The sequence below is a fragment of the Watersipora subatra genome, chromosome 7 (genome assembly GCF_963576615.1).
Source record: "Watersipora subatra chromosome 7, tzWatSuba1.1, whole genome shotgun sequence".
Classification (NCBI taxonomy): Eukaryota; Metazoa; Bryozoa; class Gymnolaemata; order Cheilostomatida; family Watersiporidae; genus Watersipora; species Watersipora subatra.
In genome coordinates this window covers 18,569,502-18,638,596 of record NC_088714.1, presented here as the reverse complement: position 1 = coordinate 18,638,596, position 69,095 = coordinate 18,569,502, and the positions used below count along the sequence as shown (strand labels likewise).

Here is a 69,095-nt window from a genome sequence, read left to right as displayed (position 1 = left end):
ATCACATAAAATACTCATGAATTGAAAATGTAATAAAAATAGATTCTCAAATCAATAAAGGTCATTGCAAGTATAGCACTACTGGGAGCACTGAATAATTCGCTACTTTGTACAAAACATAAACAAGATCAGTTATTGATTTGAGAAGCACAGTAAGTCATAGGGAGAACAATTACAGCATATGTTCGTCTGGGCTAAAAAAAAATTGCTTCTGCTTATGTATCTAATAAGTTTACTGATCACTATCTTAGCACTTACAATACTAATTTATAATAATAGTAATAATAATAATAAAATACTAATGGATTAAAAACGTAGTAAAAATATGTTCTCGAAATCAATAAAGGTCATCGCTAGTAAAGCGCTGCTTTAAGCTTTGATTCATACATGAAAAAGATTAATTATTGATTGGAGAAGCACGGTAAGTCAAAGAGAAAAGCAATTACAGGATATGTTAGTGTGCACGTCATTATGGTCATTTATGTAAGCTTGGTAGAGATCTATTACACTGATTAAAAAAGCTTTTAACATAAATTTACCAGCAGCTTAGAACACCAGCAGGATTTTAAGAAGATGATTTTGCCAATCTTCGTAGCAGTCTAAAAACAGCAAGCTCCAAATAAAGATTCGGGCATGAATATACACTAACTCGTGGTTGCGCTATTGTTGCCATAAAACATGCAGTTGTAAAGGACATAGTTTAAACTACTTTTATGGAAACAGATCAGCCAGAAACATAAAAACTGCATTCTTAGCATATTGCTCTAAGCATTTATTTTAATTTGCTCTTACACCTTGGTGGGAAGATAAAGTTGTTCTGTGTTGTCTACCTTGTTGCAGTTGTTTACATTTTGTTTGACTATCATCTACGAATTAAAGCTACGACACATTTCTATGCTCTTCTTGTACATTACATAGCGATAGTTTGATTCCACTCATCTGGATAAACGTTGAACTCAGACAAAACTCAGCTCTGTCGGACAGAAATGCCCTCAAACTAAATGAGTGCAATAGCTATATACTGAACTCAGAAAAGAGAAATAAACTTTATTATGTAACACATGAGACAAAACCATTCAAACGAATTCATTTCATTTCAAACTCAAAGTCATTGACTGTCACACTTGAAAATCTTTTACACAAAAATAACAAACTTATTAAAGACGTAAATACACATTTTGGTAAATTCATTAGCATATATTGAGCTGATTGTTCTGAGGCTATACTGTCATTATCTCATAACTAACGAAGCACATGCTAAAATAGTCAAGTCATTAATAATAGTCATGAGAGTTGGGTCAGCTTAGTGAGTCATTCATATAATGTCTGCTTATCAATACCACTCCATGTACTGTATATAACCATTTGGTTGAATAATTTGAGTAGGCACTGCGAGATAGAAGGGGTTTGTCTCTGATTGTAATAAAGTTTATGGCATCTAGGATTGTATCTACTTGTACCTACAACAGAAAAAGGTTGGATGAGTGTGTGTATAATTTATCTGTGTTATGGGTTTGATGGATTTTATACTAGTCATTCCGATAACAGGTAATGCTCTAGTTTACATCATTTAGCATATAGCTGTTAAACATTTAGTTTCAGTAACCACAAGTGACTCAAGTTCTTACCATTTCTTTTCAAAACTTTTACAAGTATCACTCATCATTTAAGTCAATATTTTCTTACAAGATAAAAGATGATGAGCTGTCTTCCAGGGTTTATGTTATAGCTCCTGAATCTCTTGCAATCATTTTTAAGGAGAACTTTAAAAAAAGATAAATTAGGCTAATTGATTTAGTTATTCATAAAGATGATTACAGCTGTCAAAATTACCAGCTTGAACTTTTAATAAGCTGAAAATCCCATTTTCTTGCCATGCCGATGAGCAGTGAAAAATGATTTCTCGTCATGGCTGCTCAAACTCTGCTATAACTAACATGCAAATTGGCATAAGGCTACAAATAAATATGCATTGGAAGCTGAGAAATCTACAGAATGAGATTGTTTCCTCTAGCTAGCTTAAGAAGACTTTACAGCTTGAGTTTTAAAAATTTGTCGTTATGAGTTTTTGCTTTCAATTCTATGTACGGCAAAAGACAGGAAGTATATATATACATATATATAGATATATATATATATGCATATATATATATGCATATATATATATGCATATATATATATATATATATATATAACAAGAGGGCTACTATAATAGATATAGCAGTACCCAATGACTACAATATAGCCAGCAAAGAAAAAGAAAAGGTAGAGAAATATCTCCCTCTTGGAGAAGAAATTGAAAAATGCTGGAATGTAAGAACAACTGTAATCCCAGTAGTCATTGGAGCACTGAGCGCAATAACACCGGCGCATAAAATGTGGCTTGCCCAAATACCAACAACAATCAACTCAGGTGAGTTGCAGAAAAGTGCGCTATTGGGAACAGCTAAGATCTTGAGGCGAGTGCTCAAACTCCCAGGTCTCTGGTAGGAGACCCGAGTTAGAGCAGAATTTACCACCCATACGGGGTATCCGGGGTGAGGAAACAATTTATTTTGTATATATATATATATATGTGTGTATATATATACATATATATATGTGTATATATACAAATGTGTATATATATACATATATATATTTTTATATATGGTATATATACATATAATCATATATACATATATAATTAATATAATATCTGAATAGTATCTGTATATATATATATATATATATCTATATATATATATATATAGATGGCAATATATGTATATTGCCATCTGGCAATATATGTATATATATATATATATATATATATATATATATATATATATATATATATATATATATATATATATATATATATATATATATATATATATATATATATATATATATATATATATATATATATATATTGCCAGGATATATATATCCTGGCAATATATACATATATATTGCCAGGAACCAAGTCATGGCAATAAATACCTACGCACTGCCAGTAATAAGATATCCAGCAGGCATAATAAAGTGGACTGAGGAAGCCATGAAGGAAAAAGATATACCAACTCGTAAACTGCTGACCATGCATAGAGAACTCCACCCAAAATCTGATACTACTCGATTGTATCTTGATAGGAAAGATGGCGGTAGGGGACTCAAAAGTGTACAGCAGACAGTGAAAGAAGAAGAGCAAAGCATTAAAGCCTATGCAGCCTCCATGGTCACTTCAGATAAGTTGCTAGCTGAATTTCAATCGGCTGCTCTTACAATGGACCTTCACCCTGATGATGAGGAAATTGACTGGCACACGAAACCTCTTCATGGTGCTTACCACCGACAAATATCTAAAGTTGGCGATCTTCACCAGACATATATGTGGCTGAACAAAGGAAACCTAACGGCCAATACGGAGTCACTAATCATGGCAGCCTAGGAGCAAGTGCTCCCAACAAGGCAACTCCAAACAAAAATCTATCACACTAAAGACGATCCTAGATGCAGACTGTGCAAAGATGCACCTGAGACCATCCAACACATCATCAGTGAATGCAAGCAGCTAGCAGGAAATGCATATACTGAGCAGCATAATCATGTCGCAGGTGTTGTGTTTAGAAGTCTATGTGACGAGTATGGCCTTAATAAACCACAACACTGGTGGGAAACTCCTGGTAAGGTCAATGAAAATGATCGGCCTAAGATCCTCTGGGACTTCTACATCCGGACTGACAAGCATGTCCTTGCAAACCAACCAGATATAGTGGTGGTGGACGAGGAGAACAAGAGAGCTACTATAATAGATATAGCAGTACCCAATGACTACAATATAGCCAGCAAAGAAAAAGAAAAGGTAGAGAAATATCTCCATCTTGGAGAAGAGATTGAAAAATGCTGGAATGTAAGAACAACTGTAATCCCAGTAGTCATTGGGGCACTGGGCGCAATAACACCGGCACACAAAATGTGGCTTGCTCAAATACCAACAGCAATCAACTCAGGTGAGTTGCAAAAAAGTGCGCTGTTGAGAACAGCTAAGATCTTGAGGCGAGTGCTCAAACTCCCAGGTCTCTGGTAGGAGACCCGAGTTAGAGCAGAAACTACTACCCATACAGGTTAACCGGGGTGAGGAAACAATTTATATATATATATATATATATATATATATATATATATATATATATATATATATATATATATATATATATATATACATGTATATATATACATGTATATATGTATAGATACATATATACATGTATATATGTATGTATATACATATATGGTATATGCAATTATATATACATTTGCATATATCATGGCATATATCATGGTATATATGCCATGATACCCAACTGGTTATTTTCTGTAATGCTGCCTAGCACATTTATATATTAATAGATGAAAGCTTGCTGGGTTGAAAAATACGGCTCAGCTTTAGGCAGTATATTCTATCTTACAGATCTAGAGTTGGAATAAAGTTATTGACTCTCAGTAATTCTGTATCTAGCTATGTGCACAAGTTGACTGTTAGTATGCACATGAGATGTGCAAGAGAAAGCTGAAGAAACTGGCAGAGGAATCCGCAACATCATAGTCATTAAATTAATAAATAGTTTGCTTATCATTGTTTATTTATAGATACTTTCTATAATTTGCCAAAGTTAGCAGTTGAACTAACAAAAATAGCACTCATGTTTGCAGAACTATGGGTCCAAATAAAACAGGTCTTCCTCAAGATATGAAAATGTGTAATGGGAAAATTGTTAAAAATTGAGACAAGATTTACTAATGGAGAAAGTATGGTTAGCTGGTGGAGAACTAAAAAAACATTGAGGTTCCTCTATGTGGGTTTTATTTTGAGCCATAAAATGCTAAATAAATTTATCTGCAAATCTGTGTTATACTGTAGTTTTTGCAAATAACTTATTAGTTTGTATTGCTAGCCTTTGTACATCCGTTTGCTGAACTGCTATGACCTAATATATGGTTTTTGTTGCACAGTTTATTCCCACAGCCCTTTATAAGGCAACCACCTAATCAAACAGCCAAGTTATCTTGTTTTTCTACAATGAATTGCTGTTTCTGATCAAAATACCTGCTGCTTCCTGTCTTTTGTTGCTTTCCCAACTGTGTGAATACATTATCACAACTCAATCTTTCTTGTTCCTGACTATTCAATGTTTTCCATATACTGCAGCAAACATGAATTGATGCTATGAGTTTAAATGCAACATTTTTTCATAAATCTGTTGCTTAAAAAAAAAACGTACAAAGAAGTGAAAGCAAAAACTCATAACGACAAATACTTAAAACTCAGGCTGTAAAGTTTTCATAAGCTAGCTAGAGGAAGTCTCAGTCTGTAGATTGCTCAGCTTTCCAGTGCATATTTATTTGTAGCTTTATGCCAATTTGCATGTTAGTTATAGCAGAGTTTGAGCAGCCATGACGAGCAATCATTTTTCACTGCTCATCGGCATCGCAAGAAAATTGGATTTTCAGCTTATCAAAAATTCAAGCTGTTAATTTTGACAGCACCAATCATCTTTATGAATAGCTAAATCAATTAGCCTAATTTATCTTTTTTAAAGTTTTCCTTAAAATTGATTGAAAGAGATTCAGGAGCTATAACATAAAACCTGGAAGACAGCTCATCATCTTTTATCTTGTATGAAAATACTGACTTAAATTATAGGCGATTTTTGTAAAATGTTTTGAAGAGAAATGGTAAGAACTTAAGCCACTTGTGGTTACTGAAACTAAATGTTTAACAGCTATATTGTAAATGGTGGAAACTGGAGCATTACCTGTTATTGGAGTGTTTAGTATCAAATCCATCAAATCCATAACACAGATAAATTATACATACACTCATCCAACTTTTTTATGTTGTAGGTACAAGTAGATACAATCCTAGATGCCATAAACTCTATTACAGTCAGAAAAAACAACCTTCTATCTTGTAGTGTCACTCAAATTATTCAACTAATGGTGTAATACATGGAGTGGTATTCATAAGCAGATGTTATATGCAGGACTCACTAAGCTGACCCAGCTTGCATGACTATTATTAATGACTTGACTATCTTAGCATGAGCTTTGTTAGTTAGGAGATAATGACTGTATAGCCTCAGTACAATCAGATCAATATATGCCGATGAATTTACCAAAATGTGTATTTACTTCTTTAATAAGCTTGTTACTTTTGCGTAAAAAGGTTTTCAAGTGTGGCAGTCAAATGACTTTGAGTTTGAAATGAAATGAGTTCGTTTGAATGGTTTCGTCTCATGTGTTACATAATAGAATTTATTTTTCTTTTCTGAGTTCAGTATATAACTATTGCACCCATTTAGTTTGAGGGCATTTCTGTACGACAGAGCTGAATTTTGTTTGAGTTCAATGTTTATCCAGTTGAGTGGAATCAAACTATCGGTATATAACGTACAAGAAGAGCATTGAAATGTGTCATAGCTTAAATTTGTAGATAATAGTCAAACAAAACGTAAACAACTGCAACAAGATAGACAATACAGAGCAACTTTATCCTTCTACCCAGGTATACAAGCAAATTAAAGTAAATGTTTAGAGCAATATGCTAGGAATGCAGTTTTTATGTTTCTGGCTGATCTGTTTCCATAAAAGTAGTTTAAACTATATATGTCCTTTACAACTGCACGTTTTAATGTCAATAACAGCACAACTACGAATTAGTGCATATTCATGCCCAAATATTTTATTCGGGGCTTGCCGTTTTTAGACTGCTATAAAGATTTGCATCTTCAAAGAAATCTACAAAGAAATCATCTTCTTAATATTCTTAATATGTTGTTTTAACCTGCGGGTAGATTTATGTTAAAAGGTTTTTTTCATCAGTGTAATAAATCTCTACCAAGATTACATAAATGACCATGATGACGAAAACACTAACATATGCTGTAATTCCTTTTCCCTTTGACTTACCGTGCTTCTCAAATCAATAACTAATCTTCTTTATGTATTCATCAAAGCTTAAAGCCGCGCTTTACTAGCGATGACCTTTATTGATTTCGAGAATATATTTTACTACATTTTAATCCATTAGTATTGTAAGGGATAAAATAGTCATCAGTAAAATTGTGGTGACTACAGAAGCTAAAGCAAATTGTTTTGAGCTCAGACATTAAGAGATTGTTTCCATGTCTCATCGAAGTGAACACGTTTGTTTGGCTAAATGAACATCAATTGATACATTTCATTGTAGTATTTCGACTTTCACAGGAACTGATATACTGATTAGTCATTCCTTGTAGTTTTGGCGTATTACTGGTAAGAAGGTTGCTTATCATCATATGGACTAGACTGCACAATCGGTATTAGGCTTTCTGAGTTGCTTTTTTTAGGTTTGGCTTATTTAAATGTAGTTCACTGAGACAACTTTATTACATCTTAGAACTTTTACAGTTCAACATTTCAAAAAAATTCGCAATCACTACAAAGGACTCCTTATTTATTTTCTGTGCCAGGCTAAAGCTCTGTTGATGTTCCAAACTTTCCGGGCGTTTTAAGAAAGCTTCTCGTGAAACAGTTTTTATTTTCTTAGAACTAAGAAAACTGTTTTAGAAGGAAAAAGAGCAAGTTTGGAATAATATTTTGCAGATTTAAATCTTATACAAGATGCTGGAGATTTTCGTTGCTACCAAAACTGTTTATGATTCTGAAGAATATATGGATCACCTGTTCAAAGATTCAATAAAAGTAACAGCTCGGGTTATAGACAGATGTTCTAAAAACACATAAACTGTATTATCAATATAGACATATTTATTTCAATACATGTAGTTGTGTTCACAAGTTGAAAGATACTAAACTAGAACATATTGTTGAAGTGGGACACAAATAAACTAATAACTACTGTGAGTACCTAATTTCCTCAATGCTGAGTTCTACACAGAAATTTAATAAAGCTGTCACACTTTCACATAAGAAAATTGAAATGAACAACATAAGCATTGTAATAAGTGTGCCTAACTATCAAAGCTACAAAGATATACAACAACTGATTACAACTCAATCGGCATTGTAACTAATAACCGATTCTCATTCAATGGGATGAACTTGACTAGTGCAAAGTGACTGAAGCCTACTCCACAACTTCTCTGCATATCCTTGATTTACATATGCATACAGGAGAGATGTTTGCAATGCCGTATGCCGTTTGAAGAATGTCCCTGACATACCCCAATATATCAAAATATACGTCAAGCAGCTTTTCATCCTTGAATGCCGAAAAACCAAGTATTCCAGCAAGTGCAGTAGAAAATGTTGTGTAAAACAGTATACTTGTTCCTCTAATATACTGAGAAGCTCTAATTAACACTTGATCATCTTCTTTTAGGTTACTTCTTGCTTTCATTCTTTTTAACTCTCGTGTGATTCTGATCAGCAGCACCGTGGTAGAAACTATTATCATTACGCTTATCAATGTATAGATGACTCTCAACAAACTTTTAGCTAAATCAATGTTATTACTATCGTCATTGAAGTCCGTAGGGTAAAGCAGATTTAGAGGTACCATCGAACTGAGGATGATGATCAGAGCAAAACAAGACAGCTTTCCAATGTTCTCCATAATTTTAGAAGTTGAGTACTGAAACGGCTTACACAGTGCATAGAACCTGTCTATGCAAGCAATCAAAATCTGCAAATATCGAAAGAGAATCGCACCTTGTGTTAGGCTGTCGACCACAAATTTAACTTGCATAATTTTGTGAGAGAACTGGGATGTTGTGAGAAGCAAGAGAAAACCAATGATATAGAACCCGCTGTACAGAATATCAGCAAGACCCAAGTATACAAGGACCCAAAAGAAGCTCAACTTCCGCACCTCCGGCAGTCTGCTCACCATGTATATATGTAAAGCATTCAGTCCTATTGAAAACATGTTGAGAAAAACTAAGCAGATGATGAAAACTTCATGTTTATCCCACTTTTCAGCTACTCCATCGATATTTCCTTCAGCATTCAGAGACTTGTTCATTGTGCCACGCGACTGTTACGAAGACAATCTTTTTCTGTTGCTGCTTCTGCTTCAACTGACGATGAGACCACATCCCACTTGCTTTAAATCACATTGATTATTTTATTTATTGCACATGATGCAAATGTCGAACTTGTTTGTAGTAAAAGGCAACAAGTCTCATATAATAAGTAGTCTGGATAAGATAGATTAGTGAAGCTTTTATAAACTAAAGCAAGTTCTTAAACTTTACGTTTAACAGCTTGCTTTAATCTTACATGAATAAGGATCAAGGCAGTATCACCTATGCCAAGTTCAAATATTCACTTGTAATTGCGATAGATTCATTACAACTACAAAATATCCAATCTGCAAATGGATCATCAAATGATTTATCACAACTTCAAACAATATTCTGTAGTTGTGATAAATTCATCACAGGTTAATAAATACCATTTGGTAGGTTTCATCCCTATCTCTGTAACTACACCAAAAAGAAACATGTAAAACAGCCATACAGCACTTCATGAACCTAATTTCATTACATTCTTAGGATAAATTATTAACCAACCATGACGGAAGCCTGCAAGACTCGTGTGCTATGCCATATACAAAGTCTTGATCAGCAAGAAGTTGTATTCAGATAGATATGTATATCTGGGTATAATAATACATGACAAGTCATACATAAAAGCAATGCATAAGTACTCTCTGTATTGGCCTCTTTATATATGGATGTCGTTATTTGGCTTTGCCTAAAACCTAATCAGGCTCAAAATTGGAAGTCTGTGCCAAAACTCCAGCTGTTCGGATCCGATCAAACTGAGCTGAGAGTCAACGGGAACCTACTGCTGGCTGGCTCACAGCCATAGAGTTATCTCCCCCTAGAGTGATAACTGTGCATTCAACAACACGAGCGTTTCCGGTGCCAACAAGGAGCGTTTAGGCCACGCCCCTTTTTTGTGCTAGTCAATCGTAGTGATCGACAGAACAATAACGTCAGCCATGAGAATGATCATGAATTTCCAGTTAAGATAGTAATTATTGCTCATATTAAAGAAATGATGATTATAGTTTATTATTCTAATATATGCTTATTATTTAAAGCAATTCAATACCTACATGCATTGAAAAGGCACTGAATAGATGGTGTTAAGTAAGTGAGTTAATGCAATCAGTTACTCCAATGATATACAGCCCCCACACATGAGGGGCTGTATATCATTGGTTATTCATAGATAAGATAGATAGTCATACTGGGGTTGTATTACATTGGTGTGTTGGGAAGCTAATCGACTGCCATCAACTGAAAGTATTGACATTGTATGGTGATAGAGTGATTCATTGTCACCTCAGTTCACAAACAGCCCTTGCATATAATCTTAGATTTCAATACATATCAATCAAATACATAGACTAGCTTGAAGCAAAGATGTCCACTAGTTAGTGGACATCTTTGCTTGATGTAAGCAAGCAAAAAGTTTGAAAGTTAGAGTGGCAAATGTTGTTATATGTTAGATAAAAATAAATTATACTTAATTATACTAAATTGTAATTATTTAAAAATAAAATAGACTTTTTATTACTTTATTTATTAAATAAAGTAATAAAATTAGCTATGATTACAATAGTTTTTTATTGTAATCATAGCTAAACAGATTATAATTAGCACTACTTGCTAATTAATTTACATTTAAACACATTTGCAGTTTCATTTTTCTTCCTAATTCATTTCAACAAAAAACTTCTTTCATGATATGAAATTTAAAAGTGGTAGTTGTTTGAATAAGCTTGAAAACATTTACAGTTGTTTTTATTTTCTCTCTTCTCTTCATTTATTTCAATTACACAAAACACTTTTCATAATATGTTGTTTGAAAGTTAAAGTGGCCAATGTTGTTATATATTAAATAAAAATAAATTATACTTAATTCTACTAACTATAATTATATAAAAATAAAATATACTTTTTTATTACCTTATTGATTAAATAATTTTTCATTGTAATCATAGCTAAACTGATTATATTTAGCCATTACTTGCTAATTATTTTACATTTAAACACATTTACAGTGTTATTTTTTTTCCTCATTTATTTTAACAAAACACTTGTTTCATGATATGAAATTTAAAAGTTGTAGTTGTTTGAATAAGCTTGAAAACATTTACAGTTGTTTTTATTTTCTCTCTTCTCTTCATTTATTTCAAATGCACAAAACACTTTTCATAATATGTTGTTTGAAAGTTAAAGTGGCAAATGTTGTTATATATTAAATAAAATTAAATCATACTTAATTCTACTAACTATAATTATATAAAAATAAAATATACTTTTTTATTACCTTATTGATTAAATAATTTTTCATTGTAATCATAGCTAAACAGATTATATTTAGCCATTACTTGCTAATTATTTTACATTTAAACACATTTACAGTTTTATTTTTTTTCCTAATCTATTTCAACAAAACACTTCTTTCATGATATGAAATTTAAAAGTTGTAGTTGTTTGAAAAAGCTTGCAAACCTTTAGAGTTGTTTTCTTTTTCCTCTTAATTCATTTAAACTGCTTAAAAATATTTTCTTATGATATGAAGTTTAAAAGTTAGAATAGTAAATGTTATATAAAAATAAATTTTCTGTCCAAATACTTTTTTATTACTCGGGCAACACCGGGTAGTACAGCTCATAGTTGATGGCAGTTGATTAGCTTCTCATCACACCAATGTAATACAACCCCAGTATGACTATGTATGTTATCTATGAGTAACTGCTTGCATTGCCTTCACTTTCACTCACTATCTATTCAGTGCCTTGGCAAGTCATGTAGGTATCAGGGATTACGTGTATGTCACAATTTCCATTTTCATAATTCATTTCCATATTATTTCCATTTCCATAATTCATTTCCATATTATTTCCATATTATTTCCATTTCCATAATTCATTTCCATATTAATTCCATTTCCATAATTCATATCCATATTATTTCCATTTCCATATTATTTCCATTTCCATAATTCATTTCCATATTAATTCCATTTCCATAATTCATATCCATATTATTTCCATTTCAATATTAATTCCATTTTCCTACTTCATCTCCATAGTATTTCCATTTCCATATTATTTCCATTTCCATAATTCATTTCCATTTCCATAAAAGTTCCATTATTCATTTCCATATTAATTCCATTTCCATAATTCATTTCCATATTATTTCCATTTCCATAGCATTTCCATAATTCATTTTCATATTATTTCCATTTTCATACCATTTCCATACTTGTAAAATAAAATTTCCATATCCATTTCCCTAAAATTATGGAAATATTCCCACGACCACACGAGCGGAGCGGAAGTGTGGGAGTTTTATGATAAATGCATGCGCACACAACTTACGAAAATTATTAATCAAAAATGAGACGAACCCTCGTCAAGAAATTTCATCAAAAAATTTAAGCATCGGAATTTAAAGTCGTTAAAGTATAATAACGATACAAAACACATTTAAAACTATTTAAATATGTTACCAAGTCTTTGTAAACCTATGATAATATCTTAAAACTTACCCATCCGATCGGATTATACACAAATAGACAGATTAATTTCAACGAAAATCGCCACAAAACGCTTGAAAAGCTTGGTTTAATAAAAGTTAAGACCGGAAATTAAAACGCCGAGGGACAGATAATAGAACGATGAAGTATGGAGATGTCTTGCGCATTTCACGAAAAAATAACATGCACTTTTCACCAGTCTATAGCATTGTCGAATTGCCGAAGGTTTTGGCCATTAACATAGGAGTACAGAAATCGTTTCATTTTTGCTGATTTCAATTTTTTCATTTTCAATATAAGTATAAGTAAAGGCAAGCAAATGACGATGATATTTTTTAACGTTTTTTATTACAATAATTAACTATAAGTTTGGACGACTACAGAACAATGACTACGTAGTACAGACTTTCTAAAAATCTAACGCAGTGTAAGTAAAGGCATGACGATGATATTTTTTCTAACGGTTCTAATGAGATTATTGCAATAATTAATTATAAGTTTGGATGACTACAGGACAATGACTACGTAGTACAGATTTTCTAAAAATCTATATAAATATCACAACTTCGTGATATTGTTATCTATGCCGTTTTGAAATGTAAACAAAATTGTGCATTGGTTTTTTATTATTACTATATAAATAATATTGGTTATTCTAATAATATCAATGCATTTTACTTCTAATATTGGCCAATATTGCATTTCTTTTTTTGCAGGAGGAGAGATATAAACATATAATCTTTTCCTTTCATTATTACTATTTGTTGTATATAATAACACCCAGTACATTACAGCTACCATTGCAGTTATCCTATTTGACTGCTAATATTGCATTTCTCAACCATCAGTACCCTTTCTTTTTTCCAATATCACTTTGGTCGTGGGCTGTATGACAGTGGAATTTCTAGAATTTCTAGAAATAAAGATCGCTTATCAAAACCATTCTACATTCAACGCAACCAACTTTCAAACTGTGTATAGTACACAGTAGCTTGCCATTTTACTTCTAATTTTGCATTTCAGAGTTATAATAAACATATTTCTTTATTGTTGTTGAATTACATACATTACAGTAAATTAGGCCTACAGCTTTATAACACTTTAATAACAGCTTTTATTTTGCTGCAGTTTGCAGAAATCTTCGAGACGCATGAACGCTCATAGGTTTTCTATTATTGCTGTATTACTATATTAACAATATTGGTTATTTTAATATCAGTGCATTTTACTTATAATATTGGCCAACATTGCATTTCTCCTATTGCAAGGGAGAGATATAAACGTGTAATATTTTCCTTTCATTGTTGTTGTTTGTCATGACCAAACACTTTTTAAATAAATTTTCTAAAAACCTATATAAATACCACTTCTCGATATTGCTACCTATTACGTTTTGAAATGTAATCAAAATTGTGTATTGTTTTTCTATTATTACTATATTAATAAAATTGATTATTCTAAGAATATCAGTGCATTTTACTTCTAATATTGGCCAATATTGCATTTCTCCTATTGCAGGAGGAAAATATAAACATCTTTTCCATTCATTATTGCTTATTGTTGTATATAATAACACCCACACCCAGTACATTACAGCTACCATTGCAGTTATCCTATTGCACTGCAGAGCCATTTGATTGCTAATATTGCATTTCTCAACCATCAGTACCCTTTATTTTTTTGCCAGTATCTCTGGCCATCTCTTTGGTCGTGGGCTGTATGACAGTGGAATTTCTAGTTATGTTTATGGAAATGAAAAAGTAAACATTTCCATAATATGTTTAGCAATCCCTGGTAGGTATTGAATTGCTTTAAATAATAAGCATATATTAGAGTAATAAACTATAATCATCATTTCTTTAATATGAGCATTAATTACTATCTCAACTGGAATTCATGATCCTTGTTTAACCCTTCTCATGGCTGATGTTATTGATCTAGTCAATCACTACGACTGACTAGCACAAAAAAGAGGCGTGGCCTAAACGCTCCTTGTTGGCACCGGAAACGCTCGTGTAGTTATCACTCTAGGGGGAGATAACTCTATGCTCACAGCACTCATTTTTTTATTTGAAGAAAACCACTATCAGTTAACAATTAAATTTTATCCTTTCTGTACCAAAACCAACACTTTCGGGATTAGAGACTTGTCTCAGCCTACCAATCCCGTAAAAAGCAGACAGAATTCCATCTTTAATTGACTTTTTTTAAATGATTTTCTTTATTTAGAAATATGAATTAGCAATTTAATTATTTACTTGAGCAATTACGATAGGCTTAGTACTACTATTTCGGGGCTAAAAATTGTGCCTCTTTCGCGTGTGCGAAGAGTACATGTGGCAACGATTTGATCTTTCTTTATTGTAAGCTGTTCAGCATGAACGCATGCAATTGTTTGATCTCTGCAAAAAAGATTCATTTAGAGAAAGACATTGACTGGTTTGACTTTGACATTGACTGGTATATATATATATATATACATATATATATATATATATATATATATATATATATATATATATATATATATATATATATATAGTCAAATTAGATTGAATAGGAGGCCACTTTGGAAAATATATCCACGATATAGGGCTTTCTGATAATAGGAGGCTTCTGATAGGAGGCTTCGCTAGAAACATGCTTAAACAACTCTACTCGTCATGCTGATCGCATACGTATCTATTTTGTATTTTGCATAAATTTTGCCGGAGAGTTCAACATTTTGGAAAATTTTGCAGGTTAGGAGGCTCTGTAGTTTGAAATGGAGGACCTCCCATTAGCGTAAAATTTGAAAATCTTTATACAAAATTCTGAGTTGTCTTCTCTTTTGCAAGAGAAGTTATCTTCTCATTAATTTCAGGGCCTCCTATTATGTTTTTATATCTTGAATTAGATAGTCCTAGTTCCAGGCTCTAATTCTTTTCTTTTTATATAAATTTAGCTAATTATGATATTTAGTTTGGTTCTTTTTAGTTGTAATGAACCTTTATTGCATCATTTAATTTTCTATCAATTGGTTAAAAAGCAAACAAATTTGGGTTTCAGGGATTTTGCTAACAGATCTTAAGAAAACCGATTTGCAAGCACATCTGTGTGTGCTTTGATCTAAAGTTTATCATACATATTATTCATAAAATTGAAAACTTATGCTTTCCCTTAATAGCTTGTTAGTGGGCATGCATGGCAAAAACAAGCATTTTGTCCATTTTAAAAAAGTTGTAATAAGTTGCAATAAAAACTATGATGGTATTGACATCAAGTAATTAGTATTGAAACCATCCTGGTTGTCAAATAGAAAACTTTTAAAACGTATATTAATTAAAACAGTGCATATATTCATGCTGCCAAATATGCCTGGTAGAGTCAGAGACACTCAATTTTTAAAACATAAATGTCAATCATGGGATATTTGCATACCTGTGGCCACATTTATTACTTATACAATTTGATTAAGTCAATTCATTGCTACTGAGGCAAAACTGGGAAATATAGCATATGTGGGGCCCTTTGGATTATAACAGGTTTCAGATAAGAGCTTTCGATGAAACCATGCAGTAACATTGAACACACTGTGCAGATTGCATGCATGTATATCTAACTCACATTTATCAACATTGGTCAGCATATTTCTTTAAAAAAAGCCCAAACTTACTCAAAAGGAAAAAAATTGACTCTTTAAGCAACCCCGTCAAGGAGTTGAGTTTACAGAAAAGGAAAGCTCAATATAAGTACGTCAAACAAATTGTTTAAGTGAGTGCAACGGTGACAAATAAAATATTCTTAAAACACAATGAGTTTGTATAAATCTAAAAGTCTTTAGTGCAAATGGAGCAACCTATCAAAAGCAGGCCAAACAGCTGTTACATTACCAAAAGATTAAAAATCAAAGCATTCACAAGAATACCATAAAACATCAACAAAAGTGGACTATTTTATTTCTGTCAAATAAAGCTGTAGAGCTTCAAAACACTGAGCTCCATAATTGTCTTGCAAATTGTGTGACCATTTCCTGGCACCTCGAGTATAATGTGTGCAGTGGTGGTAGCTGTAACTAATGGCTCTGCACAACGTTTAAAATATGATTTTAGCTAGAGATCTTTGAAGCAATTCGCAAGAGAACTTTGCTGACTGTAGACACGTCCAGCTACCGAAAGAACTTTAAGGTTGGATGTCATTTCAGTCACTGGATGCCTTTTTGGAAATTGAACATCAACTTGTTGTTTGAAGGTTAGGCAATCTTGACCACTTTGCCTCCACTGGTAAATATGCTGCTCTACCTGCAAAGAAACCAGTTATTAACCTGTTAGTATAGTTAAAAATTAGGAGAATGTTGAACACTAGTCATTTTACAGACTTTCCCAAGATACCAAACCAGCTTTAAAACAATACTGACTAAAAAGTGTGCTCCATCATGTTGTTTTAGAACGCTTAGGAGATTGGCCAGAAACTTGAAGAGTAGGCTTTTGCAGCAAGCTATATCGGTGGCTGTACTAAATTTAGGTCGCACAGAAGATGCTTTCCTACTAAAACTCTGCATAATTATGTTTCCCCTAAAGAGATTGCAGTTCTCACTATGTTGATGTTTTGCCTAAAAAAAAATTAACCTAGTAAGCCTTAAAAATTCTTGTTTCGATGTTGTTAACACAAGTTAACTCAATAAAAGTAAAAAACAACAAACATTATCATTAATGCTTTCTTTTAAGCTAAAGCTTTTTTGTCAAACTATTAGGTAAGAATGGTATCTTTTAAATATAAAATGTAATGAATAGTTGGGTTAAGAAAAGCTTTGCTTTACAAACTAATAATTACAGCGTTACCATTCCTCTTATTTCTAAGCAAAATGCACCAAAATCTACAAAATTTTACACATTCAGCCTGTACTGTGATGAGAACCGTGTCTGTCCATATAAAGCCACCATTGGATAATGGAAAAATATTGCATCCCACAGGATTTGAACTTGCAACATTTACCTTGCTAGACTGACACTACAACTATGCTAATTGACCTTGTAATAATTTGCAATATTTGAATGCATAATTATTGCAACTGATAATCTTTTACAGCACTCTACACTGCCATGGTATTTTTTAGTTCAAGCCAAGTTGATTCAAAATCTTGAGCTGAGTAAAATTCCTAACTGTCTACACGGTCAATTTTTTCCATGCACAAATTGACTATAAATTGTATAAAAGTCCCTTTTCATTCAGTTGGCCTTTAACACTGTAAGGTTGGTGTGTATGAATATGCCTTTCACTGCAATGCATACATGTACAAATTAAGCATAGGGTTACTGCCAGGTTACTCTGCAAAGCAGAGTTGTCCTCTCGCGCACTCCAAACAAATCCTAAATATTTAGGATTATACATTAATCATTAATTATATAGACACTATTGAAATTCTTTAAATAGTTGAAAAGTTTCTATTAAAACATATTTTTAGCTTTTGTTTACACTATTTAGTCTCTGCTTATATAATAAAGCTACTTTTTGCCATTAGCATGTCTGTGCAAATGCGCTCGTTTATAACAGTTCATCTTCGTAGACTATTTGAGATGACCAAAATAAATTCTAGCTCAGCTAAAAATTTAATTCTGATGCTGATATCAACTGATTTGGCAATTAAAAAAACATTCAGTTTTGAAGGTAGTAAACATGAATTTGGAGATCAAAAAGAAGGTGAGGTGAATAAAAGCCACAAGAGACAGACTGCTACTTGTTGCGGCTAGCTAACAAAGTAAAATCAGTGTCTGTATGACTTATCATTTATCCATCGTCGGGAAGAGCTTGATAGCAAGATAGATTTTGATGAGACTAGATATCATGACATTCAGCTTGGTATACAGACGGTCCCTAACCTACGAACGAGTTACGTTCCGAACATTTGTTTGTACAGTGAATTTGTTCGTAAGTTGCTTCAGTGCTATATTTTGTATTATAATTTATGCTTAAAATGTATTTATTTATTATTTATGCCTACATGTATATAAGTATATTGAAGGTTTATATAAGTATGCTTAAGGCTTGTATAAGTAACCTGTAAATTGGTTTGTACTGAAAAAACTTTTTAATAAAATGGAGAGAATACTGTGGTGGACGCCGGGCCATGACACTGCATTTCTTATTGATTGTGTGTATTGTCCTTTGTTATTATATCATTGTTTTAATCGTTATGCTGGAACTTATCGTTTTTGTCCTTTTAATGTGTTGTCCTTTTATTATACCGTTGTTTCACTCGTTATGCTATTGTTATATCTGATATCCCATCATAACACTATCATTTATCGTCACTTTTATTGTTGTCATACCAACTCGCTAGCGGTCCTATTTATTCACCTTGTTAGCCGGTGTTCTCACCGTTTGCCGTTAGGACGGAACGGTTGATATTACTGAATATAACGGAGCGATCTCATTTATTTGAGCAGAGCAGATAGATGTACGCTTCTCGAATAGTGAAATTTCCTTCGCTAATAAAAAGCTGAATGAAACTACACACACTCTTCTTTTTATTTATTAGTCTAGATCGTGCCAACTAAAGGTCGGCAAACTCCTTTACAATACATACAGGAAAAATAAAAAAGTTATTTGCGCATTGGAGATACGTTCACACACTTATGCACTGCAACAAACTGGGCAGAGGAAGGTGGATGCTGGGTGATGCTTCTACATAGCGCCTCTTTCTGCCGCTAATACGTCGGTAATACCGTCGGTATTATCGATGAATATACACGCAGACCTGTTCGTATGTACCGTTGTTCGTAACTCGAATGTCCATAAGTAGGAGTCTGTCTGTATTAACACTCCAAAGCTATCACTGATAGATCCACTTCAAATATTTCTGATTTCTTGCTAGGCGAATCATTTTACATATTTTTGACAAAAATGACAATCTCTAATGACAAACTAGTTTAACAATGTATTGGTATCTATAATAGCGAACCCTATGCATCTTATCATTGCTCAAGTTTGGTAAGAATGTAAGCGATATTTTTAAGGACAACTATGAAAATTTTGTTAATAAATTTGGGAATTTTCACCAACTTGACACTTTACCCTATATGGCATTACTTATGTTGGTCAAACAAAAGCTTTACATAAATTCTTTACATTGAGAGGAATTTGCGTTATAATAGGTATACATGTACATTATAGCAAAATTTGCTGTACAGCTATTCCAACCAGATAGAAATCTGACCTATGCCCATAGTACAAAAAATTCATAATTTGAGTTAAAATACTTGGATTTAAGTTAGAATATGACCTAAAAGTCAATGAAAGGAACATTAATTTACTTTTCACATAGGAAACAAATACATTATGCTAATGAAACAATGCAAGTGTTTTGGCCTTAAAGTTTGGCTCATTTATGTATATACTTGAAAACATTACTTTTTATTTTGTGGGTTTTCACTGTCCACAAAAGACCCTGGTCCCCGTTAATCCCGAAAATTGAATGATGACTTCAGAAAACAGCTATGACAGGCCGAACTGGTTTTGGAACAAAAGGTACATTTCTCACAAACAGAGATTGTAAATGGTACAAAAATGCAAGTTAAGCAATACGAGTGTCATTCAGAGTTAAAAAAAAAGCTATAGCTTGTTGCAAACTATTAGATACATCGTCCAAATACATATTATTGAAATTTTCGGACTAGCACAAAATTTTTCATCTCAATATTTGTAAAATACATCTAAAAAAATATTGTTTTTCACCAAGGTTCATTCTATGTCACTCAATATTTTGGTGTTTTGACACCATAATTTACCTTCACTAAGTTCCTTTGTCCGCTCTCCTCTGACCAGAAACCTCCCCAAATATGTAAGCTTTTGTAACCTTGAATCGCCAATTCTTTAGATAACTTGTCTAGCACCAGAGTGGGTGCGGAACATGTTATAGCAACACCCTGCAATTAGTAATAACAAAATAGAAATATCACATTTTTTGAATAGATGATTTTCCGATTTAAATTAAACTCTGTTCATAGCTAATCAATTGCAAGCTCATTGATTGCTGCAAAAAAAGGAAAAACTGAGCAAGCAGAAGTGCCTCTGATATTTTAGCTTATGACTCTCAATCCCAGCTCTGATATTTGTCATCATTGTGATTTGTAGGCAGTAGAAGAACGCGAGTTAAGCAATGTAAAAACTTATTCATATCCTATTAAAAAAATGGACTTCAAATGTTGAAGTGGTATTTCAAAAGCAATTACTCATTCGTAAAATTGATAGTCAGTAGTCTGACCCTGATCTGGACTTGGCTTTTAGATATTATTGCAAGGTAAAGTTTAGAGCTGGTCACCATAGGTTTTAACTGTGAGTTTCAGTTCCTATCCCAGACACTATGCTTACATATAGTCTGTACAAGTGCTATCGTCAATGGTCAGGCAACCAGAATGCAAGAACATGACAAATATAAACATGCAAGGGTGAATAGGAGCTGTATACACAATTAAAATGAAGCAGTTATTTCACAGGGCACAGTCCAATTTGTAAAACGGAATAACTAGTAAATGACATTCAACTAAATTGTTGTTGATGACAGCCCTGCACAAGCTTCAGCTAAACATTCACAGAAAAAAATTTCATAAAGAAATACACAAACTAAAAAGCAATTATACTTAGTCAATACTAAGAATGATTATGAAGTTTAAGAATATTAATCAAAATTACGTACAGTGGCACTCGCATACCGTTGTTGCTTGAAAGGTATGTTTCCAAAAGAAAGTCTTGTCATTTTTCGAAAAGATCACTAATGCTTAAAGGTTGACTTGCAACAAAATTCACACTACAGTTATTTGGTATCAAAAGATTCACTATGTCTTACTCTGTTGTGTTGCATGTGCAATATATGTAGAAATGTGATAACATGCTCTTAAAAGCTGAAAAGCGAACAGTTAATCGCCGCCATCACAAAATTGCCGAAGATTACAATCCCGTTCCAAAAATGGGTCAAATGGAACGTAGCTCAACAAGATGGCTTCTGTTTACACTTTCATGCAACCTCATTCATTTAAATTATTTCACAAATACACTTCACGCATTCAATAAAACGATGTCTATTGTCCTCAAGCATCTGTTTCCTCATCACTGCATTGATGTCACTTTGAGCACTGATATCTCAAAACCTACCATAAAAATTTGTTTAATTTTTAACCTTAGCTCGAAGGAATGCATATCATCATCTGATAAGCATGAAAAGCCTGTTGGTCACCTGTGATAGTCAAAAAATGCTGCGGAAATTATGCTCGCTGTTTGGCAAGAAGCATGGGTCACATGATCAGATTGCGACTAGACGATTAGATCAACCCAAAACAAAGTTGTAAACTAGCGAGCATCTATATTTGGTAAGAGCTCTTTGGTGAAACCCAAAGTTTATGTCATAAACTAGTGCTACAAGAAGTTTTATATTGAGCCTTTTACGGAACTTACAATTCATGTGAGAAGATCACTTGTCAAAACAATAACCAAATCATTTTACTATGTCAGCGAAATAAATTGATTCCAATCTACGGCGGTTTCGGGATCGCGGAGATTAACTGTTTCTTTTTTAGCTTTTAAAAGCTTGTAATCACAGTTCTCCATATTTTGCACCTACAACACAGCAGAGTAAGCCATGGTGAATCTTTTGATACCAAATAACCGTAATGAAATTTTGTTGCAAGTCAACCTTCATCAAGCAAAATGATAACAAGCTCCAGTACCATGCATTGACAACTTGGGCAGCTAAGTCGTACATGCAAATCAGATGGGTATTTTATGGTATTTTGGAAAAGCCAATAATTAACCAATATTTGAGTTTTCATCAAATTAAAGTACATTTAATGGGCCATTTTAGCAGCGCAAAGAAAGCACATTTCTGATGACCATTTGCACCAATTTAGGGCAGGTAGTAGGAGTGAAACAAATTGGTTCGACTTATTTTAGTCAAAAATGGATACAAGTATTAGCCAAATGAAAGTTTGTTACGGAAAGTTTTATCATAATAACATAATTTGAAATAAATTATATGATAAACCTCTTGCAGTTGCTTCATTTTGTCCTGCAAACGCATTAAAATCTGTAATAGAAAACAAGACACCTATACAAAATCAAAACTGGTAGTTAATTTCTGTTAGTGATGAAATATTTTTATTGTAGTTCTACAATAGCACTATAAGTTCCAAACAGTGCATTAACTATTAATATGTGTCATGATCACAGAATTCATGGTAAGTCGGGATTACAAGGTTTAGCAAACAAAATTTTGATTCTAGCCAAATTACAGCAGATTTTATGGTCAAAAAACTGAAGCATGTTTACCATTAGTGCAAAAACATAGTTCCAAGAAAACTGGTGTTAAAGTTTGAGAAACGAAAACAAATGTACAGTTTTGTTTACATTTCAAAATGACATAGCAACCAATATCAAGATATTGTGATATTTATCTAGATTTCTGCACTTGGATCCAAAACATTATGCTGAATTTAAAAATCTAAACAGATTTTAGCTGGTTTTCAAAGAAATAGCTGTATATTTATAAGAAAGTGTATTACTTAATTTTGCAGATATTAAAAACAGCTTGAAAGTATCGCGATATTGGGCACACCCAAATCATCAACCAAATCTTTATAAAATTAACAACAGTAACATATTGCACACCATCGGTCACTATATACTTCGACCTTGCAAACTCAAATAATTATTCTCCTAACTAAATCTGACTATAATTTCATAAAAATTGAATAATTATTCTTATTATTAAATATTGTAGTATTCTGGTAAGAATTGTTAGGAAAATATTACCGCAACTCCCTTTACTTTCACTGCTTTTGACATCAGTTAGAATTCCAAAGTACTTATTACAAGTGTCCAAAATGTCAAAGTTACCTTTAAAATTGGCAAAAAAGAAACAATTATTTAAATCGGACACCATTTTTCAGTACTTCTTGTTTAGCATAGCAACGGTTTTAAGTTTTTTTTCGAGGGTAAAATACTTTTATTGGCTAAACTGACTTCAGATTCAGAAAGATCACTCTTTGATTGGTCCAGAACTACAGGTTACAAAATTTGTTACCGATATTATAAGTTCAGTTGGTGCAACTTCAAAGTCGAATAACTCAACTTCGTGATTTGCGACTTAACCATGGTTTCTGTGACCGCAACCCATATGATCTACCTGCTTATAACTTCAACTCCTTTACTACCAAATGGATCTCTCTACCGCGACATAAGTGTTTCGTGAAACCTAATTTCTAAAAAGAGTGTATAAATGGTTATAACTTTACACCCCAATTGTTTATTAACAATATTTTTATAGCAAGTTTGTCAGCATAAGTTTTTATGTCAGTTCATGCCCCCAAAAATATTACAAACAAGTTGCCGAGTGAGAGGGACCACTTTTCGTCCATTTTGAAATTACTGTGAGATAAGCACAAAACTCTAGTCGGATGATTTATGAATATTATTAGTTTACATGTTAATTAATCTGATGAACATAATTACTCTCATTAGTACTATTGCTCAATAAAGTTACTCAGTCTATAGATCTGAAGTTAGTAACCATTTATGGCTGTATTGCTTCTGAAATTACTGGTCATCAGTAAGAAGATTTCATAAAACAAGTTTTTGCAAAGCAATATTATGCTCAGGTTGTAAACGCATTCTTATTTGCTCAAAATATGCAAATAATAGCTTTTTTTAATCAGGTATAGATGTAATAAGGTAATTTACTAATTACTCAGTAATCGGAAACAATTTGTTCAAAAGCTTGCTAAAGCCGCATCATGCAGCACTTGGCCATACAGAAACACATTGCCAAACGAGCTGTACTATTGGTAGTTTAAGAGTTCACACTGAAACAGCTTCAAAATAAAATTAAGACATAAGAAATCAGTGCAATAACTCCTTCGTATTACATTTACTTCATGCCTTGTTGTAATTGAGCATCATACTGCGTGCACGATTGGGAAAAAATGGCTGCAAGATCAAAATTTACCAAGTATTTAATTTCTTAATGAAGCCGTGATAAAAAACAATTTAGACAATTAATGCAGAATTTAAATGCAACTGCATTTCATCAGCATTTTTATAAGCAGGCTTAGTGTAAAAAACAGAGTAAGAGCCATACCACAAGTTCATGAAGTTTTGAACAAATTGTTACTTTACCCTTCAATATGTTATAAAATGCTAAGACAAGGTTAAACAATTATTGACGCTGTTGGAAGAAAGAACGTTTCAAATGCCTCTAGATTTCATAAAAAACAGCTAAAAAATGATGGCCAGGGTTCTTGAGGACGCTTTTATTTGTATGAAAGATTGGTAGATAGAACATTATTACATGAACAGACAACTCCAGAATTAAAGCGCAAACATTGTGGCTATAAAAGGTAAATAAAAATTGGTTCAAAGTAAAAGCTAAAAGGCTATTGTGCCTGGTAGTGGTAGCATCATTACCATATCATTTTTCTATTGAATAACGTAATACACTTTTTATTAGAAGAGAACAGACTTTGGTACATTAATTTGTCCTACATGTGATGGCTCTTATTAAAGACCTAATTTTCACCAATGAAGTGTGCCCTCAGATTAAGATGACCCTATTTATGAACCGCACCGCCTATCAGAGTTTTTTTAACATACACATTAATCAGCAGAAGGTTTTACGCCTAATGTTACCGACAAAAAATCTAAAAAGTGTGTTGCAGTATGAGCTTGATCAGGTTCTCATCCTCTTTTGCTGATACAATAGGTAGCAATCAGTAGTCCATTTTTCAAAGGTTTATTTATTGCCCATTTCTAAAACCTTGGTAGCTGTAAAGGTCTAACACAGCTGTTTATTGCAATAATAAACTGTAAAAACAAAAATAATGATTCTCAAAAACTTTGGTCCCTGTTGGCTGTTAACATGTTTTCTATTAGTTAGATGCAGAATGGCGATTGGTTTTTTTCTATTAGGTACACATATGACCGGCTAACTAGTTGCCTACTCACTAATAAGAAATGTTTTGTACAAAGATTTTTTTAGCGCATTGCTCTTGGTTATAAGCATACATTGCGCTGAGCTGCACTGCGCAGCCTGTTGTACGCACTCAGTTATTGGACTAGACCAAAATCTGATTGTGTTTTAGACTTTTTCCATTCGGAAAACCCAGGCTACACTCATTAAGAAATACATTCAATCTTTAAAAAATGGTTAATATTTTAATACTTTGATATTGTAATTGTACAATTTAAATATCAATTGTACATGCCACTCCATACATGGTTATTTTGCTTCATAACTATTGTTTTACTATTTTTGCGGATTGTCAGTCCTATAGTATTTTAGTGTAGCCAACTACCCAATGTAATGACTGCAGTCTCCAGAGCTCACTTTAGTCATCAAAGCCCAATTTAATTATCAGAAGATTAGGACTACAAAAAGTAGAGGACTCATCAACTTACCCTTCAGTTTTTCAAAAAACTTGTAGGCCAATATGATTAGTTCTGTGAGAATATGATTAAAGAACAATAGTTCTGCTTGGTGAGCTCATCTTCGTTCTCCAGATTAAACAACTTCTACAAAAGCACAAAGTTTTTAACATTGTATAAAAAAATAAGTTGATGAGGACTTTATGCACAGAGTCTCTGACCACCTTCAATTTGGTATTGGAAGAAATGTTAAAAGTGAGCTTCTGTTAAACCTATATTTGAATGCACCTGGATTTGATTGGCACCGCTATTTGGGACCACATCAGGAGAGTGCTTTGAAAATCGAGCGCCATCTTTTTAATGAACGCCACCTCTATTTGAGGAGGTAAGTTACCTTCTCAGTATAGGTATAGGTTTAAGTATATTCACTTTTTTTTGAAAATATAGCAAGGAGCTTTTAAGGTCCAAACAGGGCGATTTTATTGCAAGCGTCATGAGGAGGGCGAAGATATCGCTGGTGCGTGCATAAACACACTTGAGCGCTTTACTAGTAAATGATATAATGGGCAGGCTCACAACCTGCCAATAAAAATCCGTATCATCAGTTTTTTCGGAGTTGTTAATAAATTTAGGCCAGTCAATATGTCGTCGTCTAGGCTACAACATGAACAACCTCCACATTTGTTATTAAACCTATCTTCCTTTCAAAGAGTGTACACTGCCTACACTATAAGAAGACAAAAGAAAGACGATTCTTGTATTTTTAACTGTATTGTTTTTACAAATTTTTTATACATATTATATTTTGTAGTGGTTTTTCATATTTAATATATTAAATATTTACCCTTCTCAAGATGGTCAACCGGCGCAACGATTGACTCCAGATGTTGGTTTTCAACTCAGATTTTTTTTTAATTGTGTTTGTTATGATGGACAGAACTGGGAGTGCTATTATTAAATTCATGAACAATTGAGTGTTTGTTCTGAAGATGTTTCAATCGTAACAAAATAGAAAATTGGCGCTGCTGTACGTTGTTGAACATCAGTAAGAAATAATTACCCGCCGTAAAATTACATTCTGGTAAAAACTAACCAATCGAAATGCATCTCGTTAGCAATAAAGTTGTGTAGAGAAATTCTAGCTTTATCGCTCTGCATGAACACGCTGAGTGAATTTTAACGCAGATTAGCGCCACGCAGCGCATTATCAGCTTGCACTTTTATCCCATAAGTGCCAGAGTCACAGCTAGGAGCAATAGGTCGGCTTTGCGCTAGAGGACAAGCAAGGCTAAAAGTGATAAAAAATAGTTAATACACAATAAACTTTATTTGTCTACAAAAAAATATAGCATAAATGCTGAGACATTGTGACAAAATGTGGTAACCTGACCAAAATTTGGAACAGAGTTCAATTAGTGATGAGGGAGCAAAAGTATCCTACATGGGAGCTATTGCACACTTTAAACATGATATTTGTACCTCACAAACTCACATGGTCTTTTAGAGTAAATTAGATGCTCCTATAACATATATCTCCTATAGCATAAATTCTAGAAAAAGTCAGGCAATTTTGTAAAGTTTTTGCTTTGTACCACGTCAAAAACGCCATATAACTTAAAGTGTATCATCGGGCGAGTTCTAAAGTTCGATTTGAGTGTTAGTCTGTCTTGCCACACCTGCGAGAAAAGAAAGCGACATACAGTGGTGTCAGAAAGTCTTTGTCCACCTCAAACCTCACTGCCCATTTTAGGTAAATTTGTTGTTGTAGTCATGTAGAGGGATTGAACCCTGACAAACCATGCATCATTTAAAAGTAAGTTAACATTAGATCTTGTTGACACCATCAGTAATAAAATTAGGGTTAATCAGGGATCAATAATCAATTTTAGGCCAATCAATGTGAATCAGTGCTTATTAACTCATTTTCAAACGCAATATGACATTATTAATTTTCAAGTGGAATATTATCACAACAATACGGGTCCTTTTGGACAGCATGTGCAGCAAAGGTTTACAGTTTTGCTTGTTCAAAAAGGAACAGCTAGAGATCCCAGAATTCATACCAGCGTCAACATCAACCATGGATAAGAAATGTGTCAACGGCCTCATCATTCACCTGCATACGATGGCCAATCTGAGCAGTAGAAAAATAGCGAAGAAGCTTAGAGTATTTCAATCTAAAGAAAATTAAGTGGTAAAGAAATGAACGCAGCATCAAACCACCAAAGATCTACCACGATCAAGGCGTTTGAAAAAACCAGCTGTCCAACATGATTGCTGGTTTCAGATTATGAACACTCAAGCGCTCGTGAGGCTTGTTCACAGCATGCCTAAGGCTGCAGAATGGTTATAGTCTGCAAAGGCTACCAGATAAAATATTAAAATGCAAAACAACCCCAATGGCTTTTTTCTGGGCCCATAACAGTACAAGACTGTTATTTTCAATTTAGAAAATAATTAAAGAAGAGATAATAACAAAATTTGCGATGACATATTTTCTGGTATGCAGTGTGAATGAGTAAGCAGCGGTTGATACAATAGAAGATATTTGGCAATTTTAAAATCTAGTTATTTCTATTCTTCAGCTCATTAGGATTGTTTTGATACAGGGTTTTATGTATGCGGTGCAAAATATTTCCAAGTTATGATGAATTTATTGCAGTGCTACACTTACTTAAACAGGCGGACAAAGATTTTTTCCCAACACTGTACATAAAGCATTATACATATAATACATACAATTTCCATGACATTCTGACTCTTGTGATAATTTGTCTGAAGTGACGACGGAACAGAGAATAGGTACATAAAGCAGTGCAATTGTTGATAAATACTTTTAAGGCTATTGGTCAGTGCATCTGAATGTCACGAGTTGGAGTTGCAATCTTGAGCTCTTACGGACGAATAGATGACGAAAAGGTACTACCGCTTTTTTATAGTGAAACTATTTTTTCTTAGTCATTTGTTGTAAGTCGCTGTCGCCGTCAAAACTATGCGCTCTTCATCAAATTATTGTCAAATTACCACAATCATGGTCTATTAAACCAATGAGGTTGATCATGAAAAGTTGTCGATGAAAACCAATAATAATGCAGTTAAGGCACCGCCAATACATTCAAAAGAATTTATGTCAGATTCTCACATGAGCGAGTTTGGAAAGGTCCTGAAATGGTTTAGATAATTTACCTGTACAAATGTATGTTAACATTCTTATAATGAAAAATCCTTATCATGTAAACGTTCCTGGAACCGATCATCCCCTTTTAGGAGCGCCTACTGTACAGTCATGTCTGATATGAGAGCAAAATGCATTCTTGGACAAAAGCTCGCAAGTTAATTTTCTTAAAGTCCTATCTCAAAAAATGTTTTTCATATAAATTAACTAAAGATAAATTATTGTGTTGCCATCCTCTAAAAACTACCAATAAGAGATATAACAATGAAAAAATACATGATTTTATCTATTCATGCTCTATACCCATGCCTCCAAGGTTACAAATACCTATGTAAAGGTTATGGTCTGCATTAAAATGTAGCAGTATTATGTATAACATAATTTTGAGTAGTGGCAGTATGCAGCAGTCCATACAGTAGCATACCATATGAATTTCTGACCTTTCTGAGAGTCATAGCACTAATGACGGTGTGAGAGAGACTTGATGCAACACGCTTGGTACTCTACACTTTTGTGAAATCGCATAAACAAACTTAAAGTATAAATTTAATATAACTGAATTTAGCTTAATAAAACATACTTGAAAAAAACGCTCTGATCTTATATTAGAGCTAATTCTATTTTTTCTTCATTTTCATTTTTAAATCATCTCTTCTTGGATTCAAACTTTTCGATTTGCTTATACTCTCATTTTCAGCCAACCTTTTTAAAACAAAATTAAAGCAGACCTGACGGGAAAACCAAGTGATGTAGTTTCCGTAACTGGCCTCTCGCATCCTTGGGCATTTAGTGATACATCAAAAACCACCTTGCAAACTCGCATCTCTAATTTTCTAGAATTTCAAGGCGAAAGTGGGTAGCGAGATAGTGAATGGTACAGAATTTGTGTAAAAATAAATTGCTTGAATTCTTAAATCTATTCATTGGCTTTTGTTATAAATATATTGATAATAAATATATTGATATATATATATATATATATCAATATATTTATTTTGAAGGTTTGGGGTAGACTGACACAATCTTCTGAAGAATCAATTGATTTCCTATAGCCGGTTTGTGTATTGACTCCGGTTTGTGTATTGACTCGTGTTCGCTTCAAATTCTGCATCATTTACTATTTTGCTACCCATGAAAGTTTATTATAAGTTATGACTAATGTGTTGAAAGTATATGGGAGGTCATTAGGTACAAAGCCCATCAAGTCAAGTAGTCAATGATGACTTACCAGCTGTTTAAAATTAGGTTGGGTATGTGTCTAATGACAGGGAAGAAGCCTTCAACTGACATTTATGATCTACTCATCGCCAAAATCTTCCGGAAGACAATGCAAGGAAGAGGACCTTGATGACCGCCCAGGCCTATATAGATGAAGGAACCGTGAGTCACCACCGGTTTATATGTCAATGAATTTGATATAGAAATACATAAAGTGCTGGTCAAATGAAAAGCAATACACGAGATATGGATGAATAGCTATGCAAATGGCTTTGTACTAACCCTTGGTATGAAATATTACCCAAGCCTGTGTCATTAGGCAGCAACCACATTTGCTAGTTAAAGCTCTATAATTTTCAAATAAATTAGACAATGCTATGTAAATACATGTAAGATAATATCATAGTTGTTAAATATAAATACAAACTTGTAAAAATCCATGATACAAAACCGAGTTTTAACCCGTTGATCCTTGCTCGATCTAATCAATGCGTGTCAGTAAACCTAGACAATATGTCCAGCAATCCGAAGTTATTAATTTTTTACCAAATATATCTAAACGTGCTAACAATGCAATCATATTTGGTGAAACAGCAGTACAAAAAGTCGGACAACCTACAGCAGATGTCATCAAACAGAAAAAAACAGTATGTCACCATTATTCGGGCTAAAACTATAAAAGTTCGCACGATTTTAAACACTGATTAAACATTTACAGATAATATTCATCCATAGCACACTCATCATCCTTTCATGACTCAAAATATACTGGAAGTTTATATTTATTATCATAAAATTCTACATTTGTATCACAGTCATTTATGACCTACCAACGAATGAGTCGTATTGATTGTTTCGCGATATCATTCTAATAAAATGTGTTATTATAATGAAGGAAGTAGATAAAGATAAGTGAAAAATGTTACAAATGGAAGTGAAGTTTAGAATCTAACATCCTGCGAAAGAATTAATTTTATTAGTTTTTGCTGTTGCTTAAAAACATATTTTGTAAACAGAACCATGTGGAAGCCTGTATTCCGCCGTTAAGGTTTCTGCCACAGCCTACGCGATTCCGTAATACCAGCTGTGAGGGTTCAGAGGGCTAACATTGATGAGATACTGCATTATTTACTCTTTTGATTAGTATTGTTCCTTATACCTAAATTGTAAAAACAAATGAAAAATAATTTTCTTTTGTTTTGCAGGTACAACTACAAAAACATTGACAACAAGCGTGATAATATCAAATCAGAAGATTGGAGACCAAAATTATAAAAACACTACACCATTCTATGTCATTTTAATTGAACAAGTTGAACTGACTGAAACATGCTACATCTCCGGTGTTTTTTTTTGTAAAACCTAACTTAATACATGACACCAGCATAGTCAGCGTGATATTTAAGTGCAACTATAATTAGATCCCGAGTTGCATTAGTCCATAGCAAGCATCGTTGCTGAATATTGCACATCTTTCAAGTGGAGTAAACCCAGCACTTATACATTCTGCTCAAAGAGTTCTTGTGCCAAATCTCAAACTCAGCAGTCAAAATTCTAGCCAACAAGATAAAAATACTCAAACTTTTAAATATCAAGATTTGAGAGAAGATAATTCTCGAATTTCCAGTGAGTATAATCCTACTTTGTACTAACAAAAGGCAACCACAATACCATGAGAACAGTACTACACAGTGTGGGTAAGGTTAGTCAGCTAGGCTATTGAAAACTAGATGAAATCATAATTGTTATACCCTAGGACACTTATATTTCGCTAGTATTTAGTTTCGTGAGTAGCACACAGAGTAAAATTTCGCTGCAACTTAATTTCGCAGCTCTGATGAGTGCGAAAATATAGTGATGTGAAAATAAATACAGTGGAACAAACAAATTAGATTCCTCAGGTCGGGTCCTCTAGTAAAAAAAGTTGTTATATTTGCGACTAGTTTGTATTTGTAACCCGCAGGTATAAATGTATGGCAGAAATCGATAATTCAACGTGATCGCTTGCTGCCATTTGTTTCTTGGACTATCAATGACGTCTCGGTCCTTTCCGTCGTGACCGATATGGTACCAATATTAGATCTCAAGTATTTATAGCAAGCGATGGCCATGGCACGTTTTGAGTTCACAATATTTCAAATTTAAAAAAAATCAAATACAGTACCTGTCTCATAAAAAAGAAAATAGATAACAACCAACATCACAACCAGAACTGTATTACATGGTTGGACCTGGTGAGGGTTGTTATCGTTTTTGGTTGGCAGTAAAATTCATCACTACAATAAGTATTATTTAATTGTATGACTTCACCTACCAGACTTTCATCCTCATCAGTTACAAATTCGGTGACTAAACTGATATCATCATCTTCTTCGTTTGTCTTGGCTTTTCCAAAAAAACTTGTTATCTTAATTTGCTTTGCCATGCTGCTCATTCGGTGTATTAACGAATTTACTAGAAATTTCCCAATGAGCTCAATCACACACAAAATTATCTGCATTTCTAATTTCACGATTTTGTTGTGGATATCAATGAACTACAGGGCCGTATTCCCTTGGACAGCTGGCCGGCTAAGACGCCCCAACTTTTTAGGAATTTCATAGTCCAACGGCTATAGAAAGGTTTTTATCGCTGTAGAATATCACTTTATTCGAAGCCATAGATACAAACGTCAACTTTTAGTAGTTCTTAGGCGTCATTATTATCTTCATCAGCGGCAAAATATTCTTGTTAACGACTTTTATAAAGGTTTGCAAAATATCAAGTTTTAGCAAACATCTGCTTGCCCATATCCTACTTAATGAACTTGAAATAAAATCGGCAAAAATGATCTTTGTTAAAACGCTTAAAAAAAAGATGTCTTCTTTCTGAGCTTTTTAACTGCATACAAGTTTTGCCTGTTTTAATTTTAAAACGTTTTGTCAGTCACATCAGCTAAAACAAAGCAAATCTCAAAAAATAGAAAAATGTTGATACTTGCCAATAAAATTTTTTAAAACTTCACGTGAGAGGCCCGGCTGAGGCCCTACATAAGAGAAACCTGTTGGGAGCTTACAGCACCCCCCCCCCCCTTCTCCACACCCCAGATGTTCATAACTAGTCGTCTAACATTAGCCCCCCAACTTGCAACCAGTGAATACAGGCCTGCTTAGAACATAGCTATTTAATTTCGAATTTTCGCTAGTTCGTTATGATAGTTTAGTTTCGCGCATGAATTTTTCGCGTGATGATGACTCCGCGAAAACGCGAAAGTTAGATGCCGCGAATACTTAAGTGTCCTAGGGTATACAGGGTTTAGCTTTATAAGAGGGTCAGTATGGTGTGATCTCAAGAGTTCAAAACTTTCAAGTTAGAAACAAGTTGGGAAACATTGAAATCAATGTTCAGAGGCTAAGCATGACACTAAACCACAAAAATGTTAATTTTAATGTCATGACCAGAGCTTAATCAATTGCTAATTATGATCTTTGTTATGTGGGCCTACAGAGAAAGGCTATTTTAAATAGTATTCCATAGGCTCTTATTATAATTATTTAAAACAACATGATTTTTAAATTTCTTGTTGGCATGAATAACAGTAAAAAAATAACAAGAAAAAAAGGCGTTCAGCTAATGACTAAGTCGCAGTTGTTGTCAAAATTATAGACCATATAATTGAACCCTGAAAAACAAAATTAAAAAAAGAGGCAGATTGTTTTATCTTGTCAGTACATACCTGCAACAAAAGCAAGTCGGGCATCATAGCACCATTACGAAGCACAATTGCAGAATCTACAGGAAAAAAAGACAATTGATGATTAGCATGCATTCTTGTTGACCAAGGCAAGTTCGACAGTAAATCACAAGTTAGACAAAGACGTATGAGTAACGCATGTAACAAGTGCCAGCGAGGTGTTGACAGTGGCTGATGGGATTAGCCATTTCTCTGAACCAAACAATCACCAGCCATGCTATTACATAATGCCATACACTCAGCTATACACAAATGGATGTTTAAATAATGCTAACTACTAGATTATGACCTTCAGTTCTTGAACTGGGTAATGTTTGGCTCTGAAAGCTAAAGCTCGCAAGATACAAAAGGTGTCCCACAGCACATTGGAGAACTATCAAGCAAATTTAGTCACTGATTTTGCTAATGCTACACACAAATTTGTTGCTAACTAGCATATTAATGTGTATACAGAGAGCTTAATTATTTTGCATGTATCTGTATCATGGTTCAAAAGGTAAGCTTGCTAAAAAATTATTTAGTAATTCGTATCTACCAAAGCATTATGAATTATAGCAACTCTCGACTACTGCTAATCGCTTGACATTTCTACAGTTTCTTCGACTTTTATGACTACAGAGGTTTTTTTGGTTTGCGATTAGGTTATCTGGAGTGTTCTTGTCCTTGCATACACATATCTTTTTTGATCACTTAAACCTTATCTCTATCTCTTCTTCGAGTATATAGAACAATTTAAGTATTATGCAATATATATACTTAAATTGTAATTTTACAGGTAAAAATAACTTTTTATCATTTCGCAGGTAGAACTACAAAAACATTGGCGACAAGCGTCAGAATCTCATATCAGAAGAATGGAGACTAAAATTATAAAAACACTACTTGGCTCCATGTCATATTTAATTGAACTAGTAGAACTGACTGAAACATGCTATATCTATGGTGTTTTATGTGTACAACCTAATTTATTACAAGACACCAGCTTAGTCATCATGATATTGAAATGCAATTATAATTATTTCCATAGTTGCTGTAGTTCATAGCAAGCCTGGTTGTTGAATATCACACATCTTTCAGTCCCAGTAAACCCAGCATTAATCCATTCTGTTCAAATAATTCATGCGCCAAGTCTCACACGCATCAGTCTAAATTCTAGCCAACAAGATAAAAATACTCAAACTTTTAAATATCAAGATTTGAGAGAAGATAATTCTCGAATTTCCAGTGAGTACAATACTACTTTGTACTAACAAAAGTCAACCACAATACCATGAGAACAGTACTACACAGTGTGGGTAAGGTTAGTCAGCTAGGCTATTGAAAACTAGATGAAATCATTTTTGTTATAGACAGGGTTAAGCTTTATAAGAGGGTCAGTATGGTGTAATCTCAAGAGTTCAAAACTTTCAAGTTAGAAACAAGTTGGAAAACATTGAAATCAATGTTCAGAGGCTAAGCATGACACTAAACCACAAAAATGTTAATTTTAATGTCATGACCAGAGCTTAATCAATTGCTAATTATGATCTTTGTTATGTGGGCCTACAGAGAAAGGCTATTTTAAATAGTATTCCATAGGCTCTTATTATAATTATTTAAAACAACATGATTTTTAAATTTCTTGTTGGCATGAATAACAGTAAAAAAATAACAAGAAAAAAAGGCGTTCAGCTAATGACTAAGTCGCAGTTGTTGTCAAAATTATAGACTATATAATTGAACCCTGAAAAACAAAATTAAAAAAAGAGGCAGATTGTTTTATCTTGTCAGTACATACCTGCAACAAAAGCAAGTCGGGCATCATAGCACCATTACGAAACACAATTGCAGAATCTACAGGAAAAAAAGACAATTGATGATTAGCATGCATTCTTGTTGACCAAGGCAAGTTGACAGTAAATCACAAGTTAGACAAAGACGTATGAGTAACGCATGTAACAAGTGCCAGCGAGGTGTTGACAGTGGCTGATGGGATTAGCCATTTCTCTGAACTAAACAATCACTAGCCACGCTATTACATAATGCCATACACTCAGCTATACACAAATGGATGTTTAAATAATGCTAGCTACTAGATTATGACCTTCAGTTCTTGAACTGGGTAATGTCTGGCTCTGAAAGCTAAAGCTCGCAAGATACAAAAGGTGTCCCACAGCACATTGGAGAACTATCAAGCAAATTTAGTCACTGATTTTGCTAATGCTACACACAAATTTGTTGCTAACTAGTATATTAATGTGTATACAGAGAGCTTAATTATTTTGCATGTATCTGTATCATGTATCATGTATCTTCTGACCTTCACCCGACCACGCAAAGACGAGTACACATAAAAATCAACGCGCTTGATGTGGAAAATTATATACTAGTACTACACTATTACTACTGCTCCTACTACTACCGCTAGAAGCAACTACTGATTGCCGAATGGAATCTTCCGATGACGATTAGATTTTGTTGATGGCAGGATCGGCTGCGGGAGCTCTGACACTCTGTATTATATGTAATTATATGTTTGTATATATTTTAAGTCTATAAATATTTTATTATATGTGTCTTCCTTTTTATTATAGCCTTGTTACTTGTTAGGCTATCAATTGTCGTCGTTTATGTTGCCATATCAGCGCACTAGCGGGCCTAATTATTGGCCATTTAAACATTATTACCTGGTGTTCCTACTCAGTCCCGTTAGCCGTAACGGGCAATTTTATTGTATATAAGGGAGCAACGCACACTTAGTAGACAGAGCAAATGGCCGTACGCTCCTCGGCTAGTAAATTTCCTTCGCTAATAAAACATTGAATAAAATCACACTCAATTTATTTCTGTATGAAATAATTTAGATCGTGCCAAGTAAGGGCCGGCAAATTCCTTTAAAGTAGTACATGTAGTAGAACTAGTAGTAGTACTAGTAGTAGTCATACAACTGGCTATTCACTTTTAATTACTTTAAATAAAAGCTCACTATCAGAAAGAGCACTAGGGAAAGTTTAATAACAGTGTCCTAGCCTCTCATTAAACCTAGCCCTTTCGTTTCATAAACTTAGAACTGTCATTAAAGCTTAGGCTCATTTAATCAGAGGCTCTTAGCTTCTGATTGGCTGATGAGCTGCTGGGATTCACCGACACCGACTTTCAAATCAGTACCAACACCGATCTCTTTGCTCACACCGACCGATGCCGACACCGACTCATCAAATTGGTCTGTGCTTGACAAAATGGGTGACAAAATCGGCCAGTGTAAACGCACCAATAGACAAAGACGCGCGAGTAATGCATGTAACAAGTGCCAGCGAGGTGTTGACAGTGGCCGATGGGATTAGCCTGAACTAAACAACCACCAGCCATGCTATTACATAATGCCATACCCTCAGCTATATACAAATGGATGTTTAAATAATGCTAGCTACTAGATTATGACCTTCAGTTCGTGAACTGGGTAATGTCTGGCTCTGAAAGCTAAAGCTCACAAGAGACAAAAGGTGTCCTGCAGCACACTGGAAAACTATAAAGCAAATTTTAGTCATTGATTTTGCTAATGCTACACACAAATTTGTCGCTAACTAGTATATTAATGTGTATACAAAGAGCTTAATTATTTTGCATGTATCTGTATCATGGTTGATTAGCCACTCAAAAAAATATTCAAAAGCTAAGCTAATGGCAAAATAGTCATTTTCCCTAAAGTAATATCTGCTACTGGGAATATTAATAATATCATTTGATAGTATAAACATCCATGGTAAAAGATTTTTCTCATGTCATGCGTATCTAATATCCTTCACGAAGCCTTGCTAGCAAAGCTGATGCTACATGTAGTTCTAGCATTATACAATGTTGCTCATTTTACATCCATTTCTCATCCTATATTTCTATACTGAAAAATGAACTACTGCTAACTTTTGCCTTGCAATGGAAGCTTTGATAAGCATATGGTACGGAAATAATTTTTGTATGAATATTACAATATAAATTATATACCATTTCACTATTCAATTCTTAAATATCCTTCAGTAAACCATATTATTGAAACAGTTGCTGTACATTTTTGAATCCCTTGACATCTTTAAAAAGTTGAAAAACTTATCATGCGCGACCTTGAAGCTTTAATGTAAAGCATGCATCTAGCAACCAGTTAGCAAGACAACATTTTTCTGTAATCCATATCTACGGAAACATTACCAAGGATAGCGACTCTCAATTCCTGCAAATCACTTGACATTTCTACAGTTATCTGCAGCTTTTAAAACTACATATGTTGTCTTGGCCTGCGCGGTCAGGTGGGTTTTGTACCTGCATATTTTTTGCTCCCTATAACTTTATATCTAAGCATTCATAACGGCCTTTATCTTCTTTGATTTTCTGCTTTTCAGTTGTTATACGACTAACACATATATAAAGTCAGAGTGACTGCGTGAAAAACATGAATATAAAATAAATGCTAGGCTACAATCATTCAGGCTTCTAATAAAAGTCCTAATTTTTTGTTACTTTGGATGAGTGACAACCATAAATTCTTTAGTTCAATGTAGTCTCCAAAGTACATGGTAAGCCAGAGCTAAAGCATAAGCACACATACCTGCTACCTTCACTATCTTTCCTATTTCTTAAATAGAGTTTTAGCCTATCCTTGTTCGTCTAAATCAGAAACTAAAAGCTAAAAGCCTGACTGAAACGAGATGGAATGAGTTATATTTACAGCCTTACTTAGGCCTGGTTCGAACCAATATGGCATCTAAGACACGTGAGACAGAGTACCTGTTATGCAAGCGATTGCTCATGGACTACAAGCTCAGAGTGCGCGACTATTATTTCCTACAGAAAGAAATGTCGTCATTTGCGCAATTAAATTAATTTGATGCCCATACGCAGCTACACAATTTGTTTGCTTTCCAGCTGTTGGATACATAATGAGTCGAGATTACGCAGCTGTCCCCAGGTCTGAACCCGGCCTCACCTTAGCATGCGCAGACAAAGGAGTGCCACACTTTGATAATTTCAAGATAAAATAAACTTCACTACAGGATTTGTAAATTTTTGATGGGTTTTATTTATACGCTACCACATGCACCATAATATATATATATATATACAATATATCATTATATTTTTAAAACGATAACTGCAAGAGACTTGCCAAATCATTAGTTCAAAAGGCAATGATAAAAGCGGGGATGAATTTGAGCACAAATTTAAAAAACAATATTTGCATAGTGCATAAAATGCTTTAGAAAAAAAAAATATTTGAAGCATATAGGTGCCTTTTAATGCTTTTTAAATGCTTTCTGGAAGGCTCACCTATCTGGTATGTCTATGAAATTTATTTTAAGACTGCAGGGCTTTCTGCAATGCTTTAAAACAGTATACAGTTCACAAGCTATCGGCATGCTTAATCCATCATGGCTAACTGATTGTCAATGACAGTAGTTTAAAAACACTGCTACATTAAGCGGCAGTAAAAACTTTTGTTAAATCTTTTTTTTGCAGTTTAATATATATGATATCTGAGTAAATACAACCTCTTTAAAATTTATTGAAAGCCTTTTACTGAAAGCATTGGAGTAAGTAAAAACGTCAAAGTTCAGAGTCACAGTGAAATGGCATTGCCTTAATTAGTGTGTCTCTATCAAAGCCGGGCACTGCTACACTTTTGCTGTGTCATTTGCTGTTAATTTCTCTCATCCTTTGTCGAGCTGGAGACACTCCATAGGTATTACGTAATTACTTTAGCATTGAGGGTCTGCTGCGCCAAATTGGACATTCACCGATCCCCATAGCTCGTTGCTCTGGCAGTGATTATTTCTAATCACAATCATTCTAAACATAGATGTTTGGATTCATCAAATTGAAAAACATTTAAAATCCCTAATTGGAAATTATGCAACTCCTAATAAAACATACATGATAATAATTGAAAACTATTGTATGATGGAACAATCTTCTGCCAACACAATCTGTTTGAACTATTATAGCAATAACAAGTAACAGTTATTAGCGGAGAACATTGGCTAAGAGAACATTTCAGGGGTTGATGTAGATCTGGCCATCCATAGGAGCCTATTTGAGAATTGAACAATGAACCACAGTTTGAATGCCAGGAGTTCTAATTGAACAGGCAACGGCTGTCTAAAAAGATAATGAAACTTATGAAAGGGTGGGAAGTTAAAAAGGAGCCTAGCTTAATCATTCTCCAAGTTTGTGATGACAGCTCACACCTAAAAAACAGAAGAACATTGTTTGGTTTAATCCAAACTTGTAAATACTAATGATTGGATCCGATAAGCGCCCCTAGCCCATATAGGTTGCTGTCTTTTTAGGTTTGGCTAACAGCTGAAGCCAAATAAGTAACTAATGTATTATTATTATTGTACCAGAAAATTTGGCCAATATCTTATTATTGGGTTATATAACATCTATAATAGATGTTATATAACTCAATTATAAGATATTGGCCAAATTTTATGGCAACAATTTCATTAAGAATTGAAAAACATGTTTTCTTGAGTTGTTTGTGATAGATAGCCAAGCTACTTAATTGCAACGCAAATAAATGGCATTTTGTGCATTTCAAAAGCATAGTAGCAAGATGCTTTTACTAATGCTAATGCTAATTGCTAAATGCTAATGCTTTTACTTCTACATATACAGTTAGGTAGTTGGTATAATTAATCAATTTGGGAGTGGCTACCAGTTTCTGTCTAGATTGCGTAATAGTAAATGTGCTGAGGTTCTACTGTTCTGCTATGTCATACTCTGAACGTTTGCTGAGCCCTACAGTTTGTTGTTGATCTGTATTTCATTTTCATAACAATAATTGTATAAACCTATAAATCTGGATTATTTGATATGAAAAAAATTTCATAAAAGGCTTTTATAAATAGACTTGGAAACAATATTTCAGTTTGTTCTTATAACTTTTTTGTGCATTGATAAAGCGATGTAAAGTACAATCACTACAAAGCTAAAACAATCCTCCTCAATATTTCCTACTCTTACAAAAATATTACTTTCACTACCATCAGAGTCAGTGCTGCTATTTTTTGTCGGTTTATTGAAAAAAAAAGTAAATCTGAATTAGCTATAATATCATCAACATAAGTAATTATCTGTTGTCTAATGTAAGTTATGTATCTTGGTCTACTAAAATTCACTAAATGCCTCTCATCTTCAGCTCTGTTGTGATACTCTCCTTTACTGTTAAAGCATACATAGCTCACTGACTCCAGCAAAACAATGCTACTAGCATAACTCATCAACGACAAAAACAGATACAAAAACCACAGCATAATTGCTTTATAATAGCATACCATAACATACCTTAGGCAAGACTAACTAATGACGACAAACATCATGAATACTTTAACAGATGATTGAATGTGAGCCAGTGCTAAAACTAATATTAATGACGTATTTAATGACAGACTTAATCCTACTCTGCTTATGATAGGTAATCCAATTCACATGTATCTCGGAAGGTTTTTACATAAAACTTACACAATAATGTTGGTTTTTTCGGTTAGAAATTTCCAAACAAAAATTTAAAATTACCTTGTGATTCAATGCTAATTTAATACAACAATTTTTGGACAACATTGTCAATACCATAAAAGTCCTAAATATCATTGGTTATGTTGTCAACGGATAATAAAATTAGGCTACTACGCAATTACTGGGAAGTTCGCGAAAATGCGCAGTCGACCATATATTTCACATAAATGAGCATACGACAGTGAAAGCGTATACGACACTGTATATTGTTAGTCATATGTATATTTAGTGATCGAATCTTAGGAAAACCAGAAACATGAGTGTACCAGGACCTTTGAAATTGAAATTGAAAATTGAAAATTGAAATCCATTGAAAACTACCAACTAAAAATGTATAATGGTAAAAATTAGATTAAAAAAAAACACCAAAGGTAATATCAATTAGCTACCCATAGGAAGTGCAACTTTGGCTTTTCCAATCGTTGCAAGAATATACAGTAGGCCTACATTACGAGCTCCTGCAGCATAAATAATCTTTTCCTGTGAAGTTTACAATATATTGATTGTACAATATAAGAACAGTAAAATACATGTGAATTGCACAACCCATTTAAAGACCTTTCCAAACTGACCCTTCGGGCATACAAAGAGGAAAAACTTGACCTAATTTTTTTAAATATGTGGGGTGTACTGTAACTGCAGTAATATTAGGGTGCATTGACAACTTCTCTCTGTTTTTGATCAACTTCATTTGTTTTTTACCATTTTTCAGTACTTCCACAATAACTTGGGGAGCGTACATCTTTGACGTTCATTTACAACGATTTACTAATTTTTCTAAACAGCAATGTATAATCTGCAAAGGAAAAATAATAACAAATATTTTATGTCTACAAGGAAACAAAACAACAAAATATTTTACAAAAGCTGTTCTGCCTGCTCATCACCTATCTGTATTTAGAGGTCAAGGTTAGGAAAAAATAGAACTAGTGATGATACTCCCACTCGTTACATTCACATTGGTGGACTAACGCTGTAACACCTGCGCCAATCAATCGCCTTTATATTTATGAACATTGCACAATTACCCTATTCTCTGTTTTGTCGGTAAATCTGACAATCTGTCACAACCAACTAGATTGCTACAAAAATTATATACATAATATGTATAATGCTATATGCACATAGTCTTCTCTCTTGCATATGAAGCAATCAATATAAACTAACGTTTAAATCAAAGTTGAGAACTTACTCGACTTAGCATGTAATATGGAATTTTTTTGGTAGTCGAAAGCAAAAACTTTACAGAAATGTATGTCGTCTAGACTTTAGTTCTAAGAGGTATAGGCCTACGTTATAGGAGCGTTTACTGTATATGGTAAGAGTGATGGGAGTGATAAGAATAGCTTAGCCTTGTGGTTAGTCACTCTTGTTAGTAGACTTGCGGTCTGAATGTCATGAGTCCAATATAATGCAAGGCGATTTTCTCATTGCTAAAGCTTTATCGCTATAATTTGGTGAATGAATGACAGACAGACAAACATTGAGATTCGTGTATATATATATATATATATCTGGATTTAACCATGCATTTATTTATTCTCGCTTGTTTAAACTGCTATTGTGTTATCTTAAAAATTCTAGCAGCAAGGCCAAACGGCTAACATTAATAATATACAAGCTAGGGCCCAGACAGTTCTATTTTCCAAACAGCTTTCTGTAAACTGCATCATCTGATTTGCTCTAAGCTCAGCATATAGCATGCAAGCATATACCGTAACAAAAATAGGTATTTTTAATGTTTTATGTTTGAATGTACATGTTGGTTCTAGTAAGTGTTTCAGAGCAGGCTTTATTATTCTCGTGTGTGTTCTACCACTCTTTAACTAGCTCTGCCTTACAAACTGGCCCTTCAGGCTGAGAGCCACATAATGCGTATATAACGAGTATGTGATAATATTGCAAAATACTAGATAAGCAGCTGTAATAACATTGGCCTTGCTTTGACTGCAGCAGCCGTAAATAACATCTCTGTCACATCTAGCAATACTGTGACGATTAATGTTAGTCTTGCTTCATAAATAGGTGTATTTATAGGCCCACAGGATAAACCCCGGCAATCAGCTGAAACTTGACCACTCTGACCCATATTTCTCAGTCCATTGGTCACCTGCACCTAAATTAGGCAGGGCTAAAAATAAAGGGAGTAACAGACAGAAATTTGTGCCTGTCCCAGCAACTATAGGCAATGAATTGGTACACCACAATTAGCTCTAAAGGTTAGCTCTGAGGTTGATTAGGTAACATTGTTTTACGGGCTGGCTTGATGATCTGGCCAAATACAGAGCTGAATGCAAGCTGATGATACTAATTAATTTTGGCTTCACTCACATTTTCATTGCTACATCATCCAATATGACTAATGTTGAAGTATAATCAAAATAACTATATTATAGCATTTGTAGACTCCTCCCCTCCTGATACATAGAGTTTTTAAAGAAGGTGCAAACCAACGGTGAAGGCCTCAACATCGCTTCAAAATCTTATAAATCGCACCGTCAAATACTTCAAAACCACTCCTGTCTCTTAAATAACCCATCTAAGAACTGTGGTAGCTGAAGGCCAAAACTTCATGCTGGTTGCTTTCATGACACCAAGGCCAACCTTGCGGGTTCTCAAAAAGGGCACCTGGCTCCATAGATGTTAATTAATATTGAGGTCAAGCCTTTTTACTTGTGGCTGCTACATGCCAACAGACAGCGTGTGTAATAAGAAAATTGTGATAATAATTGAATTTTCACATCTAGTTGCGTTTTTTCAACAATTCATCTCAACAACTATTAGACATGGTCATGATAAAAAACACTCTAAAATAATTTGAGTTATGACATACTAAACTTTGAAGTATAAAGAATTTATTGTATTATAAACATTTCCAAGTTTTCCTAATATTTTTCAGATATATGGTAAAAGTAAGAATCTTTTTGTTCCCTTGTTAATAGATGTTTGTGTGAATCCCTGTTGCTAGTATGTAGTAATTAAAAGTATGTTGGAAACTCATTAAATAAAAATGAGACTGTAAAAATCAACCATTTCAGTTAAGCACACATGTTTTGGCTTTATTTTAAAAATTGGAGTTTTGCAAAAATATATTCGGCATATAATTTACCAAGTTTAACTAAAAAACCTCATAGTCTCAGATTTCGATGATTTTTTTTAATATGTTGTTGCCCATGTTGAAAACGCTTATATCCCAAATTTTGATATTCTAGGGTCATTGGTTCAGGTGCTAAGAAGATTTGAACATTGACCATTTGTAGCCCGAGTTTGAGGGCATAGCACATCTACATGTATCTGACTTTAGACTCATATGATCTGAAGAATATACAAGTTAAATATCTAGATTTTTGTGTCTACACAAAGTCTCTATATTTACACAAACAAATAGGTTTGAAATTTTTTGGATAAATAATGGGGGAGATAACTTCAACCAAAAATGAACGAAAATGCTATTTTAGCGACTATTCAAAAACAATTATCCCTCCTATCATATAATTTGCCTTTGTTTCTGTTATTATTTCTGAATTTCTCCATGCCTCAGCTATCCAAAACTAGTCTCATCTTCTCTGTAAATGTATCAGGTCAGCGTCTAGAAGCCATACAAGAATAACGTCTTTATCGAATTACTGCAAAAGGAGAGGTCAAGGTCAACCTGCGGTTTCAACAGTCGCACATTTTTCTCATGTTTTACACCAATTAGCATATGCAGATTTCATTAAAACTATCAAAAGTTTGTGTTTCAGCCTGTAAAATGCTGAAAATTGAGTTTCAAATGCCCTCCAAACTCCTTTAAAACTTGCCTCAATCAAATGAGGTTATCCCCCCTTGTCAAGCTTTAACTTGGCTGATTTTTAGAATATTATCCTATCAAGTTCAAATATGCCGTGTAATTGTGGTTTGTGATTGTGATAGTAATGAGCCTAAAATATTTTCTTAACTTACATTCCTCAATGTTATCAATTGTTGTAGCTTCAAATGCATATGCTTTGCCTGAGTTGGTGGTAGATGGCGGCGCCACAGCTAATAGAACATGCTCTTGTGGTACCCAGCAGATGTCATCTTGCTGTGGCCATGTGAAATTGTTTGTTGAGCCTTTGCACATGAATCTCACATTAACACAAACGTTCTCTCGATCATAGATAATTGCCATCCCCATATACCATCGACCATCATATATACAGGCCAGATATTGACCAGGTTGAGGTGTTAAGGTATTGCTGGTAACATGTGAGTCATCAGTCTTCCCAACTTTGTATTCTTGTAGCATACATTTTTCATCAACCAGTGGTGAAAGTTTGCAAACTTCAATGGCTGTTCTACTGAGCGGCTTGAAACAGTGCTGGTTCTGAAAATCAATGACTCGTTGTGCTGCCTTGAACCTTGGTTTTTAATTCGCTGCTTGTTCTGCGACTTCTTCAGTGAGTACATAAAACACCTCCGCCCCAGCAATGTTTTCTCTAGCATACTTGCACAGTGGTTTAGCACTGAGCAGTCTTTCTTTTCCTGACTTAACTAACTGCTTGGAGTGACGGGTGGCCAGTCTCTTGACCACCCCGCGAATCCCATCTCACGGACCTTTTTCATGTGAGATGGCAAAGATGCTCCAAGATGCTGTAAGATTGAAATGAAGCTCATGGTAACGTAAGTTGGCAAAGTGCTTGTAATTCTTGTATTGGGCGCCAGATCCATCACTGAAATAATTCACATGAGTCACTTGAGGTAGGTTTTTTTAATGAATCTGATGAGCGTTCTCTGGAATGTATGTATACAATCTAAAATGCGTCATCCGGATTGTACGCTTTGGATTGTAACCGAAAAGTGCTGCAGAAATTGTACGTGATGTATTGGGTCACATAATCAGATTATGACTTGCCGATTAGACCAAACCAAAAGAAAACGGTAAAGTAGCAAGCATCTATATTCGATACGGTGTCTTTGGTAAAACCCGAAGTGTTTGTCATAAACCAGTTCTACGATAAGTTTTATATTGAGCTTTTTATTGGCCTTTCAATTCACATGAGAACATCACGTGACAAGACAATAACCAAATATCATGTCTACGTCCAAGAAATAAAGAGATTCCAATCTATGGCGGCTTTTCGTTTTTGAGCTTTTAAGAGCTTGTAATCACATTTCCACACATTTGGCACCTACACCACAACAGAGTAAGACATGGTGAATCTTTTGATACCAAATAACTGTAATGTGAATTTTGTTGCAGGTCAACCTTTAAGTCAAGAAAAGAAAGAATGTTCAGTACTGAGCACCTGTACAAGTATGCTAGGGAAAACATTGCTGGGGTGGAGGTGTTTTATGTACCCACTGATGAAGCCGCAGATTAAACAGCGATTTTGGAACCAAGGTTCAAATCAACACAACGAGTCATTGGTTGTCGGGACCAGCACTGGTTCAAGCCACTCAGTAGGAAAGCCATTGAAGTTTGAAAACTTTCACCACTTGTTGAAAAAAATGTATGCTACAAAGATACAAAGTTGAGAAGACTGATGACTCACATGTTACCAGCAATACCTTAACACCTCAACCTGGACAATATCTGGCCTGTATATATGATGGTCGGTGGTATATGGGGATGGCAATTGGCTATGATCAAGAGAACGTTTGTGTTAATGTGAGATTCATGTGCAAAGGCTCAACAAACAGTTCACATGGCCACAGCAAGATGACATATGCTGGGTACCACACGAGCATGTTCTATTAGCTGTGGCGCCGCCATCTACTACCAACTCAGGCAAAGCATATGCATTTGAAGCTACAACAATTGATAACATTTAGGAATATATGTTAATAAAATAATTCGAGCTTCATTACTATCACAATCACAAACCAAAAGAATACAGAAAATTTGATAATGAAAGGATAATAATCAGCCAAGTTAAAGCTTGACAAGCGGGATTATCTCATTTAATTAAGGCGATTTAAAAAGGTGTTTGGAGGGCATTTGAAACTCAATTTTAAGCGGTTTACAGTATGAAACACAAACTTTAGATGGTTTTAATAAAATCTGCATATGTGAATTGGTGTAAACATGAGAAAAATGTGTGACTTTGTTGAAACCACAAGTTGACCTGGACCTCTACTTTTGCAGTATTTCGACTAAGACGTTAATCTTGCAGGCTTATGGCTTCTATACGCTGACCCGATGCATCTACAGAGAAGACGAGACTAGTGTTGGATAGCTGAGGCTTGGGGAAATTCAGAAATAATAACAGAAACAAAGGAAAATTATATGTTAGGAGCAATAATTGTTTTTGAATAGTCGCTAAAAAAGCATTTTTGGTCATTTTTGGTCGGAGTTATCTCCCACATTATTCTTCTGAAAATTTTCATTTGTTTGCTTGTGTAAATATACAAATTGTGTGTAAACACAAAAGAATCTATACCTCTCACTGGTATATTCTTGAATTTATAAGAGTCTAAAGTCAGCTAAATATGCTATGCCCTCAAACTCAGGCGAAAAATGGTTCAAGTTCCCCAAGTTTCATGATCAGATAACGACTAGATGATTAGACCAAGCCGAAACAAAACTGTAAAGTGGCGAGCATCTATATTTGATATGGGTTTCTCGACAAAACCCGAAGTGTTTGTCATAAACTAATGCTACGAGAACTTTTATATTGAGCCTTGTATTGGCCTTCAATTTCACGTGAGAACATCAGTTGTCAAAACAATAACCAAAATTGCTTGACTAGCCTACGTCAGTAAAATAAATTGATTCCAACCGCGGCGATTAACTGTTCGATTTAGAGCTTTTAAAAGCTTGCAATTACATTTACACATATTTTGCACCAACAACACAGCAGAGTAAGACATGGTCAATATTTTGATACTATACACCTGTAATGTGAATTTCTTTTGTGCAAGTCAACCTTTACAGCTTTTGATTAAAAGCTCTTAAATTAAAAATTAGATTAAAATTCTTTTTATATATGTTGGATGAAATGTGGTGTACTCTTGCATGTGTGACACAATAGTTATGATATAGTTAACCAAAAAATTCTCAGACGTCTAAAACCATCACTTTTTGTGAGATTTACAATGTAGCTCTCTGTTAAAAAAGTTTAATGTAATACACGAGCTAATTATATTTATCAAAGCGTTTTCATAAAAAGATTAAAATGTTGATATCATCGAAAATGTTGCAACTCTTACTTACTATTTATTGAGTAGGACGTACAACTAATATTGATGTCATTATTTGGCAAATACTTCCTATAAACCTTTTAAAACCAATATTTTGAAATTGTCCATTGCATAAAGTTTTAAAAATCGTTATATAATCGTTATATTTTCCTTCTTTTGACTTTCTGCATGTTGTTTTATGTGATTTGGCTGCAGGGATGTTTCAAGATTAAAATTGAGAATTTTTGATTGCATTGATAAAGTTCAGAAGAAAATGTTTACTCCAAAAAGATGTCAATCGTTGCACTTCCTGTTCTTCCTCCAGTGATGTCATCGGCTATTGCAGCCAAGTTGCGGTGTTATGCATATTTATTGACGTACATATTATTTGTGTTTGCTTATGAGTGTTTAGATGCAAATTAGAATGTAAGCCTATCCTTAGATACACCGCTATAGCCAGTTTCAAATATTATAAAGATAGTTTGATTAGAATTAGTCCCACTGTATTCCTTTAAATACTGTATGAACACGTGAGTATCCATTGATAACGTGACAGTATGTCTATTTTTATAAACAACTAGCATGACTATGGATGTAATTTTTGGAGAGGTCTGAGCACTTTTTTGTTGTGTGAGCATTGTAACTGGAATTGAGTTTTGCTAATTTTAATCTTAAAACATCTTGTCTGTCAGAACACCAAAAACAACCAACAAAATTTCAAATGATGGAAAAACTTCAATACTTTTTGACCAACTATTTTTGAAATTGACAGGAAAAGAGGTCGTTAAGACATCAAAGCAAATAAACTATGTATTAAAATTGAGACTAAAATGTCACAAGCATCTTAATTACTGTTTAAACCGTATAATAATTGCTGACATTTCCGGAAGCACAGCAAGCGTTATATTAAAGTGTAACAGACAGCAAGGAGAACCACACGTTTTTAAAAAGCTTGTGAAAAATCATGGCAGCTTTGACTATCCATCATCAGTGGCCTCTAAGCACAAGTTGTCTTATCCTGCATATATACACAGCTACAAGCAAGGTGCATGGATGATTGTGTTGGTAGTTCATTAGTACAGCCTTTTCATTAGCCTTTTCTCCATCAAATACAAACTCCAAGCGGTTCTACTTGTAAATGTATGAGAGTGTAAACTGATCAGTTCTTTTAAATATTTTTTACAAATGTTTGTTTGCATCTCCTTGCTGATTTTCTACCCATAGTACAAGATTGCTGGGACTGTTCTTGATCAGTGTGAAAACCTAATTTTCTCAGCTGTCGCTATCCTTGTGCTTTTCCTCTAGCTGTCTCTGGCAGTGATGTTTCATGAACGGGCTGAATTCTAAAAACTTTACCTCGGGAAATTATCAAAGCAGCAATTTATTTGTAAAAAATAATTTTTTCGTTGCAACTTTTCAATCTTTACCCAGTATGAAACCTTACCTATTACGCAACGTTTTTTCCAAACCTCCAACCATGGCTTAGAGCAGAAGGAGGCCCAGAATTCTTATTACAGAAAAACTGGTACCCTGTCAGTCTGGCACACTGAATTTGTAAAATTATTACACATAGGCTATGGGCCGAGCAGGCAAAACAGTTCTAGAAATGATGTTCCTTTGGCACCCCATTTTGGTGGCATTTTCTGCAGTGATTTAGACTAATTTTTGTATTGAGCGTTCAAAACTGAAGAGTTGCCGCAGCTGCCATTCCCACTTCTATGATAAATTTGATAAAAATAATATATTAGGATTTATCTCCCCTGTAAATTAAATTATTTCCATAGAAGCGTCAGATTTGCAACTTTTTATCATAATTATTTTGCTGTTATTTAGGATGTCATTGGTGAATTCGAAATTTATCTTCTATCTATTTTCGAACATTCCATATCGTACTATTGTTACACCCACATGTAAACTATATACATGTATATATGAATATGTACATACATGTATGTAAATAATTGTATGGTTTAATAGCTTTATTTTACAAAAACTATTCAAAACACTATAATTATGTTTTATAACCTGACACAGATTAGTTATGTTTTTACCTGACACAGATGAATAATAGAAAATAATAAGATACAAGATAAGTGCATTCATTGTTTGAGCTTTGACATGATTTGTGTAGCACACATTCATGACTCTCAAAAAATTAACTTAATAAACATTGACTAGTCACTGTCTAGAAAGCTGGAAAACACTTTTAAAAAGCCTGAATGGTCTGTTTCAAATAGTGTATGCTTTAAGTTGTCTGCAATCACTACTAGATTCACAGAACATATGCCATCAGGGACAAATAACAGCAAAATTGAGCTTGTTATGAGAAAACACTGTGAGGTGAGTGAGTATTTCAGAAGTCGACCTTCAGCAGGTAATGAAAGGACTCTGGGAATCATTTAAGTTTCAAAGCGACTTTATTCTCTCTGTGAGACCTACACACGCAGACTCTATGGCCTAGGAGATAGCACCCAGGAAAATGGTACAGACTTCAACTGACTAACGAACCGGCTGTTTGTGTCTAGGTCTAGACCAGTCAGTCCCTCCCTTCAATCGCTGAAAAACCATGTGCATTGTGTAAATTATGTAGCAGCTATACATACATGTATATGGAAAGGGTCAACAACGCAACTTGCCAAAGCACAATTTCCTTCTTTACATCGGTGGATACTGGCTAAGGAAAATGATGAGTATGCAGTAAAGTGTCATACCAGAATTATCGCCCCACCTGAAATTCTACAAGCTGTTCTATGGGAGTGTCAAAAATCCAGGTTCAGAGGGAACTGATGTGCCAGTATCATGGAAGAGCTGCCTTACACAGAGCTTTACACATGCCTGCACTGAAACAAAACTGTAGCAGGAGTAGCAGAAGATGCCGATAGTGAGGAAAATGATTAAGAACTAAACATATTGAACAAATAGTTAGGATATGCGATATTTTGAATTATCCCAGCTCGTTTTTTAAGACTGCTGATATTAGCTGTTAATAATACTACTAATAATAATGCTAATAATAATCACCAATTATTATATTCGATGATTCATCAGTTTCAGGTTATAAAACATAATTAAAGAGGTTTTGAATTTTTTGTGTAAAATTAAGCTAATAAACCATACAACTATTCACACATTTACATTTACATATATACATGTATATAGTTTACATGTGGTTGTAACAATCGTAAGATATAGAAAGTTAGAAAGTAGATAGAAGATGAATTTTGACTTCACCAATGACATCCTAAATTGGGGCAAAATAAATATTATAAAAAGTTGCAAATCTGATGCTTCTATGGAAAGAATCTTATCTACAGGGGTGATAAATCCTAAAATACAATTTTATCAAATTTCTTTCAGAATTGGGAATGACAGCTGTGGCAACTGTTCAGTTTTGAATTATCCATACCAAAATTAGTCTGAATCACTGCAGAAATTGCCACTGAAAGGGGGTGCCAACGGAGATGCAAGAATAAACTGCCCTGGCCCACTGCCCAACATAGCTGCAAGGTGGTTAAGCTGAGCCGTTTTTAGTGTTAGTTGTTAGTGTGCACAGCTGCTCAGCCAAAGATTTGAGTTCAATTTCCCATGCAATGTTTTTCCTAACCTCTATATCTAGCTTTAGACATATGGACAGTCACTGCTATTATTTATATTATTAGTGTCATTTTAAAAACTGTCTTCACAACCGGGTGGCTGGTAGGTGAGCCAAGGCCTTAGCCTGATGATTTTGGCTTTAACGAGTCATTCTACTGAAGAGTCTTCCTTAAAATCTTACCAGCTTCTGGCAGCACTGTTTTCTGAGTTGTTTGAAAGACTGTTGAGCACTGACCTCAGTGAGATATGACACAAGCTGGCTGAATAATGAATCAATCACTCCAATCAGTACGTATATTACTTTCAGATGAAAATTCTACAGCCTTCGATGCTCAAATCTTGCACTTTGTACATCTTCTTTATATATTTCCTTCTTATGTTACTCTGGCATCGCAGAGGATGATTATACAACTAATCTGACAATCTGTTGTTTCTTTTTTGATCAGTACTAAACCTTTCACTTTTTCATTCTCAGACACTGGCTCTACCCTATGGTTATACCATTATGCTGTGTGTGGTATGTTATGCTTCTTACAGATACTCCAGTAATCTGCTGAGGCCACTTGATCAAGTCAGAGGTTGTATTCAGTTTGTGCAATCTTTGAGCACTTGTTTACAATATGGCTGTTTCACCCTTTGTCTTACACAACCTGCACTTAGTTACCATTCCTGGAATTGGTTTGCAGTGCTTAGTCTTGCGCTGCTGTTATTAGACAGTCTGCCTCTTTCTTAAGGCCTCTTTTTGTCATCCACTTTTGTGTCCCCTACTGTCTGATTGCTTGTTTTCATTTGTTATAGTTCATTCATCAGTCTTGGTGTTCATTATCTAGCATAGCACCTTCAAGTTTATTTTTCTAAATTCTATCTTACATGTCTTATTCATTGTTAGTTATCAGTTTATTTAAAATATGTATATGTATGTAATATGTAATTTTTCAGACTGCGGCTTTCATACTTTACAATTATCATTCTATTGTTATTACTAGTACCCATGGCAGTCCGCTGTACTTTGAGGGATGGTCATGTGTGTTGATAAAGTGCAGAGAATAATTACATCCACAATTATTCTACCCTTAAAGAAGACAGCTCATTATTGCATGTGTTAGGGTAGTCGACTCTTAAGCTGTATGCCACCAGTAGCCAAACCAATAAAAATAGTTTTTTTAATCTCTGCCCCTAGCTTCAGAGGCACAGACAAAAGTGTTGCGTACTATAGAAATTATTGACTACTGTCTGCTCTGTTTGATGTTTGCCTATTAAAACCGGTAAAAAAGGAAAGCCTGAACCTGTTCTTCATTAGATGAAGTAATTCGCTTAACCACTCTCCGCTTGGTGAGGTAGCATTTTATTGACAAACAGCAATGTTTTATTCAATACAATTATATAAATATAAAATGCTAGTAGAAGCAAAAAAATTTTCTTTGTAACTATTGATGCATCGTTGTAATGATAGCCAATGAACTAAGATAAAATAACTGAATTTTTGCTGCCTTCATCACAAAACTAGCTGCAAGCGATTCTTACAGTATGTTTGTAATAATGTAGCCAGAACAGTGTAAGCTTTTTAATTAGTAGCATGCCTAATGGCCTGTTCATGGTTTTCCAAACACTTGTTATGAAGTCAATTAACACTTTGATGCCATATAGGCCGCGGGCCAAGACAGTTTATCTTGCGTTTCCATTGGCACCGTTTTTCAGTGGAAATTTCTGCAGTGATTTAGACTAATTATTGTATGGATAATTCAAAGCTGAAGAAGTGCCATAGCTGTCATTTCCACTTCTATGAGAGATCTGGCAAAAATGACATTTTAGGATTTATCTCCCCTGTAAATACGATTTCTTCCATAGAAGCATCAAATTTGCTATTTTTCATCTAAATTATCTTGCAGTGATTTAGAATACCAGGGGAGAAGTCAAAATTAACATTCTATCTATTGCTGAACATTCCATATCCTACGATTGTTACATGCGCACTAAAAATATATACATGTACATACGTATATGTACATAGATATATAACTGTATAGTTTAATAGCTTCATTTTGCAATACGAAATAAAAACATTATAATAATATTATGTTTTATAAACTGACACTGATGAATCATAGAAAATAATAAAAACACATTGTGAATACTTTGTATGTGTTTGAATAATGATGTCTCTACTTTTGTAGAATATATCTTTTAAATTTATTTGGTATTACATAGTTTTTGTAATGAAGTATCAATATGTTGTTGATTTCTTAACATTAATATCAAAAGATGATTTTTTTAGCGTAGTTCTGCATGATCATACTATGTTTGCATAAATTTATTGCTGTTTGCTATTTATTTTTAGCACTGTTGTGAAGTAATAAAATACAAACTATTTTAATTGGTTTTAATGCATTTACAACTTTTTGGATAAAAATGCTAGGTAAACCAGCTGTTTTAGTACCTACCATTCAGTCCCTTCTTGCTATGACAATAACCAGTCAGCCAACATCCACATTTGCAAACTATATTTGTTGTACAATAAATAAAATGCTATGAGTTTTTTTAAATTGAGGAAAAGTAGCCAATTTACACATAAGTTCAAAAGATAGACCACAATCATCGAAATCAAACCATCAGTTTTAAAGGTATATATTCAAAAAATAACTTCTTGCTAATTCAATTCATAATTGGTTTGTTTATTATTCACATCACATAACACATTGATTTCATGCCTGATAAAAACCTGCCAATAAAAGCTCAGCTGACAGCCATCAGTTGTGCATTTTATTGCAAAATTTTGGGTAAGGAGACTTAACTCTTAAGTGTGTACAAATTTTACCTGTGAATTCATTAATTTTGGACACATATCCTTGAGGAGACAACTCCAAGTTCAAAACTACCTCTAACGAATTTAAAAATATATCCTTGATAGGAGGCAAAAATGTTCCGCCTCCTATTATCAATTTGCTATACACATTTTAGAAAATTTTTATATATACGAAGGCCTCTTATTAGGGGGCCTCCCATCCTACATATTTTGAGTATATATATATATATATATATATATACATATGTATATATATGTAAATACATAATTATAAATATATATATGTGTATATATAAATGTATATATATATATATAACTAGAAATTCCACTGTCATACAGCCCACGACCAAAGAGATGGCCAGAGATACTGGCAAAAAAAGAAAGGGTACTGATGGTTGAGAAATGCAATATTAGCAATCAAATGGCTCTGCAGTGCAATAGGATAACTGCAATGGTAGCTGTAATGTACTGGGTGTGGGTGTTATTATATACAACAATAAGCAGTAATGAATGGAAAAGATCTTTATATTTTCCCCCTGCAATAGGAGAAATGCAATATTGGCCAATATTAGAAGTAAAATGCACTGATATTCTTAGAATAATCAATTTTATTAATATAGTAATAATAGAAAAACAATACACAATTTTGATTACATTTCAAAACATAATAGGTAGCAATATCGAGAAGTGGTATTTATATAGGTTTTTAGAAAATTTATTTAAAAAGTGTTTGGTCATGACAAACAACAACAATGAAAGGAAAATATTACACGTTTATATCTCTCCCTTGCAATAGGAGAAATGCAATGTTGGCCAATATTATAAGTAAAATGCACTGATATTATTAAAATAACCAATATTGTTAATATAGTAATACAGCAATAATAGAAAACCTATGAGCGTTCATGCGTCTCGAAGATTTCTGCAAACTGCAGCAAAATAAAAGCTGTTATTAAAGTGTTATAAAGCTGTAGGCCTAATTTACTGTAATGTATGTAATTCAACAACAATAAAGAAATATGTTTATTATAACTCTGAAATGCAAAATTAGAAGATTAGAAATGCAAAATTAGATACTGTGTACTATACACAGTTTGAAAGTTGGTTGCGTTGAATGTAGAATGGTTTTGATAAGCGATCTTTATTTCTAGAAATTCTAGAAATTCCACTGTCATACAGCCCACGAACAAAGTGATATTGGAAAAAAGAAAGGGTACTGATGGTTGAGAAATGCAATATTAGCAGTCAAATAGGATAACTGCAATGGTAGCTGTAATGTACTGGGTGTTATTATATACAACAAATAGTAATAATGAAAGGAAAAGATTATATGTTTATATCTCTCCTCCTGCAAAAAAAGAAATGCAATATTGGCCAATATTAGAAGTAAAATGCATTGATATTATTAGAATAACCAATATTATTTATATAGTAATAATAAAAAACCAATGCACAATTTTGTTTACATTTCAAAACGGCATAGCTAACAATATCACGAAGTTGTGATATTTATATAGATTTTTAGAAAATCTGTACTACGTAGTCATTGTCCTGTAGTCATCCAAACTTATAATTAATTATTGCAATAATCTCATTAGAACCGTTAGAAAAAATATCATCGTCATGCCTTTACTTACACTGCGTTAGATTTTTAGAAAGTCTGTACTACGTAGTCATTGTTCTGTAGTCGTCCAAACTTATAGTTAATTATTGTAATAATCTCATAAGAAACGTTAAAAAATATCATCGTAATTTGCTTGCCTTTACTTATACTGCGTTGGACATCAGTTAGAATAGGAAAGTATTTAAATGTGTTGGCAAATGAAAATGAAAAAATTGAAATCAGCAAAAATGAAACGATTTCTGTACTCCTATGTTAATGGCCAAAACCTTCGGCAATTCGACAATGCTATAGACTGGTGAAAAGTGCACGTTACTTTTTCGTGAAATGCGCAAGACATCTTCATACTTCATCGTTCTATTATCTGTCCCTCGGCGTTTTAGTTTCCGGTCTTAACTTTTATTAAACCAAGCTTTTCAAGTGTTTTGTGGCGATTTTCGTTGAAATTAATCTGTCTATTTGTGTATAATCCGATCAGATGGGTGAGTTTTAAGATATTATCATAGGTTTACAAAGACTTGATAACATATTTAAATAGTTTTAAATGTGTTTTGTATCGTTATTATACTTTAACGACTTTAAATTCCGATGCTTAAATTTTTTGATGAAATTTCTTGACGAGGGTTCGTCTCATTGTTGATGAATAATTTTCGTAAGTTGTGTGCGCATGCATTTATCATAAAACTCCCACACTTCCGCTCCGCTCGTGTGGTCGTGGGATTAATATAATATAATATATCATTAACATAATATAATATATATATAACATATATATGTATATATACAGTATATATATACTATACTACAATACTTGTATTGTAGTATAGTATATATAAATACTATAAAAAACTATACTATATATATATACAGTATATATATACTATAGTTTATATAACTATACTATATATATACAGTATATATATACTGTATAGCCTCATTGATTGTATTGCCTCATCTTCTGAATTATTACAATTTATTGAAGAGGTGTCAGTGGTGAATCCAAACTTTCTCAGAGCCATGCTGGTTGTGTAGTACTGTGAGTGTCAGTGTGTCTTATTTACTTTCAACACACGGTGCTCACTGCATTGATTGATGTTCCCAACAAACAATAACGCTACTAATGCATATGCATTGACATCAAGTTCCTATCATTATAAATCATTATTAATGGGAAAATAATCATAATTAATTGCAAAATAATAACGTAATAAATTTTGACAGTCAAATTATTTTGTTGGTTTATATTTTAAAGTGAAAGTAAACACATAATTTTAACATTGTTTTATATGATTGGCAATGCATCATACTATGTTAATTGAACAAGAAAACAAAATTTTAGCAGATATTTCTACTAGTTTAGCAAGTTCAAAGCTAAAAATATATTTTGGTGCATTTACATCGGCCCATTACTGATTCGTAATAAAGCCGTTTCTAGTAACGCTTTCTTTACTTATTCGTCAGTAATTCAACGCATTATATTTTCTTTTAACCACAGTCAGTTAATTAGGATGGGTAGATGTCTCTTTGCTAGTTGTGACTCTTACACTAGAAGTCGTAGCATAAACTTGTTTAGAGTTCTTGTCTCTCAGTCGCCAAATTTAGCAAAACTATGGCTGTCTAAGGCAAAGCGTGCCGACTTAACTTTTCGCAAACTATCTGATAGTACAGTCGTGTGCGTTAGGCACTTCCATGAGAGCCAGCTTTATTCAAAGCAATTTGGGACAACTACAAGATTAAGAGTGAAAGAGGGAGAGGTTCCATTCCCTAATGGTGTTGTACCATACAGCAAAAGAGCGTAGTCAAACAAAAAAACCTCAACCGTAAGTAATTTATGAAGAATTTTAAATAAATATTAATAACAAATATAGTTATTTTATAATATAAATTAATAAATATAATAAGTCAAAATGTGTAGTACTGTACATTAGTACAAAGTAATGATTTGATATGACTGGGTAACAATGAGACTCAGGCTGAGTTGCATAGGCTATGTTTGATGTTAACCTGATTCACTTCAATTAACGTGGTTAATTGAGTAAAAGTTAGTAAGGGAATTTAAATTTTCTTTTCGATTTGAATTGACAGAAATGCTTTATTGTTCATAAAATATATGACTAATATTATCATAAAATTGCGATTGCATTATTATTGTTATATTCATGCTACCATTATTAATATAGGCTTTGCAGATCACTTGAAGCGATTAGCCCACATGATTATATTTGTAGTATTTGCGTTGTTTTGTAACGCTGTTTCATCAAAAGAAAACCTAATTTTTACAATCTAACTATATAATAATAAATTGCAGATTTAAATTAGGCCTCAGTTTGTTATTGTTTGCGCTAGCATTTATTTTTTTCTCTATAATTTTAGCAATCATCCCATGCAAGTATACAAACCATGTCACTAATATTCACAAAAGCTTTTCAGGACACAAGTTTATCTAGTGCTCTCATGAACCAATTGATCTGTGAGTGATGAAAAAATATATTATTTATACCCAATATTGGCATGAAAGCTGTATGTTGAATCTAATAATATATTCAGAAATATCAAAGCACAGAGAGATGTGTAATATAATACTTTATATTACACTTCGAATGCCTTTGGTTTGTGATATAAGAATACGTAGTCATTTGTTGCATAATAGTAAACAGAAATTGTACAAATGATTAAATATTCTGCAGCTGGTTGACATTTGAATCTGGTCTTGAAGAATAACAACGAATAATTTGATGTTTACAGAGAAATGGAAAGAAAGGTGAAATGGTTAATTCCAGGAAGTTCAGGGCCCAAAGTCCTTTGTGATGCATTAGGGCAAGCGAGACTGCTAAACACATTGCGTCTGTTGAACCATGGTCAACACACAGATGCTTTAGAAAACCTCCACAGCCTCATATTAAGTTATGCACCAAAGCGAATAGACTTTGATCCCCCAGGATATTTTACAAGAATTAAGCTAGCAGGGATAGATCACAGCTCGAATGTGGGAAGAGAAGTTCTGACTGGTAAGCTGTATCTCCAATAAAATTATACCTGGATTATACTAAACTTCAGAAAGGATACAACTTTTACAGCTTGTACAACATTAAAGATAAATTTATTCAGAGATTGTAATAACACAATTGATAACTGGCTTTAAATTTTAATTATTATAAAATTATTGTGTGATTAGTTTTAGGCTCTATGTGAGATTTTTTGATAAAATTAATATAACAGGATATTCAAATTATAAATAGTATGCAGTTCTTTGTATAACACAATTTTGATTTGTGTAACATAAGCTGTTAAATGTGGTGTTTTTATGTCATGGCGCAAGTCAAATGATTGAAATTTCCTAAACCATGCATTATTCACTTATTCACTGTACAAGTCATGAAGATCAGCTAAGTAACGTTGCTGTCAGATTCAGTTGAAAGATTTATAAAATCATATTTTGCTCAACTCACAACTGAACTTACATTAATTTCCTTCATCCATAATAAAAAGCTCCACTTCATCTGCGTCATTCTGGTCTTCATCTTCCGATTCCACATTTTCGAAGCCTACATAACTCCCATTTGGATCAGGCCACATTGTGCGTATGTAGGCAACAACGCATGAAGTAATAACTTCCCGGTTTCTTCTTCCAAGGTACCCGTATATGAAATCTATATAGTTTCTATAAGCATGGTGTCTGTAGTTTAAATTAGTCATGTTAGTAAACAGAAGAGCATCCCCTCTCAAGTCAAAATACTTTTGATGCTTGAACCATGAGAGTTGTATGGCAACTTTCCCCAATATCTGATGTATTAGTAAATTAGACTGCAGAATGTAGCTATTTATACCGGGAATATACTGATCATCCTGAAAGTTTGTATTAGCCAAATTTTCAGGTAGCAACATACTTTTTCAATAGCTGTCGGCAGATCAGAACAATTGCCACGCTTGCAAAATTTATCTGGAGTTGGTAAGACGTCAGTGGAGGTAGTTGTAGGCGAAGTAATCGTAGATGAAGCAGTGGTAGTAATAGTGGTGCTTGTGTTCGTTGCTATACTAATCGTTGTTGAACATGACGATGATGAATCTGACAGTCTTTTTCGCTAGCGCTTTTCGAATAGTTCACCGCTGATATATTTATATCTTTGCCCATCTTCAACTTCATCATCAATTGGGTAGCTCATCTAAGAAGTGGTTGTTTTAGTTGTGAGTCTTTTAGCCATTATATTGTGAACGTAATAGAACAACAACAGAAATAAATTTAAGTGGAAATAGTTTAGCAATATGTGTATTAGCAATTACGATCAGAGACGTGTTCTAAATGTGCACTTGTTTCTGGATTGTCACAATTGCGGGAGACGTGCGATGTCCCTCACATCAGATCACGATTTGAGTCAAACGCTACGTGTCTCGTGATTGGATGAGTGCTTAAGAATCAGTGCTCCCAGTGGCGAGTCCGTTTCACACTCATTTTCGCAATGGCGCTATCCATCCTATTTTTGCAAAATATGCAATTAAAAAAAGACTCTGTACTCAGTTATATGTGAATGCATGAGCATTTTTGGTTTTGAAAATACTATTCTGAGTATTTATCTGCTGTAAGAAATAATTTATATTTTGCTAAACGCAGTAAATTACACAAAACAAATAGGCTAAATGTTGGCCTTCATCGGTGAATTGTGTTTACTTTCCCTTTAACGATGCTATAGTGGTCGATAAAAACGTTAAAATAAATGTTGTTTTAAAATTCCATTCTACAGTACCAATGAACAAAGCTATTTAACTCCGCGTTTTTGCTCGTTCGTTAGGATAGTTTAGTTCCGCTCATGAAATTTCCGCAAGAGGATGACTCCGCGCAAACGCGAAATTTGGATGAGGCAAATACATAAGTGTCCTACGGTATTATTAATGACTCGACTATCTTAGCATGTGCTTCGTTAGTTAGGAGATAATGACTGTATAGCCTCAAAAAAATCAGCTCATTATATGCCAATGAATTTACCAAAATGTGTATTTGCGTCTTTAATAAGCTGGTTATTTTTGTGTAAAAAGGATTTCAAGTGTGACAGTCAAATGACTTTGAGTTTGAAATGAAATGAGTTCGTTTGAATAGTTTGTCTCATGTGTTACATAATAAAATTTATCTTTTTTTCCTGAGTTCAGTATATAACTATTGCACCCATTTAGTTTGAGGGCATTTCTGTACGACAGAGCTGAATTCTGTCTGAGTTCAATGTTTATCCAGTTGAGTGGAATCAAACTATCGGTATATAACGTACAAGAAGAGCACAGAAATGTGCCATAGCTTTAATCTGTAGATAATAGTCAAACAAAACGTAAACAACTGCAACAAGGTAGACAATACAGAGCAACTTTATCCTCCCACCAAGGTGTAAGAGCAAATTAAAATAAATGTTTAGAGCAATATGCTAGGATTGCAGTTTTTATGTTTCTGGCTGATCTGTTTCCATAAAAGTAGTTTAAACTATATATGTCCTTTACAACTGCATGTTTTAATGTCAATAACAGCACAACTACGAATTAGTGCATATTCATGCCCAAATATTTTATTTGGAGCTTGCTGTTTTTAGACTGCTACAAAGATTTGCAAAATCATCTTCTTAAAATTCTGCTGGTGTTCGAAGCTGCTGGTGCATTTATGTTAAAAGCTCTTTTTAATCAGTGTAATAGATCTCTACCAAGTTTACATAAATGACCATAATGACGTGCACACCAACATATCCTGTAATTGCTTTTTTCTTTGACTTACCGTGCTTCTCCAATCAATAATTAATCTTGTTCCTGTATTAATCAAAGCTTAAAGCAGCGCTTTACTAGCGATGACCTTTATTGATTTCGAGAACATATTTTTACTACATTTTTAATCCATTAGTATTTTATTATTATTATTACTATTATTATAAATTAGTATTGTAAGTGCTAAGATAGTGATCAGTAAACTTATTAGATACATAAGCAGAAGCAATTTTTTTTTAGCTCAGACGAACATATGCTGTAATTGTTCTCCCTATGACTTACTGTGCTTCTCATATCAATAACTGATCTTGTTTATGTTTTGTACAAAGTAGCGAATTATTCAGTGCTCCCAGTAGTGCTATACTTGCAATAACCTTTATTGATTTGAGAATCTATTTTTATTACATTTTCAATTCATGAGTATTTTAAGTGATAAGATAGTCTTCAGTAAACTTGCCATGACTACAGAATCTTAAACAAATTATTTTGTAGCTCAAACAGTAAAAGACTGTTTTCATCTTTCATCAAGGTAAACACTTCTGTTTGGCTAGATGTACATCTACTAATATTTTTCACTAAACTATTTAGACTCTAACAACAATTAAAATGCTGATTATTCATTTCTGCTAGTTTTTGTTTGTTACAGTTTAGGTCTTTCCATCATCATTTGGACTAAATCGCAAACTGGTTTTAAGCTTCCTGAGTAGCTTTGCTTTTAAAGCCTATTGCTTTTTTTTTAAGTTAAGCTTATTTACAAATAATTTACTGAGACAATTTTACTACATCTCACATTTTTTTATAGTTAGAAAGTTTGAATAATTTTGTGATCATTAAAAGAAACTCCATATTATTTTTTTCGGTGACTGTCTGAAGCTCTGTCAATATTCTAAAATTTTAGGGCATTTAAGGAAAGTTTCCAGCAAAGCAAGTTTTTATCAGAATTAAGCAACTCGTTTTAAAAGACAAAAAAGCAAGTTTTCCAAAAAAAAATGCAGATTTTAAATTTAAACAAGATGCCAGAGACTTTCTTCGCTAATAAAATTATTTATGATTCTGAAGAAAAGATTATTCACATGGTCAAAGATTCTGTAGAACTAACAGCTTGGTTATGGACATATATCCTGAAAACACATAAAATATGTTATGGCTATATTAGACATATTTATTTTAAGTTATTGTGTTCACAAGTTGAAAGTTGCAAAGCAAGAACATATTGTTGATGTTGGACACAAATAAACTAATAACCAGCGTGTGTATGTGATTTTCTAATTACTGAGTACTACACAGAAAGTTAATAAAACTGTCACACTTTTACATAACAATGAGATGAACAACATAAAATTGGTAATAAGTCTAACTATCTATCAGAACTACAAAGATATACACCACCAGATTACAACTAAAAAAATTGTAACTAAAACAGATTCTTATTCAGCGGAATGAACTTGACTAGTGCAAAGTGACTGAAGCTTACTCCAAACCTTTTGTACATATCCTCGATTTACATATGCATACAGAAAGATTTTTGCGATGTAAAATGCAGTTTGAAGAACATCTCTGACATACTCTAGAATATGAAAATATTCATCGAGTTTCTTTTCATCTTTGAATGTCCGCCAGTGTTCAGAGAATTGTTCATATTGCCGCATGATCGTTACAGAGACAACCTCTATATTTTGTTGCTTCTGCTTCAACTAATGATGTGCCCAAATTCTACTTGTGGTGAATTATATTGATTATTCTCATTTATTGTCAATGATTTGAACATTGATGTTGCTTGTTGTAAGAGTCAGCAAATCTCATGTGAAAAGTGGTCTGGCCAACATTGATTGGTAACCACTCTTTGTTTAACAACTTGCTTTAATCTTACATTAAAAGGTATGAAAAAGTATGAGCTATGTCCAGTTCAAATAATCATTTGTAGTTGAGATAGATTCATTACAACTACCAAATGATCACATCTGCAAATGGATCATCAAATGCTATATCACAGATCCAAATAATCGTCTGTAGTTGTATTACATTCATCGCAAGCTAATCGATAGCACTTGAACACTTTTGATAATCGTTCCTGTAACTATACCAGCACTCATTGTTAATGGGTATTTAACAAGTTGCAAAAATAAAATAACATATAAAAACAGTCACACAGCACTTCATGAAACTAATTTTATTACATTCATGTGATAACTTATCCATTTGTAAAGAACATCGGAAAGGCTCCTTTACTATGCACCAAACCAAATATTGATCAACAACAAAGATAGATATTTATGCATATCTGCATATAATAATAATACATGAATAGTCACACATAGACGCAAGGTTCAAATTTGCTTTAAATGGTTTTCTGTATTGTTCTCTCTATATATGAAGGCAATCATTAGGTTCTGCCTGTTTGCTAACCAGGCTCTAAGTTGGACGTCTTTGCTTCCTTGCTGAAAGTCCAAAAAGTCAACAGAACTCATGTATCATGTCATATGTTAACAGAATTGCATGTATTTATTAATATATACATGTGTATACAAACTCTATAGAAATCAGAAACAGAGATCATTTTGCTAGGTAAATGGTCAATCATGTCAAGTTTATCAATGCTAAATTTTTATCAATTGAGGTTTTTTTTGTTTTACGTGATTTGACTGCTAGCATGTGTCAAGAGTTAAATCTGTAAAACTTTATTGTAATCAAACACTTAAAAATTGCATTTTTCTTTCGTTCATAATAAATAAATCGGCATCAGTGTACGCTAGGTGTGATAGAGTCCATGTTTCATCTTTTCTTTTTTTACCTCTCCAACATTACCGCAACGGACTTTCTAAAAACTCTGTGACTACCAAAAGAGTCTCACTTTTTTGACTCCGCACCTTCTTTGATTCAACCTTCAGTAGCTGTGGTATTATTTTTACATCTTTAAAAATTTTGTTAGCCTTTTTTAGTAAAATAGGTTTATCAATAAGTGTGGCTTCATCACACGCTAGTCAGCAACAAACTAATCAAACTTTGGAAAATCACTTAAGATTGATGAACTTTGATATAATGTACTGACCTTACCTTCTTTTTCTTTTTAACTCATGTCAACATGGTTCTTTATAAAAGAATTTTTTATGGCTGATAGTTTTTAATCAGCATTAATCTCATCAATGATTTTTGGTACATTCATAGATTTTTAAGATTTCCCTTGCTTTTGTGAAGTCATCGCAATGTGGATGTCCTGTAAAATATTGACTTGCAAACTTTTAAACAAGTCATTTATCAAAGGATTTTGCCAACTGGAGTATATATACAACTGGAGTAACATCAAAAAAGCACTAAAAAAATTAATGTTTGTCTCTATGGTTTAAAATAAAACAATATTTTAAAGTCACAATTACAGTCTCAATAGCCGTTGAGCAAAAAGCCACTGTCTGAATTATTAATGTTAGATTCAAGTTATCTAAAGCAATTTATCATTGCGCGAGACTAGACCAAACTGAACTGTATGAGTTAACAATGTATTTGAGCTATTTGTGGGTAATTTATCTGTTTGACTGTATTTTATTATAAAACTTGGCAGGGGGAACTAGCATCAGATAACACATCAACAGCCAATATGAACAAATAGCAGTCATTGTGATAATGACGCAAAATACTTTTAACAAGCACCTTTTTGCATTGCTCAAAATCGTAAAAAAGGTTTAAAACTGCAGCTATTGAAATATCCTTTTAACCTGAATTATTTTCCAGTGCCAATGATGTGTCACAACTAAATAATAGAGTAATTCAAAAGTAATGCTTTGCTAGGACATTAACTTGCGCACGAAAATCACAGATATGGTCTTTTTTTCTGCAACTGACCATAAATTTTAATTTCTTCTCTAAACATCTTAAATAGTTGTATCAACGCTTTGTATTCAAGTAAAATTATCCTAACCATACTATTCTTGACATGGGCGGTAGTGGAGTTGTCTACACTAAAAGTGGTAGAAAAGTAACTCTTACATTTAGAAGGATGATATGTGCTAGTACAGTAAGTGCGATAAACACGCAGCAGCAGCTAGCAAAGAACAAAAGCCAAATGTTTGTATTTTCAGGAAAAAGGATTTTTAATCAAAGACCTTGAAGGAGGCAGTTATCTATATGGCAAGTTATCAGTTACCTTTTATGGCAGTTATCAGTTTCTGGAAATGCTAAACCTTTTTACAGTAAATATTGTGAAATTTTGCTGATCTCATTACTCATGGGTTTAATGCATTCGGTTACAGGCTAGCTTGCTAACCACAATAAAATACTTCACAGTACAAATAAAATAATGAAATTTATGCAAACTATTTTGTTATCAAATTGTTAATAAATTGCCAACTAAGACCGATGTCATAACCTTTCAGTTCATAGCGTATAAAAAGTGGTCAATTGATATTCATGGTTTACTCAACATTTACAAATTTAAGTGTTGCTTTCCATTACTATTATAGAGCTTCCATGTTGCAGTTTTCCTATTAACTATGTTGCAACCACAAGGTATTTACCAACAAACCAGTTTAGTTGTAATACAAACTAGCTAAAGAAGATAAATAGAATTTATCTTCTTTTACACAAAAGGAGATAAATCACATAAACGCTTTTGAATTGTTAGACAATTTTATCAAAATTAAGGTATTTTACCCGTTTGGTGCCACTCTTTTCACCTTTATTTCTGTATTACATACATTACTCTCATTAGCACATAAACCAACTGTTAAGTATATATTCATTACAAGGTTCACTATAACAAATCAATATTATGCTTAGTGATAGTTTGGTGTGTGGACCATACTAAACATCTCTGTGTTTTTAAAAGTTTAAAAATACAAACACCAATAATGAATAGAAAATAAATGCACATCACCAACAACAAGAAATGCTTTCACCAGATTTAGCTAATTATTAAAGTTCAATTTTTTATCACAACAAAGGATTATAAAGTGTTCAAATGTACAATATCAATATAATCTAGTGTGATCCTTACCTTCTCAGCCTCACGTAAACTATAATTCTTGAAAAATAGTCATGCATCTTCCAATCATACCAGACCGCCAATCCTGTTCGAGTGGCGGAGTTGCCTCCTTCTATCAATTTTTCATTCATGTTGGAGCTGTGACACAATCTGTACCACCAGTTACCTAGTAAGATAATCAGTTTGAAGAATAATGTACATTAGCACAATATATACACTAGCTATATACAATGTATCTTTAGCTTTAGTACAATATCTACACTAGCTATATACAGTGTATCTTTAGCTTTAGTACAATATATATACTAGCTATATACAGTGTATCTTTAGCTTTAGTACAATATATACACTAGCTATATACAATGTATCTTAAGCTTTAGTACAATATATACACTAGCTATATACAATGTATCTTAAGCTTTAGTACAATATATACACTAGCTATATACAATGTATCTTTAGCTTTAGTACAATATATACACTAGCTATATACAATGTATCTTTAGCTTTAGTACAATATATACACTATAGCTATATACAATGTGTCTTTAGCTTTAGTACATTATATACACTAGCTATATACAATGTACCTTTAGCATTAGTACAATATATACACTAGCTATATACAATGTATCTTTAGCTAATGGGTGCAGTAATTGGGTTTTCAGCAAGGGTTACTTGTAAGTGAATAAACTTCATTCGACATATTTTCTTTGTTATAATTTTAACTATTATTTTGAGCTGTATATCACTAGTGAGCTATAATTTTTATGTCAAACTGTTATATATACATGCACTTAATAAGATCGTCAGTTTGAAAAAAAATGTACAATAGTACAATATGTGCCTTAGCTATCAGCAATAAAGCTATAACTGGTGGGTGCAGTAACTATGTTTTCAGCATTTCATTGGATACTTGCGAGTGAATGAACTTCCTTCACGGTACTTTCTTTATTAGTATTGAAATATTATTCACATATGTATATTACTGTTTGCTATAATTTCACACAACTTTTTTATATCCACATTATTTTATTGCATACTTGAGATTGTCTAAACCACACTTATATTGCTTTTCTTTTTATTCATACTTGAAAACATGACACTATCTTTTGGAATAAAATGTTCATCAGATGTTGAAGTATTAAACATATCACTTAGAGCTCTAAAGGTATATATATATAGTACTTTATTGGCAATAATTTCATTTCACAAATAGAAATGTTTTTCAAATTAGGCCATACAACAATAGTAAAACAAAAAAACAAAAAAGGGAAAAAAGCAACAGTTAGCCATTAAAATTGAATAAATAGTCTGACAAATAGTGTTTAAAATGCCTTTCTCTGCTGAGAGAACGGATATTTGGTGGAAGATTGTTAAAGCAGCTGGCAATGAAATTTTCAAAATGATTGTTAGTGATTGTATGCAATTTGTTCATATCACGTAAATTGAAATGAGTTAAGAACCTGTAATTGTCATGTAAAAAACGAGGACACAAACCATGAAAAATCTTGAAACATTGAATTGAAGTAAAATAAATATTTAGCATAGGCAGAGTAAGAAGACGCAGAGATTTGGAAAGATCATTTGTTGGAATAATATATACAGGCATAT

At 33.4% G+C, this 69,095-nt stretch overlaps 1 protein-coding gene across 1 annotated transcript; it reads right to left on the bottom strand.

The window, feature by feature from the left end:
• Positions 1-15,966: 15,966 nt before the first annotated feature.
• LOC137400064 (uncharacterized) lies at positions 15,967-34,070 on the bottom strand. Its single transcript, XM_068086376.1, has 3 exons — positions 34,047-34,070; positions 20,316-20,453; positions 15,967-16,829 (listed from the first exon to the last, which is right to left on the bottom strand). The coding sequence occupies exons 1-3, from the start codon at positions 34,068-34,070 to the stop codon at positions 16,641-16,643; spliced, it is 351 nt and encodes a 116-aa protein (XP_067942477.1). The 3' UTR covers positions 15,967-16,640.
• Positions 34,071-69,095: the final 35,025 nt, after the last annotated feature.

Excerpts from the sequence above, each read along its gene's own strand:
- LOC137400064 (XM_068086376.1), bottom strand. The coding sequence starts at position 34,070 with ATGCCCGACTTGCTTTTGTTGCAG. Across the intron at positions 20,454-34,046 it reads CCGACTTGCTTTTGTTGCAG|GGTGTTGCTATAACATGTTC; the intron begins GTATGTACTGAC and ends TACTAATTGCAG. Across the intron at positions 16,830-20,315 it reads GACAAAGGAACTTAGTGAAG|GTAGAGCAGCATATTTACCA; the intron begins GTAAATTATGGT and ends GTTTCTTTGCAG.